General features: G+C 39.8%; 1 protein-coding gene across 1 annotated transcript; it reads right to left on the bottom strand.

The window, feature by feature from the left end:
- Positions 1–32,986: 32,986 nt before the first annotated feature.
- LOC143585672 (protein EMBRYO SAC DEVELOPMENT ARREST 30-like) lies at positions 32,987–47,858 on the bottom strand. The gene is made up of 11 exons (XM_077067433.1): positions 47,758–47,858; positions 47,501–47,649; positions 36,610–36,726; positions 36,455–36,525; positions 36,283–36,371; positions 35,958–36,201; positions 35,045–35,157; positions 34,617–34,707; positions 34,402–34,530; positions 33,786–34,339; positions 32,987–33,717 (listed from the first exon to the last, which is right to left on the bottom strand). The coding sequence occupies exons 1-11, from the start codon at positions 47,856–47,858 to the stop codon at positions 33,330–33,332; spliced, it is 2,046 nt and encodes a 681-aa protein (XP_076923548.1). The 3' UTR covers positions 32,987–33,329.
- Between the last annotated feature and the right edge of the window lie 24,231 nt (positions 47,859–72,089).

The following is a 72,089-nucleotide window of genomic DNA, read 5'->3' as shown; positions in this document are numbered from 1 at the left end:
CTGATCAGAGCAAATCCTGTGACTTCCACGGGACCAAAGGCCACACCACGGAGGAATGCACATCTTTAAAGGATATCGTCGAGACATTCGTCAAAGATGGGAAACTCACACACCTCGTGGCGTCAATCAAGAACGGCGGGAGGAATGACAATCGGAACAAGGGCAATGGACGAAAGCCCGTCGACATCAGCATTCACATGGTTCATGGCAACGTCAGAGGAAGAAAACGACGAACAACAGAGCCAAGTGCGTGGAAGGAATTTGAAGTGCGCTTCCCGCGTGTGCCAGGAGGGCCCAACAAAGATGGCCCCATAGTCATCAAAAGCCAGCTGGGGCACTACATCACCTCCCGCACTCTTGCTGATAACGGCGCTTCGTCAACGGTCATGTACAGGCAGTTCTTCGACAAGCTAGACGACGAAGACAAAGAACGCCTAGAAACGGTTTACGCCTCGATGGAAGGGTTCGATGGTAGCACAAACACCCCCTTGGGTATCCTATCTTTCCCTGTCACTCTCACGGACGGGAAGTACTCCCGCACAGAAGACGTGGACTTCGTCGTAATGAGGAAGCCACACCACACATACGACATTCTCTTCGGGAGAGATGGGATGGCAAGATTTAATGCCGTGGTGTCTTCGGTCCATGGCATGATGGGATGGCCAACATCTGAGGGTGTCGCGATGATCACGGGTATTCCCCAGGTATGCATCGCATCTGTCTCATCTAAACCCAAACCAAAGATCGCTAAACCAACCATTACCGAGCCAGAAGAATGGGCCTTCAATGGCAAGTACCCTGACCAGGCCGTTACCATTGGCCCAATGATCACTAATCCTACACGCACCTTACTCAAACGCTTATTGCAACAAAATGCTGACATCTTCGCGTGGACACCAGCTGACATGACTGGTGTACCCCGAAGTAAGGCGGAGCATAAGCTCAAGTGTGACCCAGCTTTTACGCCGGTCATACAAAAGCGTCGCGTAATGGGTGCGGAACAGGCTAATGCATGTAGAACCCAAGTCAAGGAACTCCTTGACGCAGGAATCGTACGCGTTAGTAAATATCAAACATGGGTTGCAAATCCCGTCATGGTACCGAAATCCAACAAACAATGGCGCATGTGTATAGATTTTAAAGACCTAAACAAAGCATGCCCCAAGGATTGTTACCCGTTACCCGAAATTGACCTTATGGTAGATTCCTTAGCACCGTTTCGCCTTAAATGCTTCCTTGATGCGTATAAGGGATACCATCAAATCCACATGGCCGTTGACGATCAGGACAAAACCGCATTTCGGACGCCCGATGGCACATTTTGTTACCAAATGATGCCATTCGGACTTAAGAATGCTGGGTCCACGTACCAACGCCTGATGGACAAAGAGTTCCACGCCCAAATTGGAAGGAACTTTGAAGTTTACATGGATGACTTAGTCATCAAAAGCCTCGAGCCAGAAGCGATGTTGAAAGACATCGAAGAAACTTTCAACACGCTCAGAAAGATAAACATGAAGCTCAACCCGAGCAAGTGTTCTTTTGGGATGGAAGAAGGGAAGTTCTTAGGAGTCATGGTTACCAAAGATGGCTTCAGAGCGAACCCTGAAAAGGTCGAAGCCATTATGAAAATGGAATCACCTACTACCATCAAACAGGCTCAGACACTGAATGGACGACTAGTCGCACTTAACCGCTTTTTGGCAAACCATGCGGATAGGTCATTCCCATTCGTGTCAACATTGAGAAATTGTTTGAAGAAAACGCACTTCCGCTGGACACCAGAAGCGGAAGCAGCTTTTTAAGAGATTCGATCACGCTTGATCGAACTCCCAACGCTCACAGCACTAGAAGTGGGGGAGGAATTAATTCTTTACCTCTCCGCCACAGACAGAGCAACCGGGGCAGTCTTACTAGTAGAACGAAAAGGCATCCAGATGCCCATCTACTACGTAAGCCGCGTCTTAACGGACGTGGAAACCCGGTACTCTTCCCTGGAAAAATTAGTCTTAGCGCTTGTACAGGCTTCACGCAGGCTAAGACGATATTTTCAAGGTCACCCAATCACCATTCTCACCAACTTCAAACTTGCAAACATTCTAGGCAAACCCGAGTTGTCGGGACGCCTAGCCAAATGGGCAATTGAGTTGGGGGAATACGCAATAAACTATAAGCCAAGACCAGCCATAAAAGGCCAGGTCTTGGCCGACTTTATTGCGGAAGTCCCCGCATCGCGGGAAAAAGAGTGCCAGGAAGAGGCTCAACCCTCTCCAGCACAAGACATTAACGATGTCTGGCGACTCTATACTGATGGAGCAGCTAACAACGAAGGTTCAGGCGCAGGGTTGAAACTAACTAACCCGGCAGGCCAAGAATACACTTACGCTATTCGGCTTGATTTACCAAGTACGAACAATGAAGCGGAGTACGAAGCATTCTTGGCCGGATTAAGAATTGCGCGTAAGATGGGGGTAAAAAACTTGGAAGGTCACGTGGACTCCATGCTAGTAGCCAACCAGATAAACGGGACGTACACGGCCGTGAATGACATAATGGCCCCATACCTTGCACAAGCCAAAACTCTTATGCGCAATTTTAACGATTGCAAAGTTGTGCACATCAAGCGAAGCGAAAACAAATCTGCGGATGCGTTAAGCAAGCTTGCATCGTTAGCCTTCACCCACTTGGGAAAGGACATCCGCGTTGAACTTCTTGGAGCACCATCAGTCCCGCACAAGGAAATTTGTGTCATCCAAACCAGCACGGAAACATGGATGACACCAATCATAAATTACCTTGCAGCGGGTATACTACCAGAGTCGAAGACACAGGCAAGAAAGATACGCTGTAAATCACTGAACTATCAACTTGTTGATGACATACTTTACAGGCGTAACTTTCTTGGCCCACTCCTCAGATGCGTTGACGACCAAGATGTCGATTACCTCCTAAGGGAAGTACACGAAGGCATCTGTGGAGTACACGCAGGTCCACGCGCAGTTGTAGCTAAGCTAAACAACGCAGGATACTTTTGGCCGGGGATGCACACGGATGCGCTGGCCTACATCAGAAAATGTAGGTCCTGCCAGCTTTACGCACCCAACACGCATCGCCCGAAGAACGAACTTGTTCCAGTCACTTCTTCATGGCCATTCCAGAAGTGGGCCATCGATGTGACAGGCCCATTTCCCACAGCAGCAGGAAACGTTCAGTTCCTAGTGGTAGCCATCGACTACTTCACCAAGTGGATAGAAGCAAAACCCCTAGCCCAAACAACCGCAAAACATATCAAAAAATTTATTTGGGAATTTATTATTTGTCGTTTTGGACTTCCACAGAATTTAATGAGTGATAACGGCACCAACTTTGCTGACCAGAAGCTACAAAAGTGGCTGAAAGAGCTTCAAATCACCCACACCTTTACTTCAGTGGCACACCCGCAGGGTAATGGTGAGGTGGAAAGAGCAAACAAGAGCATCGTCGACGGCATAAAGAAAAGACTCTTGGAGCATAGATCCGGCTGGGTGGACGAAGTTTGTCACACCCTCAAAATCCACTAACGGAGTTTTACCGTCAGAGGGTGTGAACTAACAGGATCGGAATCATCAGTTATAATCAAACCATAAAATAAAGTTTCAAAACCATGAAAACGTTTACGAGTAATTAAATGTGGAAGCGTAAAAACCTTTAACCAAAAGTTGCGTCACGCAGGACGACTTAAAACCCAATGATCACAGTTTTAAATAAGTTTGCATAATTAAGAGTGTTTCAAGCAATGCATGTTCCTAAACCGCGTGCCCGCCTCGGCTACCTGAGAATAACATACTAAAAGTGTCAACACAAGGTTGGTGAGTTCACAAGTTTAAATAAAAATAAAGCGATTAGCGTTTGCGTTCAGCGTGTTGCGTACAGCGTTTTGCGTTACAGCGTTTTGCGTTACTGCGTTTTGCGTTACAGCGTTTTGCGTTACCAGATAGTGTTATGTCAATTATATATCTATAGGTAGCTAGCCTATAAAGCAAGTATTACTAAGTGTTCGACACCGAAGCTGACTGTTTATCAAGTGCCTTGTCACCAGGTCATCCAGACCATGGTACGTGTTAGCCAAAATTACACCCGCTCGACCTCCAGTCGAGTTTAGCGTTGGGTGGGGTTTGTCAAACCCAGTAGTACTACTCAACAGTGACTCGCTATTCCAAATATTAACCGGTTCGATGTGTAGGACTTCAATTGTTTCGTTTGCCACTTAGCCTTTACAAGTGATATATAATTTACTAACAAAATCTTAAATGCGTTTTTCGGAGTATGAGTATGCTATCTCCCCCAAGTGAAAAGCGTTTAAAACAGTTTAAAAGGGGTAAGTGAAACTCACTGTTTGCGAAGAATTTCCCAAATTAAATCACCAAGATGCGCGTTACAGAAAAACTCTCTCTAGCGTTCTAAAACAACAAAGAGATTTTTCTAAGTGTCGGAATATTATCGAGTCTCTAGACCCGACACATAATACCTATGCACATAACATGTTTCGTGTTTCGTTTGTGAATCGTGTGTGACTTTAACAAGTGTATTTGTGACACATTACATGTGTAAGCAATCATATACGTGTCATGTATTCATAAAGTACATCACTAGCAATTATTCCCCGTAAGGGCATTTTGGTCAAATCATGACAATTAACTAGCAATTATTCCCCATAAGGGCAATTTGGTCAAATTATGACAATCAATTAGCAGTTATTCCCCGCAAGGGCATTTTAGTCAAAACACAACAATTATCTTGCAATCATTCCCCTCAAGGGCAATTTGGTCAAAACACGATAATAAATTAGCAAGTATCATATTTCATGCATTTTCACAAAACTCAGCAGCTAGTTTCACCAAGACAGAAATTCCACTTAAAAGATTGTACTATTCCACCGATCATAGCATCTCAATTAATTTACCAAAAATCATCACAGAAGCATATATGTCTTAGGTTTCCAGAACATATTTTATTATATTTTTATTCCACATATTTTTCTCACAATCATCAAATCATTACAGCAAACTCATAACAGTCAAATTCATGCGCAACAGAATGTTATTTGCAATTCCTGTTAAACAAAAAATCCAATAAATGCAAGACCACTTGGGTTAGGTTCCTAACTCAATGAGTCAACTTCCAGAAGTGGAACCAACCCAATTGGTCTCGTAGTTCATGAGATATAACATTTACAAAACAACCTAACAGAAGGTCTAACAGCTCAGCTTTGCACAATGTTTTTGTAAAATCATAAAAGTTAACCTTTACTTGTCCAAAAATTACAAATTTATACTCTATAGAAACTAGACTCAACCTAGTTTACTTTAGTACCAATAATCTCAACAAATTTTCACATTTACACTTTGTTACAGTCACTTAAACATCAAATACACATTCTGTCCAGAAACTGTTTGCATCCAAACTCAACATATTAACACCCTATGAACTATTATGCATTCATATAACACTCTAGACTCCATAAACACCATCCATGCACATCAATTACACATTACATACATGATTAGGGTTTTTGTTTGAACTCAAATCAAAGACACAACAATTAACGTGTAACAATATAAATTCTAGTTATCAAATCATTACTCAATCAACAACAATCATATTAGTTACATGCACACATGAAAACGGCAGCTAGGGTTTGTAGTTAACCCATTAAACATCAAAATCAAGTAATAAGGATGCATAGGATAATCGATTATACCTTCCTAGCACCTAATTCTTCAATCAAACACTTGATTTCTTGGTTGTATGTGTGTGTATAGTGGACGGCAGCCAAGGAGAGCCAAGGGAGTGGGCTGATCGGTTTTGGTGTGGGGAAGAATAATAATAAGTTAGGGTTTTATTATTAGTATTATTTATAATAATCTATGTTACACTTTGGCCCCTCCACTTCTAAGTATTACTTTTCCTAGCTTAAACTAACTTGTTTACATCTTGAGTTAACGTTTATAACCATGTTATCACATAACACATAAGTCTAACACATAATTATCACATAATTACTGTTTTGACGTTTTTCGTTTATTCATTAATCGTTTGCGTCAACTCGTTTGCGTTTCGGTACAAATCCCGAAAGACTACACATGTAGTAAGTGTTAAGCGTCATTTAAACCCTAGTTTAAATGTAATGAAGTGTGCGTTATAGATTCAATGATCTTAAGTTTGAATTGACGGAGTTGAGTTAACGGAGTTAACCTGAAATTGACGATTGTCACAAAGTTCCACATGTTCTTTGGGCAAACAGAAAGCTAAAAAAGGCGAGCACGGGCGAAACCCCGTTCAGCCTCACTTATGGCACTGAAGCCATGGTCCCAGTCGAAATCGGTCTACCCTCACCAAGGGTCATAACTTAACCAGAAGACAATTATGCGGAAAAACGGTTAGACCTTATGCTAACCGAAGAGCGCAGAGACTTAGCCGCAGTGCGTGAAGAGAACTACAAGTGACAAATGCAAAAGTACTACAACACGCGGGTAAAACTCTGCAACTTCAATGTCGGAGACTACATACTGCGCAACAACGAGGCTTCGAACCAAGATCGCCCAGGAAAGCTGGCCCCGGTCTGGGAAGGGCCATACATTATCAAAGATGTTCTGGGAAAGGGCGCATACCGGCTCGAAAGGCTCGATGGCACCCCCATCCCAAGAACATGGAATGGAGCTCAATTACGCAGATGTTACATGTAGATCAATTCCAAATTTGTAAAGAAAAGGCATAGAGCCACTTCTAATGGAAATGATTCTCCTTATCACATTGTGTTGATAGCCTTACCTTTATACTTATGAACTGACCACACTGATATGCCGGTATTCACCGCATAAATAAGTGAGGGAGGAAGTAAGTCGTTGCGTGTGGAAAGCGGCACAACCCGCATAAACACAAAAACAGTAAACATTTCTAAGGGGAAGATGAGGAAAACCTTCACGCAGGTCAGATAAAGATAAAGTTTGGTCATCCTACTAAGTGAAAGTGACGGTCCTACCCGCACAATCATGATAGAGGAAACAGAACATTAACCTATTATCTAACACGCGTCGAAAGGTTAACTTATTCAAAACACTTAGAAAATTGCTAAGTTAAAATATGCATGAGCAAATCATAAATGTTTACAAGGCAAGGCTTTAACAAAACATTTTTATTCACAATAAAAGTTGTTCAAACATTACAAAATGGCTAGGTATCTACCCGCCTACAGAAAATACAAATCTATCCTAACGGTTGGAAGGAATCTCAAGATTCAAGCTTCGGGGCCACTTCCTCCAAACCCACTTGAACCCGCACCATCAGTCGGCTGCGGCGGTTCGAGGAAAGCTTTGAGAACAGCTAGCCTGTCATCAGCGGCAGCAACTTCACTAATCTTCTCCACAACCGGATGCGAGAAGGCAGCATACTGGTTCACAGCTTGGTCATAGGCAGCTTCAGTGTTAACATCGTGTAAAGGAAATCTGGAAGGCGGGATGCCTTTCTCTGCAAATCCTAGACCAAGCAAGAAGCCTGCCTTCTCCCCATCCTCATGAGAAGCGTTGAGGGCTGCGCTCATGGCATCGTCATAAGATGTGTTCGCGAAAATCCGATACACAACCTACAATAAAAAAATATATATATAAACTTTTCTAAGTATAAAGAAAAGCGCAAAGCAAAGAAATTATGGAGCTATGCGTACCTGCGGCAACGCTTCTCGTAGAAGCCAATCCTTATTGGATAGAGCTTCTTGAAGGGTAGCTTGGGCTTGATCGCGGGCGCGTTCGGCTTCATTCTTGTTGAAATTGGCAAGCAACACGTCCTTGGCAGCAGCCTCTTCAACGCCTTTAAGCTTGCGCTCAGTGCGATCAAGCACAGCCCTCTGATCCAAGAGCTCCTGTAGCTTCTTGGCATCTTCTAAAGCCAAAGCCTCATGAGCCTGCTGAAGCTTCTCCAGTTTGGCTTTAAGCTCTTCATTCTCAACGCGCAGAGGCCCAGCAACGGCTTCAGCTTTGGTGGCCCTTTCGGTGGCATTACGCGCAGTTTCCTTAGCCAACCTAAGCTGTTCGTTAACAGCTTGGGTAGCCTTGGAACGGGCCTCATGCCTGGCTTGGATCTCGGCCTCAAGGTCCTTGAAGGCCTTCTCTTTCTCTACAGCGATGGCGGCAAGCCTCATGTTTCCTCCCGCAGCGATCGCGCCTGAGCCACCTCCAGGCTACGCGCAGTCTTAAACTTGTCGTTTTCACGACAAAGTAGCTCGACGCGCGGCTGCATCCGGGCAAGAAGGATTCAAAGCTGATTGGACAACCTACCCTCCTGGTAGCTAGCCATTGCCTCCCCCAACGCACCGCTTGGAGCGGCATGGCGCGCCCAGTCGACGCAGTCCGCAGCCGTCCTTAGAGGTGTTCCCCGGCGGATATTCCACCTTGGAGCATACACCTCATTGGAATCTGAAACTGCAAAAACAAAAAACAGTTAGGAAAAAATGATAAGATGGGATAATAGGCCAAAGTAACCCCACACACCTGTAGGGTTGACAACAGGCCGATAGCCGCTAAACCCATCACCTGAACCTAAAGGATATCCATCCAAGAGGTCAAGGAGATGGGAAGGAGGCAAAGGTTGGACTCCCTCATCAACAGAGGTAAGTATAGAGGTCCCAACTCTAAACATACCTGAAGCACCGGCCAAGGACGAAGTAGTCGTTGACGCCGAACGTGACACTGCGGAAGCCATGGAGGTGGAGACCATCGGAGATGAACTCATTTGAGATGAACTCACAACCGTGGTAGCCGCTGCAGCTGTGCCCGCGGAAAATGTCACCGCCGGTCCGGTGAAGGATGTAGTGAAGATGGCACTGACGGCCGGCGGAGATGACGTCATAACCGGAACAGTTGCGTCAACAGTATGAGCAACTGAACCAGCACCAGCAACAGGCGCAGCCGCCTGGGTCATCGCCTCGGATAGGTTGACCAAACCTATCGTCGTGGGTCCTGAACCGCTCCCTCCCGCACCACTATCGAAAGCGGATAAGTCCACTCCTGCATGAAGAAAAAAGATATTAAAAACAAAGGCGGAAGGAAAGGCGGAAAAGGTGAACAAAAAATATACTTACTGGCTTTCTTGATCCTGAAAGACCTAATAGGTGGAGATAGACCCGATGGGACCGGCCTCTTCACGCCAGTCTCCGTCGCAACGTTTGGTGGCTCGGAAGCGACAGTTGTCTCAACCTCTGAGACAATGGTCTCGCCATCACCACCAAGGTTCCCCGCCGCCTCCTCACTTTCAGTCTCGGAATCAGACTGATTACCCAGGTCGACGACGGAAGCAACCTTCGCCTTGCCCTTCACGCCAGCAGCCTTCTTCTTCCTCACAAAGAAAGGCCCATCTGCGGATCCCTCATCAGAAGATGACAAAATCAGAGGAATTCCAGCAGAAGTTTGAGCATGAAGAGGACGAGGATTAAAGAACTCCTTACCTGGCTGGGTGGCGCTCAAAATGTCGTGGCCTGGCGGATAGACCTCTACAAATCTATCCGCCGTTTGCTCCAAAATGGGCAACTCGTTCTCATCGAGATCACGAGTACCCAGCCGTGCGGGACCACCAGTCTCCCGCGGATGCAAGAGCGATTGTAGGTCGTTCCCCTCTGAAATAAAAAAGATAATGTTAGAAGAAAAACCCTAAACCAACACAAAAGACAGAGCATACCGTAAGGGAAATAGTTCAAACCGTATTCAAGGACGATGGGTATTTGCGGCGTCCCAGACCCAGCATCCTTCCACAGGCGGCTCATCCCGAGCATCACCATCCCAGACTCCGCGAAGTGATAAACCGGAGTCTGGATCTGGGAGATCTTGGCGAACCATTCCGTCTCCTGGTAATTGGAGGCGTGAAGGTTAGGGAGCGCCCTCCCGTTCTTGAACATCATCGCGATGGGGACGACGCGAGCGGAGATGAAGAAAAACTCCCACTTCCAAGAACGAAGACTACGTTCGGTAGCGCATATCTTCAACCCCTTGATCCGAGTAACAAGGGTATACCAACCCTGGATGCACCTCCAGGTGTAGAAGGTCATCAGACGGTCGACGCGGGGCTTGATGTCCAAAATACGGCACACCCATTCTAAATGGCGAACTTTAGCAATCGCCATTGGGTGCACCTCCGTCAAATGCACACCGTGTTTCTCCAAAACACGGTATACGAACTTCGTTAATGGGAATATTAGATTCCCATATATGAAGAACGAGGCGTAAACCCCTATCTTGCCCTTAGGGGCATCGTACACCGTATGGTTGGGCTCCGGAAACTCTGGCTCATACGGCTCCAGCATGAACTTCTTAACGATGAAATGGTACACATCGACATAAAGAGTACACTGGCACACACCAGCAGTACTCTTATCGTCCTTATCGGACGTAGACGTCGGGTTCTCGAGGTAAACGTCAGACTCCTCGACGTTAACCTCAGGATCATGAGTAGAAGAAGACATTTTTTAAATGTTAAAGAAAGCGGTTTCAGGAGAATGCTCGCCGGAAAAGATGAGTATTCGCCGGAAATCGCTTAAAAGGAAAAGAAAAGTGAAGTGAAGGTATGGGATGAGATGCACCCTCTACCCCCTTATATACTCATCGCAATGAATGCGATGAATTTAATGCGGAGGAGAGAGAGAGCGCAGGTGCAATGAAACGGCGACACGTGTGGATAAAGCAAGCTGGCAACAGGTGTCGGAATGGCGCGTGACATGAAACTTGCGCCCACGCGCCTGAAAAAGCGTCCTGATTGACCACATGCTGTCACGTCGTCATAACTTCCTGCACGTCCTGAAACCGTCAGAAGACGCCAACGTCCCTTCAACCGTTTGGACTGTCCTTATCCTTTCACCAACTCTTCGAATTCCAAAAAGATTCAAAAAGATTCAAAAATAAGAAGGAATATACTCCCCATACCTTGGGAAACAAGAAACCGTAGGACAAGTGCGGGTACAGTGTCAAGGCAAAACCCTTCACATACTTAGCACCTGCAGGGAATTGAAACCAAGAAGGATTTTATGGGCCATGCTTGTGGAAAGAGAAATAGCACCCCCGCATGGCGGGAACGTTGAGAACCAGATTGTTTGAAGCTTCAAGGTGGAATTGGTTGTTTAACGTAACTGATCACGATGTCAAACTACCAAAACCTCGTGGAGAATCTACACAAGTGAAACTCAACGCTCCCGACTTGCAGAGGTTACGCACCTACCCGCATCATACCCAAAGATCATGCAGAAAAAGTCGGGAATTTTCTGCAAGTGACATTAGGAAAACCGCGGGAAGAATCCCCACGGAAAACCTTAAAAAACGAAAACCCCCTTTTCAAAACCCCTTGCTTAAAGTCCAAAAGTTCACCTCACTGATTAAAAATTCATGAAAAGAACAATGGACTGGGGGGACTTGAAGAGGTAGGTCCCAGCAAAGCCCAGTTGGACCCGCAAGACTCACCTTAAAGAGGTACGTCTGCGCAAAGACCAACTGGATCCGCAGGACCCACCATGCTCAGAGAGATGAAGACCTTACACGCAGTAAGCCAGCTGTTCCCGCAGGAAAGCCTCCCTTGGTACAGTACCCTGCCTATTCCCGCAGCTGTGGGTACAAACCAAGAAGGAAGGCTACCCGCACTAACAGTAAAGCTACACGCATAAGGCACTAACTCTTATACTCCAGCAATGTCACCTGAAGAAGGAATGAGCAAGGCGGGAATATTCCCGCCCAAAAGAGCCAGTCCGTACGCTTCCAGAAGATCTTTTGTACTAAACCTACCAAGGTATGGACAAATAGACAAGATCTGGTAAAAGCGACCCATGAACCAATCACAGGGTGACAGCTCACCGACAATAGTACGAGGAGGAGCACGCTCCAGTACAAAACGTCGCCATCAGCCGCTGCCTACCCATCAACTCCCATCGTGGCACGAACATAGCCCGTAGTTGGTGGAAAAGGAATATTATACAGCTGGCCGTACCTGATTGGAAACCTACCTTCGACTATAAATACTCCAACACCTTGGAACGGTATCATTATCTTATCTTATCTTATCTTCTCTCTAGCTATTTCTCTCAATATATACTTATATTCAGAGCAATCTAGTCTGATTCTCACGCCGGAGGGTGGTCACAAGGAGGAACCCCCCCCCCCCTTCTCAGTGACGAGCTCACGGTGTCTGTTTTGCAGGTCGAGAAGAATAACCATCTTTGCCGGACCTAACCCTCGTGGGAAACATCTACTTAACCCCCAGATTATCCTTAATCTGCCGGAGTCATTTAGTGTTTCTTCAATATGTTAGATGGTATGTCCACTACGTAACTATTATGGGCCTTATTATTGAGTTGTATGAGGCCAAACCACTGTTTCATATCATGCGTGCATAATAGAGTAAATTATGTAAGTCTGTTTTACTTCTTGAACCACTGTTTCGTATATAATGTAAGTCGAAAAAAGCCAAATTATGTCACAGATGTACACCATATATGTTTCCGAAATTATTTATGCACTGCGTGGACACATTTATGAAAGCATACATACATGTGAAAATGTGGTAGATACACTCATAGCGGTATTAGTGTATTTACGCCGGTTTTACTTCTTGAACCATCAATTCCAACATACACATGCGAAAATCCTTTTTTACATAAGTACCCACATATTATAGCGGTATCCTGAATTAAATTCCTTTTTTACATGGTAAGTCTCCACTAACACAAATTGTTGTCCTAACTAGTGTTAAGACGATTATAGCGGTGTTGTGAATCCGTTTGCCTTTGTTTCAGTTTCCTTTTATGTCCCATTTCTCAAGCTAAAATAGTCTTTTCTAGACAATGTCAGCAAGTCGTGTACATGTTTTTTTCTAAGTTATAACCCATCAATATACCAACTTAACAAACATGTTAAGATGAAAATATAAATGCAGATAGATCTCTATGATACAGACTAATAGTTTAATTCCAAAAGGTTCGTTTTTAGCAGGAAACCGTGGGATATGTACTGATTATTGGATTATTAGCCCCAAGTTGGGGACGTGGCTGATCATACATATACTCTCGAAATAGATAACACATGCCTTTTAATGGGTAACATGCATTTGTTTCAGATTCAAATGAAAATAGTGATATAAACTATAAACAAATATTTCTGTTGCAATGATATATGAATAAAGGGCAATACTATTCTTACACTTCCAATATATGATTTCACACGGCTGCCAAAAAAGCAGGGAGTCAAAGTTTGAAAATTACGGGTCAGATAACTGTTCGACAAATACAGCGACATCGATTGTTTGCAATAGTGCGGACATACCAAAAGTTAAAACACGGTGTTTGTTTTACTTTAAATGTGATTTAGAAATTGGACAAACCTAAAAAATTAAAATACAATGTGTTAAGACTCTTCGCTATGGGGCGCGAATGGGGAATTTTTTTGGGCGCCGAAGGCGGCGAACACCGCAGGGGGGCGCGGACGGATGGTGGGCGGCGAGGGTGGGATCCTTTGAACGGCCGGCGCGGTTGAACAAATTGGTGGGTCCCTCACTTTCCTCTCTCAACCTCTCACACACATACATATATGATATGTATGTATATGTGTATATATATATATATGGACGCCAATGGGCATTAAACCACAACGGAGTATTATTAGTTGGGGGCTTCGAAGCCCCTCACCATAGATGACAGCCTTACTACTGAATCTTTTCCTTTTATAATATATAATACAATAAAGCCAAAGTTAACAATTGGACAAACTAAAAAAATAAAACACAAAATTTTAGTTTAAATGTTTTTAAAATTGATATTTTTAAGAAGATGTGGGTATATAGAACAAAAACTTCATAAATGCTCGGTTATTCAAAAATAGTATTAAAAAATAAAAAATAAAAGAAATATGTCTTAAAAAAAGAAGTTTTTTCACCTTATTTTGTTTGACCTAAAATGAACATAACTTAATATAAATGCAAAAATAGATGCAACAAAAAGAGACATATAATATATTTGATATATATTATGTGAATTGTGAGAGTACGTGACGAGTTAAATAAAAAAAAATAAGTAAAAAGAAGGCCAGAACTTAGTTAATTATGCTTATAAAACTTTGAGTAGTATATATTCAATAGCAGGCTCCAGATCAACTAAGGGGCTGTTTGTTTACATTTGAATAGAACCATTCAGATGTAAACATCTGATTCATTCAGACTGTTTCGTTTCAAACAGAAAAACATCTGAATGGTTAAAATTAGGTCTGAATCATTCAGACTTACAGTTGTTGCTGAATGGGACAGATGTTCATTTAGACTTGACTCATTCAGATCTGAATGAACTAATCTGCCCCTAAATACACATGTGATAACTGAAACAAGCTAGTAGGCCAAGTATTTGATATTGTATGTTGTATATTTATACACTTGTATGCTGTATATTAATACACTAAGCAAAGCCATGTGATGATGTGAGGTGACACTGAATTAATTAATGTAGGCCCCTGTTGACCTTCAAGTAACCATCATCTGTATTAACCATCTCCATCATATCAGGCATAAGCATATCAAGTAGCTGGCCTGCTGCTTAATTCTAGTGGTACACACACTATACGTACAAGTACATTCAGTGATTATGATTATATATATATATATATACAAGTACTGTACTTGGTGGATATATATATGATCACCTCCGAATTAGTCCAATCTCACATATCAGATTAAAGCTATATTGTGAATGCATTTTAAACATGGGTATTAATTCTGAGCATTCCATGCATGCTATTGCTAATGACAAACAAATTAAATGATCAAACTGCACGATAGATTGGCAGACCTATGACACAAGAACGTGGGCAGCCGCCCTCCGTATATAAAACAGTTTTATTTATATTCTAAAATCCCGACCGCACCCATATATAAAATTTCGATTTTCGTCTCCTATTAAAAAAAAGTCTTGGGTCTGCCAGACACCTCACCCCAATGGAAGTTTTTTTGGACTTAAACCATCATTTACTCTTTTCTTCTTACAAGTCAGGCACCATACCGAATTTTAAAAACCGAAACGAAAAAATGTGAAAATGGCCGGTCGGAAAGAGACTCTAAATTTAAAAACTGGAACAAAAATTCAATCAAGTGCGGGTAAAAGAATAATCCGAATGAAGAATACAGAATTACAAATCATGAAGGTGATGATAAATACCCTTAATTAGCTAACTAATGTTATTATTACCTTAACAGTAACACCATGACCAAGGTTTATATATGCTCAATTTGCTACTTTTGATCTTCAGAACGTCTAGTTTAAGGGACATGTTAGCAGAGCCTTATTATCATTTGTATTGTAATCTCTTTATATTTATATAATATAATAAAGAGATCTGGTTTTCAAATAAACACATAAAATTATTATCCACCAATACAAGTCTTCAATAATTTTGAATTCTTTCAGTTTCCATGTGAAACTTATTATATATATTATGTCATATCAGTTGCAAAAGCCAGGCTGGTATATATGGTAGAACCCACACGTTTCTTTGATAATCTAATTTCGTATATCTTCCAAATCAACATAATTTATATTCTAGCAGGTCTTATATTGCTTTAATTGATATGGATAGGTTGTGGATAAGAGCTCTTTTCATTTTGTGGTAGCTAGCTAGTGACGCGGACTATGCTAATGCTCCATCATTTGGTGCTTCATTAATGCATAACATATAAATAGGAAAATAATTTAACGTATGTAATCAGTTACATCCTTTATATAAAATTTTGATCCAATTTTCAAAACTTTGCACAGCTCATCCGGATGAGATCGGTATCGTACCCGTACCCAAAATTGGTACGACACTCGCATTTGTACTCATTTTAATTTTTTCAAATCTCCAGTGAATTTGGTATCGGTACGGTACAAGTACAAGTAACAGATAAGCTGGTCCGGGTACCGACACATGCACATGTAAGCGATATGGTACCGATATTCAATAAACTATAATACCAAAACCGTAATAAACCACCAAAACATAATACCTAAACCAAAAATAAAACCAGTAAACTATAATACCAAAGTAGATAAATGATCAAATACAATAATCATTTATCGTACATATTAACCCTTGATTTCAAAACATGCTAACCCTAAAATCACAACTATGCGATTTGTCCACTGCCTCTGCCGTCCCGTCAAAGTCCACCGTCGCGACCATCGTCTACCGTCATGAGCACCGTCCTCTTCTGTCACGACTATCGATCGTGGTTCACAATGTCAGTTGATCAATTTCCAATTGAAATTTAAATTGTTGAACCTAATTAATCAATTAACCTTAAAAATGATCCAATTAATCATCATTTGAAACTTCAATCGATCAATTTTGAGTTTTGAGTGATGGGTTTTAACCTTGAATGTATCTGGATAAAAGCCTGGACGTTTTAGGATTTAAGCCTGAACGTTTTAGGTTTTAAACCTGAACGTTTTAGGTTTAACCTTGAACGTTTTAGGGTTGGGAATTTTTTTAACCTTGAACGTATTTCGCGCACCTAATGTACGTTAAACAATTATTGTACGTTGACGCCCCCTCCCCCCTACCAAAGTAAACCATAATATCAACGGCTACCGAGTACCAAAATGCCCGCTTGAAGATACGTACGGGTTGGACTTCCCAATAAAACTCTACATATTCCTAACGGGTACCAATTGCCAAAAGGCTCATATATGTACCCGAAGTACCAAATACCGAATTCATGAAATCTTGGTACCGATACCGAATATGCAGGGTCGGATACGGAACAGGTATCAGGGAAAAACATTGCATCCCTTAACAACGTAACTTCAATACATATGGCAACTCTTATAATCACATTACTTCGCGCTCTATCAGTAATCTCCATATGTTGCGGATTTTTAGCGAATACATAGTGATCTATATAGAATCGAACTTAAAGACACCTAAAATATCTCCATATGCAATTAACTGAAAGAAATTTGTATATATCTGTAAGTCCATGCAGACTAAATGCTATGACTTCTAAAAGGTTGTGAAAATGAAACAATGTGCCATGCATAAATATCAACAACTCATTCCAAGTTGTAGCTAATGATAGAAAATTTAATAAAACAAATATATATGCAGGCCCAGTGTGTTGCTTTTTAGTCCTCTGATTATAACCGCACAGAAACATATAGGCCATGCACATATTTATATATCGATTAGATGGATTAGAAATTATATTTTCCAAGTCTACTGAACTGATCATTAAGCAAAGCCATGTGAAGCTTCACATGCAGTAGGTCCTTGTACACCATATTGTAGTTTCCATTTGTGTTGCTAGCTAGCTGCAAATATGACACTATATATATGATCAGCCCGCGATGATCATCTACCACATTTTAATCATCCTTTCAATTCAATACCATTGTTCTTAGTTTTAATTCCCTCCAAAAATTAACATGGGTGCTTTCCGGTTGCAAACATTAGTTGCTAACGCGAAACAACTAATCAAACAAAACAACAAACACCAGCGAGATGTCCCCAAGGGATATCTGGCGGTGTATGTAGGAGAAATACAAAGGAAGCGGTTTGTGGTTCCTTTGTCTTACTTGGACCAACCGGTGTTCCAAGATTTGTTGCGTCGGTCAGAGGAAGAATACGGGTTCAACCATCCAATGGGAGGACTTACTATTCCTTGTTGTGAAGAAGCATTCGTCCGTCTCACCACGCAATTACACGAGTCGTAGTTTGAGAACAAAAAATTAATGGTCGTGCTTGGCTTATTTTGTCTTTAGATCATAGACGGTTTAATATATAGGTGAATTTGTAAAAGGGGTGACTCCCAATTTTTTACACTACTAAACAAATGAGTATCAACACTCATTTGTTTAATTTGTGGTGTTATAGTTGGAAAATATATCATTGTTTTTCATATGTACATATATATGTTATATGCTTAAAATATATACTCCATTTCTTACTGGGAAGTTGAATGATAAAAAACGCATTAATTAGTATGGTTCAAGTAAAAAGTGGGATCACTAACTAATGTTTCTTTCGTAAACAGACGGCGCTACATGTACATTTCTTTTATCAAGAGATGGGGAAATTGTACAGAAAACGGGTATCCTTGGAAAATTTGAGAATCGAGATCACATAAAAACAATTTGTGGTTCACAAATGAATTGATTGGATAAAACTTAGAATTAAGAGCAAGAATCAAGTATGGATTTTGTGAGAGATTTTTATGAACTAGGGAATCAATCGTATGATCACGGTGATTATTATTAGTGTTAGGGTCAATGATAATTGCTATCACAACAGTTATTATGTTTTGAAAATCAAAACAAAATAAAAGACGGTGGCGTTGGTTTTCATTAAAAATTAATAACGGAATTTAATTAAATCAGCCCGACCCAACCGGGGGCTCTGCCCCTTGGCCACTGCCCCCGGACCCCCACTAAGGGGGGTGTTACCCCTCTGATGCACATAAACGCCTACGGGGACGGCTGCGGGACGTTTCCATAACGTTTCCTGAGATTTGGGGACGTTCTTAAACCAACCCGTTAAATGGGGACGGTCAAAAAAACGATTCTGAGACGTTTTCGACGAATTCCGGCGCCACATACGGTATTCCGGTGAAGATTCCAGCGCCGGAAAACAGATGAAGAAAAATGAAGAAGAAGAAGAGGCGGCTGTTTTATTGTTTAGGTTAAATTTAAGTTTAGGTTTAACATTTAACCCCTTGATCTTTTACTTGTTTGCATCTAGTCCTTAAAATTTGTTAACATTTACATAAAAAGTATTAAATTAGGTTATGCATATTAACATTTAACCCTCTTTATCTAAACTAGTTTACATTTGGTCCTCGACTTGTTATTTTATACATAAAATGTTTAAAATTGACATTATATAAATAAAAATTATATAGTTTTTTTTACTTTTTATTAATAATTAATTACTTATGTTTAATATATATTTATTTTTTATATGTATTTATTGTCGTACCCGTTTCTTGATTTTTTGAGTTTTGCCGTTTCCCGTTCCCGTACCCGTGCCCGTTTCCCGTTCCCGTACTAGTTCCCGTGCAACATAGCCTGTAACCCCCATTGCTTAGGGGCTTCGCCCCTAGGTACCAATAGTAAGATAAAATACATGTGCACACCGCACCCGACTTATTTAGATTCATATTACAATTAACCTGATTAATAAAATAATATCCAATTACAATAAAATCACTAACAATAGTTTGATTTGTTTTTACAAATTTCTTTAATCAATTTACGGACTGTCTGATTTGTTGCAAAGGTTTCTTTTAAGAGTTGTGACATATATCCTGTCATGTAGGTATTTTTTTTTGGTTATGTAAATAGGATGGTAGTTAATAGTTGTAGAGAAATTGTGACCCTGTATCCACTCGTGAAATGATGCTAGAAACTCAAAAGAGCAGTATATAGTCGCAATGGTTCGAGTCAGTATCCCTATAAATCCAATAGTTTGAACTGAACAAGGGTAGGACCAGAATGAACCATTGTGTTCTATTCTTGTTATTAGGGTGTTCTTGTGTCTTTAAATAACCAAAATCAACCTTTTCACTTATACTTTTTCTTGTCTTTCAACAAATTTCAAATTGAATTAAAATCTTTAATACAAACTAATAACTTTGAAAAAAAATTGGTTCGTCCAGTCAAACTAGCCAACCCACCTTGGTGTGCCATTAGAAGCCGTAGTTAGCGGTTCAATAAAAATAAATTACCAAAACCAATTCAACTAGACCATAAGCATCCTTGGCTTAGAACAAAAGTTGATAGCTTTAGGAAACATGTCCTCAACGAAATGATACATGTAACTTCCTTGTTCATATGGAACAAAATCTTCTAAATCTAAATCATTCAACTTTTTTGCTTAAACCAACTACCTCACACATCTTCTAAATCTAAATCTTTGTTCAACCGGAAGAAACACTTTTTCACACACCTTGATATCCTTAGCCCACAAGCCATTTGGACCTAGACGTGCACAAAAAAACCGGTTCCGGGTCGGTTCCGGTTCCAGTTCGTACCCGATGGACCAAATACCCGGTTTGGGTATTTTTCTACCCGAAAATCATACCCGGTTCCCCTATTTGTATTTCCCAATAGGTTCCTACCCGGTTCCTAACTGTACCCGGTCCGGTTCCTACCCGAAAAAACCGGTTCCGGCGGTTTTTTTTTTTAAAAGTCAAACACAGGTCAAACTAGCCGTTGGAACCGGTTCCAACGGTAATATAGCCGTTGGAACCGGTTTTTGAGACACAAAAGAGCCGTTGTAACCGGTTCCAACGGTAATATAGCCGATGGAACCGATTCTTGATGCCCAAAACCTATATATAAGTTGTTTTCCATTACTTGTTTCACCACCAAACTCAAAAACAAACTAAAATACTTCTCCTTTAGCAAACCCGACCATCCAACTAAATATTACTATGACACCCATCAAAAAAACTAACAAGAAGGCTAAGAAGAGTGTTTTTATTGAACCCGTTCGTGCTATAGATGACCCAAATGTTCTTGCGGTCGTCACCCATAACCGCAACCAAGACATATGGAAGAATTGGGATTTGGTTGTCAATGTCGAAGGTGATTAAAAGGCTCGTTGCAAACTATATGGAACACAATTAAAGCATGATTCCAACTCGACTTTGAGGAAACACATCGAGAAGCCATATTGCAAGGCCTTGAAAGGGATTGGCGCGACCGATCAAGTTGACTTGGGTAAAGATGGTACACTATTTCGTTACAACACGACTCAAGTTCAAGATATATTGACAAAGTTCTTTATTCAACGAGGTTTGCCGTTTAACCACTTTGATGACCTGGATTTGACGTCGTTGATTCGAGAAACTCTACAACCGCGATACACACATGTAAGTCGTACTACCTTAATGTGACATCTGCCCCGATCCGACCCGACCCAGGTACCCGTTTCTCTGACCCGATCTCTTTCTTTTATGATTTAATATTTATTTATACTTATACTTTATTTTTAATAATAATGTTTTCCTTCCCGCCTCTTTCTCTCTCTTTCTTTCCGCCGTCCCGTCCCTCTCCTTCTCTCTTTCCGCCTTCTTTTCCCTCTTGTCGCCGTCCCGCCCTTACGCCTTGTTTCCCTCTTTTTCTTCTAACTCTTTGCTTGTCCTTTGTTCCTTCCCGCCTAAGGTTGTCTGCGCAGCTCCACGCGCCAGACTCCCTTACAAGGAATCCTGCGTGAAGACCACCTGTACAGCGATTCGCGAGACGAACTCTTCTCGCAGCGCGCTAAGAATTGTAATTCTTCTCGCAACGCGCTAAGAACGGTAGTTCTTCCCGCGACGCGCTAAGGATTTGTAGTTCTTCTCGCAGCACGCTAAGAATCGTAGTTCATCCCTCGACGCGCGAAGAATTATAGTTCTTCCCGCGGCGCGCTAGGAAATGTGATTCTTCCCGCGACGCGTTAAGATTGGTTCTGTCTGCCTTCGCGCTCGCGCACTTTTGCCTCCAGCCTTCTCGCGCTAAACCCTTTGAGTTTTCTTCTGTTTAATCTAGCCGTTGCTTTTGAGTTGTCTTATCTTTTGAGCTGTTGACCTAATCTGCCTTATGTCTGAAAAGTTACTTTCGGCGCAGCATGCGCACCAACCCCATTGGTTGACAGAAAAAGTGACTGACATAATCTTTTGAGATCTGCTTTTGCCATGCTTGACCTGTACCTTTATCTGATCCGCCCATGCTTTTTACTGTTCCCTGTCAGCTTTATCTTGCCTCTGCAGCTGCCATATCTTTCCATATCTTTTGCTTTTGGATTCTTATGCTCTTTGATATCTTTTGCTTGATCCTGTTAAAGATCCTTTCCCCTTTTTTAGGGATTATGTCTCCTAGGGTTTTCCTATAAATAATAATAATATTTTCATAACACTACACACACAAAACACTTAATCTCTCCTGTTCTCTTGCTCCTTGCTCTCTCTGCCGTCTTCCTCTCTGCCTCCGTCTTCCTCCCTGTTCTGCCCTACTTTTCCGGTAATATATATAAATTATATATAATAATTTACTTATTAATTATGCTAACTTATAATCAAGACTTAAAACAAATCATTAAAACAATAATCTTATCTATAGGTTAACTTGTGCTTGTTCAAAGTTGGTTCTTGCTTTATCTTGCACCGCATCGTTTATCAAGTGAGTAATCTCGTACCTAATCCCTTTTTGCTTTTAATGTTTTGGGATGTTCATGTGTTCATACAAACTTAGAGTCTTAAACTGTTTATGAACTTTAGTCGCGCAGTATCCCATGTGTTGAGGACGTAGACTTGGCTGTTTATTTGTATGTGTGGATCATTAACCGTCTTGTCGGTCTATTCCGCAGTTTTCATGGTACCATTAGATGAACACGGGAGAACTATCGTTTATGATTTTCTCTTTTGTTTACACATGCACAGTTTGTCTTGTTTGTGAGCTCAATTGTGAGCACTGGCAGTCTTATGAATCTTAGAGTTGGTCCCGATCAGATTACACCCTTGTTGAAAACCAGACATACACATGTTGCGCGCAGATTTATTGTTATCTATGTATTGTATTAAACTTGATTTCTCACCAACACGCAAGTGTTTGACGTTTATTTTAACACATGTTCAGGTTTGCAGTAGCTGTTTTGGAGCTTGTGGACACATAGGACGTTTTTACTTTTGGACCTAGATTAAAATGTATCAAGACAAGTTATTGCTGTTCGAATATTATGATTTATAATATATTGATTTATGTTGGTTTATTTATATCTTGTGTTTACGTTGCGCGTGCGCGAATAAATGTATTTATTAAATATTGACACCCAATAGTGTCACGAGTAATGAAACAATATGTGGCGCCCCGATGTATAATCCGCCTTTGGTCGGGGTGTTACAGATTGGTATCAGAGCTCGTTGACTTTAGGATAGGTGGTTAGACGTAACGGCCTAGAATACCTAAGAGTCCCTTCTCGCGCATGAGAGAAATCTCATGTTTGCGCGCTTATTGTTAATTACTCGTTATTTATGAATATGCTCGCGCTTGCGCAGTATATGATTTTATGTTTTATTTCGCGATATTTCGATTTTTGTTGAATTTCGATTTTTATTGATTTTACTTACATATTCGTTTGTTGGGATTGAAAATCCGAAAAGTCATGGTGATACATGAATAGTTGATTTTCAATTTCCATTTACGATTATGTTCTGAGGTTGGAGACTTGAAAAGTCATGGTGATACATGAATTGTCAACCTCCAATACTCATTTTCTTGTATATTTTATATTGAAGATTGAAAAGTCATGGTGATACATGAATCGTCAATCTCCAATACTCGTTTGCTCGTATATTTTAAATTGGGAATTCGGAAAGTCATGGTGATACATGAATTGTCGATTCTTGATTCGAATTTGTTACCTTAATTAAGTCTGCATTTAGGGTCATTTAATCTACTTTAACTTTTGATAGTATCTAACTCCGTGAAACCAAGCTTTTCGAGGTTATACTTTGTGCTAAAACCAAGATATTAACTAAAATTAAAATTTTTATAGAATGCCTCCGCTATCTCGCCGATTTCAGAAAAGAGAAGCCTCGCGCATGCGTAGACAGCAACGTTCCCAGGAAATGGCCGCCGCGATAGCCCAAGCCTTGAGCCAAAACAATACCTCCAGTTACAACATTAAATCCTTTAACGCGGGTAACCCTCCAAAGTTCACAGGTCTTGAAGGAGCCACCGTGATGCTCCAGTGGCTTGAGAAAATAGAAAACGCTTTCCTCCACACCCAATGCCCCTCAGACAGACGAACCCTATATGCTTCCAGTGTCCTGGAATCCAGAGCGCTTACATGGTGGAATGGAGTAGCTCATGCGCGTGGCGCAGAGGCTGCTTCTAGCATGACATGGGAGGAATTCAAGGAAATTCTTACGCGAGAATTCTGCCCTCCCAACGAAGTTAAGCGCCTGGAGGAGGAATTTTGGAATCTTAAGCAATACAGTGGCGAAGCGCGCGAGTACGCGACGCGTTTACATGAACTAAGTTTGCTTGTCCCTCACCTTGTTACCCCTTCCCGCCGAGCCATAGAGAAATTCCTTGGGGGTCTCCCCATGGAAATTCAAGATTCTGTATGGGCCATAAACCCAGTAACCCTCTCTGACGCCATCGAGTTGGCCGCTGTGCTCAGCGACAACCATGTCAGAGCAGGAACCCTGTTCCTGCGGGGAACTGAGAAGACCAAACCCACCAAAACTGTCCATGAACCCGCAGAAACCAAACCTGAACCCTCAAACCATAACCAGAAACGTAGGCGCAGACAAGCCTATGCGCTTACCAACCCGCCCATAGTCCAGCAACCCATCTATCAACCCCCAGTTTACGCGCCTAACCCTCTGTCAGCCTACCCAACTCCTCCTGTAGCCCACAACTATGCCTTAACCAATCCAGCACTCCCTGCCCCGCCAACTAAGAAACCTTACACAGGAAACCATCCCTTTTGCCCAACCTGTAGATTTCACCACCCAACCCAAACCCCGTGTCGACTTTGTAACCGATGTGGCCGTACTGGTCACACTACTGAGAACTGTAGAGTCCTTCCCGCCAATCCAATTGCGCCAACACCACCAGTCTACCCGCAGAACCCACAATCAATCTACCAAAACCCACGACCCAGATCGTGTTTTAACTGCGGTGATCCCAGTCATTTCCGGAACGCGTGCCCAAGGCTACAAGTGCAAATCACACAAGCGAATCCGGTGAACCAGATTTCGAACCAAGTAACGCGTGGACGAGCTTTTAATATAACCGCGCACCAAGCGCAAGCGATTAATGACGTAGTTAATGGTACATTTTTGCTTAACGGATTTTATGCTTCTGTACTTTTTGATACTGGCGCCGATCGAAGTTTTATCTCTCGCGCCTTCGAGCAGAAGCTTGCGCGACCGCGCAGCGATTTAAAAGAAGATTTTTCAGTTGAATTGGCTAACGGTGAAACTGTTTTAATTAACTCGGTGATTAAAGATTGCACACTTAACCTTAACGAAAATGATTTTCTAATCGACCTCATCCCCATGCCTCTTGGAAGCTTTGATGTTATCATTGGTATGGACTGGCTCTCGAATAATCGCGCCGAAGTTATTTGCGCCAAGAAGTTGATTCGCATACCTCGAGAAAATGGTGATCTTCACATCTACGGCGAAAAACCCTCCCGCGGTCTTAAGCTTATGTCTTGCGCCGAAGCCCAAAGGCTTATGCGGAAGAAGTGTGTTGCATTCTTAGCCCATGTGGTCAAACCTGCTGAAGAGAAGAAGCTTCGCGATATCCCTGTTGTGCGTGATTTCCCTGAAGTTTTTCCTGATGATCTTCCTGGTATCCCTCCCGCTCGTGAAGTCGAGTTTCGTGTTGATCTTGTCCCTGGTGCTTCCCCCGTAGCTAAATCTCCTTATCGTCTTGCACCCGCTGAGATGCAAGAATTGGCAAGTCAACTTCAAGAGTTGACTGCTAAAGGATTCATTCGCCCTAGCTCTTCGCCCTGGGGTGCTCCGGTGTTGTTCGTTAAAAGAAAGATGGATCGTTCCGCATGTGTATTGATTACCGCGAGTTGAACAAACTCACCATTAAAAACCGGTATCCTTTACCGCGTATTGACGACCTCTTTGATCAACTCCAAGGTGCCTCCTGTTTCTCGAAGATTGATCTCCGCTCTGGCTATCACCAGTTGCGCATCCGCGATGAAGATGTTCCGAAGACTGCTTTTCGAACTCGTTATGGCCATTTTGAATTCTTGGTCATGTCCTTCGGTTTAACCAACGCACCCGCCGTTTTCATGGATCTAATGAATCGGGTGTGTAGGCCCTTCCTGGATAAATTCGTGATCGTGTTTATCGATGATGTTCTGGTGTATTCTAAGACCAAGGCCGAGCATGAGCAACATCTCCGGTTGGTGTTGCAGAAGCTTCGAACCGAGCAGCTCTATGCTAAGCTTTCCAAGTGTGAATTCTGGTCTGATGAAGTACAGTTTCTTGGTCATGTTGTAAACAAGATGGGTATTCATGTCGACCCATCCAAGATTGAAGCAATCAAGAACTGGATCACGCCATCCACTCCTTCTGAGATCCGTTCCTTTCTGGGCTTAGCTGGTTATTACCGGCGCTTCATTTCGAACTTCTCGAAGATCGCTTTGCCTTTAACAGCTGTAACGCACAAAGGTAAACCGTATAATTGGGGCTCGAAGCAAGAAGAAGCCTTTCTAACGCTCAAGCGATTGTTGTGTGAAGCTCCTGTTCTTGCGCTACCTGAGGGTAATGATGATTTTGTCGTGTATTGCGATGCATCCAACCAAGGTCTCGGTTGTGTTCTTATGCAACGAGGCAAGGTTATCGCTTACGCATCAAGGCAACTTAAGGTTCATGAAAAGAATTATACAACTCACGACCTCGAACTTGGTGCAGTTGTTTTTGCCTTGAAGATCTGGAGACACTACCTTTATGGTACTAAGTGTATCCTTTACACTGACCATAAAAGCCTTCAGCATATCTTTGATCAAAAGGAACTTAACATGAGACAACGCCGATGGAACGAACTCATCAGCGATTACGATTGTGAGATCCGGTATCATCCTGGTAAGGCTAATGTGGTAGCCGATGCACTCAGCCGAAAACCCTGCCAACTTAACTGTATCTTGCCGCGCACCCAGCTTCACTTCGCGCCGATTCAAAGCAACCTTGAATCGCGTATTCGTGACGCGCAGCGCGCATCCATCAGTAATGGTAACCTTCGCGCCGAGTTAGCGTGTGGCGCGGAAGCGCACTTTGTGCCTAATCTGAGTGGAATTCTCTGCTATCTTAATCGCATCTGGATTCCCTTTGATGAGAATCTTCGCGCTGATATCCTGAGTGAAGCGCACAAATCTCGATATTCTATTCATCCCGGCGCTGATAAGATGTACAAGGATTTGCGCATAACTTATTGGTGGCCTGGTATGAAAAAGGATATTGCTGTGTTCGTAGCTAAATGTCTGACTTGTTCTAAAGTAAAAGCTGAACACCAACGCCCATCTGGTTTGCTCGAACAACCAGAAATTCCTACGTGGAAATGGGAATGTGTAGCGATGGACTTTATTACCAAGTTACCTTTGACAGCAAGCAAACATGATAGCATTTGGGTAATAGTGGATCGTTTGACTAAGTCTGCTCACTTTCTGCCCATTCGTGAAAACTACCGTGTTGAGCAACTCGCGCAGCTTTATGTCAAGGAAATTGTCTGCCGCCATGGTACTCCTTTGAGCATCATATCCGATCGCGATGGCCGTTTTATATCTCGCTTTTGGAAATCTCTCCAATCTGCACTAGGAACTCGCTTGGACATGAGTACGGCATATCATCCTCAGACTGACGGTCAGTCTGAGCGAACTATTCAGACTCTTGAGGATATGCTCCGATCTTGTGTTCTTGATTTTGGAGGTAATTGGGATTCACACCTGCCTTTGATTGAGTTCTCTTATAATAACAGCTATCATTCCAGTATCGGTATGGCCCCATTTGAAGCACTTTACGGTCGTAAGTGCCGCTCCCCGATTTGTTGGAACGAAGTGGGAGAAGCTCAAATCACAGGACCCGAACTTGTTCAAGAGACAACCGATAAAATCGCCAAGATCCGTGATCATCTGCTGACTGCTAGAAGCCGACAGAAGAGTTACGCAGATCGTAGGCGGAAGCCTCTCGAATTTCAAGTTGGTGATCTTGTTCTCCTCAAGGTGTCGCCCTGGAAGGGTGTTGTCCGCTTTGGGAAGAAAGGTAAGCTTGCTCCTCGTTATGTTGGTCCATTCAAGATTCTCGCGCGTGTGGGAAAAGTTGCCTACAGACTTGACCTGCCACCCGCGCTCAGTAATGTGCATCCAACGTTCCATGTATCCAATCACAAGAAGTGTTTAGCTGACGAGAACTTTCACATTCCACTTGATGAAGTTCAAGTTGATGAATCTATGCATTTCGTTGAGAAGCCTGTTGAGATTATGGATCGCGAGGTTAAGCAAACCAAGCGCAGTCGCATCCCTATCGTGAAGGTTCGCTGGGAGTCCAAGCGCGGAGCCGAGTTTACATGGGAAAGGGAAGATCAAATGAAGATCAAGTACCCGCACCTGTTCTCTGCGCAACCTACTTCGAGATAAATTTCGGGACGAAATTTCTTAAAGTAGGGGAGACTGTGACATCTGCCCCGATCCGACCCGACCCAGGTACCCGTTTCTCTGACCCGATCTCTTTCTTTTATGATTTAATATTTATTTATACTTATACTTTATTTTTAATAATAATGTTTTCCTTCCCGCCTCTTTCTCTCTCTTTCTTTCCGCCGTCCCGTCCCTCTCCTTCTCTCTTTCCGCCTTCTTTTCCCTCTTGTCGCCGTCCCGCCCTTACGCCTTGTTTCCCTCTTTTTCTTCTAACTCTTTGCTTGTCCTTTGTTCCTTCCCGCCTAAGGTTGTCTGCGCAGCTCCACGCGCCAGACTCCCTTACAAGGAATCCTGCGTGAAGACCACCTGTACAGCGATTCGCGAGACGAACTCTTCTCGCAGCGCGCTAAGAATTGTAATTCTTCTCGCAACGCGCTAAGAACGGTAGTTCTTCCCGCGACGCGCTAAGGATTTGTAGTTCTTCTCGCAGCACGCTAAGAATCGTAGTTCATCCCTCGACGCGCGAAGAATTATAGTTCTTCCCGCGGCGCGCTAGGAAATGTGATTCTTCCCGCGACGCGTTAAGATTGGTTCTGTCTGCCTTCGCGCTCGCGCACTTTTGCCTCCAGCCTTCTCGCGCTAAACCCTTTGAGTTTTCTTCTGTTTAATCTAGCCGTTGCTTTTGAGTTGTCTTATCTTTTGAGCTGTTGACCTAATCTGCCTTATGTCTGAAAAGTTACTTTCGGCGCAGCATGCGCACCAACCCCATTGGTTGACAGAAAAAGTGACTGACATAATCTTTTGAGATCTGCTTTTGCCATGCTTGACCTGTACCTTTATCTGATCCGCCCATGCTTTTTACTGTTCCCTGTCAGCTTTATCTTGCCTCTGCAGCTGCCATATCTTTCCATATCTTTTGCTTTTGGATTCTTATGCTCTTTGATATCTTTTGCTTGATCCTGTTAAAGATCCTTTCCCCTTTTTTAGGGATTATGTCTCCTAGGGTTTTCCTATAAATAATAATAATATTTTCATAACACTACACACACAAAACACTTAATCTCTCCTGTTCTCTTGCTCCTTGCTCTCTCTGCCGTCTTCCTCTCTGCCTCCGTCTTCCTCCCTGTTCTGCCCTACTTTTCCGGTAATATATATAAATTATATATAATAATTTACTTATTAATTATGCTAACTTATAATCAAGACTTAAAACAAATCATTAAAACAATAATCTTATCTATAGGTTAACTTGTGCTTGTTCAAAGTTGGTTCTTGCTTTATCTTGCACCGCATCGTTTATCAAGTGAGTAATCTCGTACCTAATCCCTTTTTGCTTTTAATGTTTTGGGATGTTCATGTGTTCATACAAACTTAGAGTCTTAAACTGTTTATGAACTTTAGTCGCGCAGTATCCCATGTGTTGAGGACGTAGACTTGGCTGTTTATTTGTATGTGTGGATCATTAACCGTCTTGTCGGTCTATTCCGCAGTTTTCATGGTACCATTAGATGAACACGGGAGAACTATCGTTTATGATTTTCTCTTTTGTTTACACATGCACAGTTTGTCTTGTTTGTGAGCTCAATTGTGAGCACTGGCAGTCTTATGAATCTTAGAGTTGGTCCCGATCAGATTACACCCTTGTTGAAAACCAGACATACACATGTTGCGCGCAGATTTATTGTTATCTATGTATTGTATTAAACTTGATTTCTCACCAACACGCAAGTGTTTGACGTTTATTTTAACACATGTTCAGGTTTGCAGTAGCTGTTTTGGAGCTTGTGGACACATAGGACGTTTTTACTTTTGGACCTAGATTAAAATGTATCAAGACAAGTTATTGCTGTTCGAATATTATGATTTATAATATATTGATTTATGTTGGTTTATTTATATCTTGTGTTTACGTTGCGCGTGCGCGAATAAATGTATTTATTAAATATTAACACCCAATAGTGTCACAAGTAATGAAACAATATGTGGCGCCCCGATGTATAATCCGCCTTTGGTCGGGGTGTTACACTTAAGACGTCATTGTATCAAGTTGTGGGAGTGTGCTAAAAAAGAGTTAATCGAGTTTTTTCATTCTTTACAAGCGACGGTTAGTTTAACTACCGATGTTTGGTCGGCACCACACGGGTTGCCCGAATCATACATATGTGTCACCACTCATTGGGTTGATCCGCTGACATGGAAATTGATGAAACGAACCATCGCTTTTGAAAACTTCTCGTACCCACATACCGCCGAAAAATTGTTTGACTTGCTTGATGAGGTTATAACGACTTACAATTTGAGAAATAAAATATTTTCGATTTCGTTTGACAACGCATCAAACAATACCAAGGCGGCCGAAAAATTTATCATTAAATATTCACCACCTTGTTTCGGGGATTTTTTTCATGTTCGATGTGTTGCACATATCATCAACTTGGTTGTTCAAAAAGGTCTCGACAATGAAAACATTTGTGACGATTTAAAATATTTTAGACTTATGTTACAAGATGTCTTCAAAAGTGGTATAAGAAGACATCTTGAATATAAGAATTATTGCAAGTCGGTTGAAAGAAAGTATTTGGGGCCGAATTGGGATGTTCCAACCCGTTGGAACTCAACTTGTCATATGCTCAAGTGTGCGTTCGCCCAACGCCAAACTCTACAAAGTTTTCATAACAATCTTGTTAACGTATGAGAGGCCGATATGCTTCCGGAAGGTGTCTGGGTCAATGTCGGTTTTTTGTTGGGGTATCTTGACGTGTTCAAAAACTCAACAACAAAGTTATCGGGAGTCTATTACCCTACTAGTTGTTGGGTTTTGCAAGAATTATACTACATGTCTTGTACTTTTAAAGAGTTTGAGGAGAAGAACAAACTATTCAAGAATATTGTTGCGGTTATGAAGGAAAAGTTCTTAAAATATTTTGAAAACATACCGCCGGTCTTCACTTGTGCCGCCGCTTTAAACCCATATTGGAATGTTCATGGAGTTGAGAGAACGATCGAAGAAATATTCGACAACATGGGTATGCACGAGATCGACCCGAAGTTGTCGACGGAAGCGTGTGAAAAGTTTAACAAAAACCTTCAAGACCTTTATGACCATTATTTTCAACTTTATGGTCCAAGCACGAGATCGTTTTTTGTTAAAAAAACAACGACTAGTAGGCCGAGCAAGGACCTACTTATAAACTTGATGAATGGGATTCGTGAATCGGCATCTAAGAGGCAAAGAGGAAACACACCAACTAGCGAACTTGGTCGATATAGTGGAGCAAACTATGTTGAGGGTGCAACGGTCGACGAGGTTCGCAATATTGATTTGTTGGCTTGGTGGAAAGGAAAACAAAACGAATTTCCTATTCTATCCGCCATGGCTCGTGATTTGCTTGCCGTAGAAGCTTCAACGGTTGCTTCCGAATCGGTTTTTTCTCTTAGTGGGAGGGTATTATCAATGCGAAGAACAACATTAACTCCCGAGTCTCTAGAGGTTTGCATTTGCCTAAAGGACCATTTGGATGCGGTTGATCGTGTACAACACAAGGCGAAATTTGAAGACGAAATACCAATAGAGCGTCCTATTCATGATGAGGAGGCGGAGGACGGGCTTTCTTCCGATAATGAAGACGAGGGTGGAGACGAGAATGAAGACGAGGGTGAAGATGAAGAGGAGTTGTAATTTTTATTTGTTTTAGTAAAACTATTTGTAACAAGTTCAACTAATATGTAGTTTTGATTTGTTTAATAATAACTACTTTTGTATTGTTTATTTCTTATTAGTCATGATTAATTTTTTGTTACTTTTTTAAAAACGACGAACATTTTATTTATTTAAACAATAACTATTACAAACATTATTAAAACATAAACGATACTAAACATAACAACTTAAACTTAAAAACAACGTCCGTCGTTTTAATCCGGCGTTCTACAACGATTAAGCGTTGTCACCGGTGGTAGATGCTTGGGTTGTAGAGCCGGACGACTCTCCCACTTCCGCTTTTTTAGCATCCAAACTTCTTTTCTCTCGACAATACTTATTCGTATGTTTTCGTAATGTCGAGTTGGACCCTGCTTTAAGAAACTTCGAGCAATATTTGCAACGAGCCATCTCTTGTGAGTCGGTCATGAGACACAAATCGTAATGAACCCAAACATCGGGGCATCTTGTTGTTTCGATCACCATAACAACGTCGTCATTAGTTGCCATTTGTTGTCTGTTTAAGCTTAATTGTGTTTTGGAGTGTGTTTTATAGTTTTGGAAGTGGTTTAACAAGTACACACCATACCTTGCTATTTATAGAATAAAAATAACCTAATTATAGTAAAAAACCGGTTCCAATGGTCAAAAACGGCTATATAGCCGTTGGAACCGGTTTCTAACGGCTAGATTTTTTAAAATTAAAAAAAAACCGGAGTAACCGGTTTTTACGTAATAACCGGTCCCGGTTCATACCCTACCCGGTTCCTAAAAGTTGGCATTTCGGGGCATCGGTTCGGGTCGGGAACCGAACCGGTTCTTGACTGGAACCGGTGTCATTTTCTTCCCGGTGAGAAAAAACCGGTTCCGAACAGGTTCGGGTTTTTCAACTGTACCCGATTTGTCTATTTGGACCTATCACTAACAATTATTTTTGGCTGTTCTTTTGGGTCGTTAAGAGTTGTCTCACATTTTCTTAACATGATCATTTGTCATGGTATTATTAACAATTTAAAAAGTACCAAATAACTCTAATATGCCACAAAATGCGCAAACAAATATGTCATACGACGCTAGTAACCACCATAGAAAACGAAGACAAGTAAACAAGCCAACCTAAGCAATGAGTCCGTATAATCACATAACGCAATATGGTACAACTCACGAGACTCATATCAAGTATAAATGATCTTAGGTTCCTAGTTAATGTTACAATGTTTCATTAACACAAAACTTAGAAACATACTATGCAGATAACGTACACAAAACAACAATGCCATAGACCATATCGTAAACAAAATGAGAAAAAAAATAGGTGTAAAACTAAACTCGTATAACTCCCTGTTTCTTACCGCTCTCCTTTTACCTGTATCACTCTGTGCAACTGATATGACGAATACGTGATAATAATCAATAAAAGAATCTGGATGACATGCCAACAACTAACGCATATAAAACAGCTAATCATCAGGATCCATTTCAACATCTTCTTCCAAAGAAGGTGAATCCTTTGCCTTGCTTTCGTCTTCAGAATCTAATAGCTCATCTGTTTCATCATTACCATCCACTTGCTCGTTTTCATTAACAGCAGTGCTCTCTTGCAGTTTTGCCAGGCTGGCTTCAATCCATTTGGGGCATGCGTTCTGGCCACCTGTTTTGGAAATAGTACAAGAACATTCCGGAATTGGGTGGGAGAGAAACGACAATGGTTTCGATTGAGTTAATTGTCTCTTGAGTCCTTCTTCCCGCAAACTATCGTTTAGATGTTTACGTGCTGCTAAAATCCAGCTTCGTTTTGGATAATAAAGATGATCTTGTGTACTGTTGAACAGATTAGTAAGAAATTTCCTGTTTAAAAAACAAGAGCATATTGTTATTAAAAATAACAGTAGAAAAAATAAACTATGCATATTCACCTTTCGGGTCGATACGTTCTGGCGGATGCCAGCTCATAGAGCCGGTGACCCATAACCAAGCTTGAAAAATCAGGTAAACCGCTACCATCATTATTAAACCCGGGAAAAAAAGCATCTGCTTCAATTGATACAACATAGTCAAGTGCATCCCACAACAACCTATGGGCTTTATCCCTTAAATCAATTGGTGACGGGTCGGGTTCGTAGTCTTTTTCTGCAATCCAACCATACCAACCTTCTTTTTCATGCTGATAAATGGGTCGGTCTGGAGGTGGTGGAAGAGGTCGGGGACGTGGGCCCGCCTGATCCCATTCTTTCCTCAACTCTTTGGGTGTTTTAGTAGGAGTCGGGTTGAAGGAGTTTGAAGGAAGTGGGCCTTCATTGCCAAACAACTTAATTAATTCGTGTTTATGACATAAATTAGAACGATCCACTAAATTTGTGTACATGGCCCGTAGCGGGATCATGACACGTTGACCACCAAATGTTTCGGAACCTGCCAAATATATCCTCGTTGTTGGTGGATAACCCATGGCTCGAAAGAGGAGTCCCACCTGCAAACTAATGTTAATATATAAATATTACACTTATATAAATATATAATTCTGAAGAATACCTCTTCAGGCATCAGTGGACATGAACCGTTGACTTTCCGAACATACGAGTCAACACTTAGTTCATCACGAATGATTTTCTGCTTGATCATTTTTGCACGTCGGTACTGTATAAGTTCAGTATGAACATCCTATGGCAAAACAGGGAACATATTCATCATCTAGAACCTTCTAGAAGCACTATAATTGCAAATTGATAAGTAAAAGAAATTCTGACCTGGAAAAGCTCAGCACAACCCTTGCGAGCCAAGCTATCTCTTACTAGACCAGGATGATATGCAAGATAAGGTTGCCCCGACGCTCTTAACCTAATTAGATATTTAGATCAAATACTGGTTTGGTTATTATGGACGTGTATTTAGATTATTTTTCTTAAAAGACAATGGTGATACTATGCTGCAGTTAGGTGGTGTTTGGGATTCCTTAAAAAAACTCCTAATAACTTTTCAATAAGTTAATTAAGTTAATAAGTTACAAAAGTGTAACTTATTAACTTTTCCCACTCACATCAAAAGCAATCCCAAACACCTTATTACTTTTCAAAAAGTTAAGTTATAAGTTGGTGAAAATTAGCAATCCCAAACACCCCCTTAGTATTGCATCTCTCTTTATAACTGAACAAAGTTGAAAATAAGATGATTTAACCTTTTCACCATTAGATGTGCAAGTGCTAGAATGTCCGGACGAAAATGAAGTGCGAGAAATGCTACACGACATCTGAGCCTTTGATATTCAACAAACTTAGAAGAGAGAATAGGCTGATAAGACAATAGACAGAGAATATAGTTCAGATTCAGCAAAATATGCACCATACTAACAGACCAAATATCATAACTTAAAAATATGCGACAATAAGATCTAGCTTTCAGTGGTCACTCATAAAATATCATTGAAGGCAATCATTCGAGTTAATATCGCCAGACATATTCTTTCTTCAACTTTCATAAACAAGATTTCAGTATTCAATCACAAGGTATTTTTTGTGAATAAAAACTAAAAAGAAAAAAGAAACAGAAAGGAAATGTATACATTTGTGCCAAGTAATTTACTGGCAAATGCAGGCATAAACTTAAGTTTTGGGTCAGTAAATCTCACGGATCACTGAATTCATTTTGGTAACTGAAGCATAAATGGTGGAACTTGTAAGCACTCCTACTATGCAAATAACGCAAAAACCTAAGGCTTCGTGTAATGTTACTCATGCTGTCTATGCAATCTGTTCTAACCATGGCTTTTTGCATAGGAAAAATCAAATAAGTTGGCTGGCTTTGCTCATAGAATATGCAAATATCAGTGAGCATAGTCATGCATACAATATGTATGTGTTCATTACTTGGGATACATTTGAGAGAGAAAGTGAAAAGCAATTATTATGTCTGCAGTTCGATTCAGGCCAACAAATATTGTCATTTTCTATTTTGGACCTTTTGGTTAACAAAAATCAACTATTTCTGACTTGAGAATACACCACATGTAATTCCAAACATGAACCAATTTAATAAAGATGGCATGCAAGACTTCTCTTAACAAAAAGGAATGAATAAAAGATGATTAATACCTGTAAACAGCCTCCATCCATAATCACTAATCCAATAACCTTCGACTTCTTTAACTCTGGCAAAACTTCTTTAATATAATAATCAGGAGAAGCCGACTTCTTGGGCTTAAAAGTAGGAAATTCTTTGCGTCTCCTTGCCTCCTTCAAGTTAGGAGGCAGATTTTTCACAATGATAATATCATTTTTAAGAGAGGTTATGAACTGTTCTTCATTGTAGAGGTATGAAAAGCTTTTAAACTCAGAGCTGCATAGAATTATAAAAGATTTAAAATTACAATAGAAGATTACAGGTTATTCTAATTGTTCCCAAGACTGACAAACGTACCTAATGCCTTTAGAGCTAGTACTTTCTTGAATCTCAGGAATGACCAGAGTAGCATTGAGAAGCCTGGATATGGCAACAAGATCACAAATCTAAAAAAAGGTCAAGCCCATATAAGCCATGAGAAAAAAAACTATCAAGTTACTAGAAAGCATTCGAATCAGCAAGAACATACCGAAGACCTGATGTTCTCAAATTCACCAAAAATTTTGGCATATATGAAGCCATTACTTTGTTCAACCGGAACTGCACATAAAATCAAGTTAAAGCAAAGTATATGTTGTAAACTAAAGTGTTGTTTGTTGCTATAGTATAAATATGTATCATTACCAGGATACTTGCTTCTAGGGTTTGCATATGGTTGCAAAACCTCTAAAGGCTTAACCTTCTCCCACAACCTTTTAGATCTAACAATACCCTGCAGCAACACGAATTGGACTTTTTTTGCTTAGGAATTGATGATAGAATATGAAACTTTAAAAAATACAAGTTGTTTTACCTGTTTCCCGACCACGTCTATATTCAAATCCTCAATAAAGTGTGTCATAACACTGTATTGTACTAGGTCAACACTTGTATTTGCAAGAAACATGTGCACGAGCAGAGACAAGAAAGACAAAACCAGGCCTCCAAGTAATAACCATTTGAACTTGGATATCATTATCACACAGTTTGAGATTGTATCCAGTTACAGCTGCAATATCCAGCGTTGCCAAACCATGACTGTAGAATCAAGGTGGATTAAAGTTCAAACATCAGATAAATAGGTGGGGTAGACACATTTGTAATTCGGCTAATAAACAAATAAAAACAGAAAAGAAGCTGTTAATTTAATCGTGATCTATGACACATAATTAACAAGACTTCAATTGCCACTTGTTAATCATCTATAACGAGAACATCTAGAAGATTATGAATACCGTTCGTTGACAAGGTTTTAATAATTAAATAAATAGATCTGAAATAGTAAACAAAGTATAGATGATGAGTCGCGTAACCTGAATTGATGAATCGGTGAGAGCAGAGTGAGGTTCCGTTTGGGTAAAATGGAAATGGAGGGAGTCAAGTGTAAACTGATGATGTTAATCCTCACTAAATTTACAATTATTTTGCGTATAAATTATACCAATGTTGGAACATTTTATTAAGTTTAAATAATTTAATTTTAAATGTGCTTATTTGATTATAATTTGTGTTGTGTAAAATACTTTTGTATAAAAATAAGCTTAAAACTATAACCCACACAACCTTTTGGTTAGATGTATAACCCTTTGCCACTAGACCAAGCTAATGGTTATGTAATTGTGTTGAAACATTGATTATACTTATTTTTTCATAAAAATACATATAGTTTTTTTAAAAAAAAAATTCGGACCTAACGGGGTATCGAGCCTGTGGTCGTCGACTACCCTGCCACCCTCCATGGCTGGCCTTGTGTCTACTCCATTTCTCTCGTCTTGGATGGTTCGCTCTAGTTTTTCGGGATGGTTTTGTTTAGTGACTTCAATGTTGGTTTGTATCTTGATGGTTGTATTGGTGTGTCTAGCTTCTTACTAGAGTGTTTAATAGAATTTTGTTGGTCGTCCAAAAATATATATTATACTAGCTTTTAGCCACGCGAGTTACTTTTAGTTTTTAATAATTGTTTTTTTAATTATTGTTTACTAGTTTTAGAGCTCGTATAACACACAGTATTATCCAAATTATAAAATTAAAAGTAAAAAAAATAAATACATAACGTATATGAAAAAAATTATTGTACCTATGCTAGTGTCTATACTATGTGTATATATAAAATGATTTTATTTATATCACAAAATGATTTTTTAAATAAACTTAATAAGAAAAATGCACGTGCCAAAACATACCCGAGAACACATATTTATTGAAATTGTCTTTGTCAATATCATATATGTATAATTAAAAGAATGCAGGAAGAAGACTTTTCATACAATAGTCAAACAATAGTAGTTCTGACCATTCAACCTAAATACTAAAGGAGCATTACCTTTATTGATATATTTATGAATTTGTAACTCATAGAAGGAAATGAAAACATTAAATTATAACGACGTGTGTTCTTCAAGAACTATGTTTTCTGATATAAACCATGAAAAAGATGTTGATAAGTTTGACAACATAAATAATAACATGTTAACTGTTAGGGCATAGAATTTATGCTGAGAATCCTCTATCCTTAAATGACTTATGGATAAATTATCATTGAGATATGTTCCAGGTTGTGAAGGATTAAGGATTCTCGGTATTATCTGTTTACTAATAATTGTGTTTGAGTGGTGTTGTGTTTGATAGATATGACGGCTGGACGACTTGGTCACCCTATTTAATCGCTACTGGATTACTCCCGCACGTGGTCAAAGAGATGGGAACGGCTAGTGGGAAGAGTGGCGTGATTATAGGAAATCTAGTTGTTTGTTATTTTTATTTATAACGAGATTATTGATCAGCTAGGAACACACTTGTACTCTCGCACACTTTAGCAACACCGAGAACTCCCTCTAGAAAAGCACTCACACTTAGAAAATATTGTATTACTGATCATAATCTTCACCATTTGTAACCCGATTTTTGATTAATAAAGTGGTGATAGACGATTTGTCATCACCCGAGGTTTTTGTGCCGGTGATCCGAATAAGATCAAGGGCTTTTCCTCGTAACAAATCCTCGTGTTTGTGCTTGCAATCGTTTCATTATTGTTATCATCAAATTAGCACTAGACCTCACCTAACGAATTTGGTTACATTATCCTTAGCCGGTTTTTTACCAAAACAATTTGGCGCCCACCGTGGGGCAATTGGTGCTGTAATCCATATTATTCCTATCAATTTTCAACCTATTTACCTACACTATCATCAATGGCATCTCAACAATATTCTGCTTCATCCACCATGCCTTCATCAGTTTCTCACCTACCAAGGACTTTACCACCGATGCCTCCTCCGCTAATAGGAGCACCAAGGGCTACTGCTGCTGGAAACATGACGCAACTTGTAGTCTTCCAGAGCTCAAAAACCACTACTGCCACTCCGGTGGTTAACTCTAACAATGATGTTTCTGCTATGTTTTCACAGGTTAAAACATATATGGAGCAGCAAAATAGGACTAATCAGAAGATCCTCCGCGAGATAGAAGATCTCAAGAAGAACAAGAGGCCACTGGAGGATCAGACTCCTTTGGTGCCTAGGATGCTGGATTTCACCACTCCATGATCCTTGGCTCAACATGCTCAAGGATCATCTATCCTCCAACAGGGGTCCATGGGTTAACAAACTCAAGGATCCTCGTTCCTCCAGCCAGGATAATCTATCCTCCAACAAGGGTCTATGGGCTAGCAAGCTCAAGGATCCTCGTTCCTTCAACAAGGATCATCCATCCTTCAACCAGGATCCTCTGGAATGTATCATCAAGGATCCTTCAACTCCCAACCTCAAGGATCCTTCTGGCAGAATCAGGGATCCTCAGGAATTCAACATCAAAGGTCCTCACAGGTTCATGAAAGAGACATCATCCCCATGCAGACCATTGCCTCTGGTGGACCAACTCCCGTGGCAGATGCTTCTTATCTAGGCTATTCTTCTGGGATGCCAACATTCACTCAACAAAGAGCTAACACCTATAATCACATATCCTTAGACACTAATCTTGGTTCAATGCAGGACACATGTATCAATTAGGCTATGGCTAAGGAACTTCAGAAGCTTAAGGATATGATATCCAGCGTGCCAGGAGTGGTCCATCCAATTCCTGAAATACCAGAAGGGAGCCATAAGCTGTCCATATTTGCTCCACCAATATGTGATACGGAGATCCCAAAATGCTTTCAAACCCCCAACATGAAGGTGTTTGATGGGGCCACTGATCCGGAAGAGCATGTGGCCCAGTATAGGGAAAGGATGGAAATCAATCCAATTCCTGAAAGACTCAAGGAAGCTTGTCTATGCAAGGGTTTCGGATCCACACTAACAGGATCTGCACTTAAATGGCTGCTAAGTCTCCCCCCTACTATGTTACTTCTTTTTCGCATTTAGTTAAATTGTTCAACAACCAGTTTTCTTGTAGTAGGAAATTTGAAAAGTTAACTAGTGATTTGTATAGAGTTGTCCAGCCTTATGATGAATCCCTTAGGGATTTTGTTACAAGGTTTGGAAGGGAGGCCCTAGAGATCCCTAATCTTGATGTAGCTACGGCTGTTGAAGCATTCAAGATGGGACTTCAAAGGGGCTCCCCCTTTTATGACGATCTTGTGATGACTCCATGCAGGACTTTAGATGAAGTCAGAAATAGGGCACTCAGATTTATAAGGCTGGAGGATGACAAGAAGATCCAAGAACGGTTAGGAGCTCCAACAAAACAAGAGTCACCTAACCAGAAACAAGGATCCTCATTCAGAAAATAACAACTCGAAGCCATACTCCAAGTTCAACAATCAAAACGTCCGGGCAGTTGAAGAAGGAGATGATGATGAGGACTACCCAACTATTTATGAGTATTGCTTCTCTGTTGATACTCATGGCTTAATTTGTGCCATGAATGATCTAGGAGAGAAAGCAAGGTGGCCTCGGAGAAATGAAAAGTCAACGACCTTCAAAGACAAATCCAAATAGTGTGCATTCCATGAGGATTTTGTCCACATGACTGATGACTGCATTGGTATAAGAAGGGAAATTGGATACCTTCTGAGCAAGGGCCATTTCAAAACGTCCGGGCAGTTGAAGAAGGAGATGATGATGAGGACTACCCAACTATTTCCGAGCATTGCTTCTTTGTTGATACTCATGGCTTAATTTGTGCCATGAATGATCTAGGAGAGAAAGCAAGGTGGCCTCGGAAAAATGAAAAGTCAACGACCTTCAAAGACAAATCCAAATAGTGTGCATTCCATGAGGATTTTGTCCACATGACTGATGACTGCATTGGTCTAAGAAGGGAAATTGGATACCTCCTGAGCAAGGGCCATTTCAAAACATCCGGGTAGTTGAAGAAGGAGATGATGATGAGGACTACCCAACTATTTCCGAGTATTGCTTCTCTGTTGATACTCATGGCTTAATTTGTGCCATGAATGATCTAGGAGAGAAAGCAAGGTGGCCTCGGAAAAATGAAAAGTCAACGACCTTCAAAGACAAATCCAAATAGTGTGCATTCCATGAGGATTTTGTCCACATGACTGATGACTGCATTGGTCTAAGAAGGGAAATTGGATACCTCCTGAGCAAGGGCCATTTCAAAACGTCCGGGTAGTTGAAGAAGGAGATGATGATGAGGACTACCCAACTATTTCCGAGTATTGCTTCTCTGTTGATATTCATGGCTTAATTTGTGCCATGAATGATCTAGGTGAGAAAGCAAGGTGGCCTCGGAAAAATGAAAAGTCAACGACCTTCAAAGACAAATCCAAATAGTGTGCATTCCATGAGGATTTTGTCCACATGACTGATGACTGCATTGGTCTAAGAAGGGAAATTGGATACCTCCTGAGCAAGGGCCATTTCAAAACGTCCGGGCAGTTGAAGAAGGAGATGATGATGAGAACTACCCAACTATTTCCGAGTATTGCTTCTCTGTTGATACTCATGGCTTAATTTGTGCCATGAATGATCTAGGAGAGAAAACAAGGTGGCCTCGGAAAAATGAAAAGTCAACGACCTTCAAAGACAAATCCAAATAGTGTGCATTCCATGAGGATTTTGTCCACATTACTGATGACTGCATTGGTCTAAGAAGGGAAATTGGATACCTCCTGAGCAAGGGCCATTTCAAAGAGATCTTGGGAAGAAAAAAGTCAAGGATCCAGGATCCTAAAGATGTCCCGCAGAAAGCAGCTCCGCCCCCACCAGACGCACAAGTCATCAACTTCATCTCTAGTGGCTCAGATATATGTGGAACTTCCTTCTCCGCAGCCAAGAGGCACGCTAAAGAAACAAAGTTAGAGAATGGGGAACGACCAGTTATCTCCATTACTTTAACAACTGATAAGAGAATCTTCTTTGACGAAGAAGACAAATCTAGCATCCTGGATCCTCATCACGATGGTTTGATTGTAACTCTTTTTATTGCTAACCATTACGTACGCATGATCCTTGTTGACGGGGGAGTTCAGTTAACATCATTCATTTTGATGTGCTCTAGAAGATGAACATTCCAGACTCAGAAATTGTTCCCCAAACATCCGTGCTAGTTGGTTTTAGTGGTGAAAAAAAAGACAATGGGGGACATCAAACTCCCGATATATATTGAAGGGTTAAACTCTTACAAAAAATTTTGTGGTATTGATAATTTGTCTTGTTGCAACGTTATTCTTGGCAAGCCATGGTTATATGGAATGAAGGCTGTAGCCTCTACTTATCATCAGTGTATCAAACTACCAACTCCTTGGGGAGTAGTAAGAATAGATGGTGACCAGGTGGAAGCTAAGAATTATTACTCTTCGTCCATGAAGTTGGCGACAGAGCAAACGATAGCATAGCAACCACAACAACATCCTAGGAACGTACTGGAAGCTTGAGAGCAAGATCTGAAAGAGATATCCTTGGACCCTGAGGTTCCAGACGTGAAAGTTTTCATAGGATCCAGTATCCCTACCAGCATTAAGGAGGATATAGTATCCTTCCTTAAAAATCGAAAATCTACATTTGCCTTCAAGCACTCAGACATGACAGGTATTTCAAAAGAGGTAATAGCTCATAAGTTAGGCCTTGACACTTCTATTAAACCCGTCCATCAGAAGCGAAGGAAATTCGCTCCTGAGAGGAACGCGATCATACAAGAAGAAGTTGAAAAACTTCTTAAGGCCGGTATGATCAGAGATGTTAAGTATCCTCTATGGTGGCTAATGTGGTTGTTGCTTCAAAAAAGAATGGAAAGTGGAGGGTGTGTATTGATTTCACTGATTTAAACAAGGCATGCGCCAAGTATCCTTTCCTACTACCACATATAGACTCCATGGTGGATGCAACGGCAGGACATGAAATGTTAACTTTTATGGATGTTTCCTCTGGATTCCAACAAATTCATATGGAAACATCTGATCAAGAAGACACAACATTCATGACTCCAACCGGAATATATTGCTATATTGCCATGCCATTTGGACTAAGAAATGCAGGTGCAACATATCAACGCTTAGTCAACATGATGTTTAAAGACCAGCTAGGGAAAACCATGGAAGTCTGTATAGATGACATGGTTGTGAAGTCCAAGAAGACTGAAGACCACCTTAAAGACTTGGAATAAGCATCCAATATCCTTGACCAATATAACATGAAACTAAATCCTTCTAAATGCCATTTTGGTGTTAAGGCGGGAAAATTCCTTGGTTATATGGTCACTAAGAGGGGTATATAAGCTAGCCCGAAACAGATAAAGGCCATCATCAACTTAAAGTCTCATGTGAATGCAAAGGATGTACAAAAGTTGACTGGAAGAATCGCATCCTTGAATAGGTTCATCTCTCGATCCTCAGAGAAGTGTAAGGATTTTTATGATATCCTTAGGAAGAATAAAAAATTCGAATGGACGGAGAGGCATGAGGCTGCACTCAAAGCCCTAAAGGATTACTTATCCTCATCACTAGCATTAATGAAGCCTGTGGATGGAGTCCTTATACTTGTACCTAGCTATCTCAGGAAATGCAGTAAGTGCTATCCTTGTGAATGATCATGAAGGTGAACAGCATCCCGTTTATTATGTAAGTAAAAGTCTTCTAGATGCTGAAGCCAGGTATTCTCATTTTGAAAAATTAATTCTTGCACTTATTATGGCTTCTACTAAATTAAGTCATTACTTTGAGACTCATACTATTATTTTGAGAACTAATTATCTTGTTAAGAATGTGCTTATAAAGCCAGAATTGTCAGGAAGAATGGCGAAGTGGTCCGTGAAGATGAGTGCATATGATATTCAATATGAGCCCAGAACAGTCATCAAGTCACAAGTGCTAGCAGACTTTGTGGCTGATTTCAGTAGTGACATGCAAAAGGAAGCTGACTTGGAGGTTCAATAATTAGAAGAAACCAAGGATCCTTGTATCCTCTTCACTAATGGAGCTTCCAACGTGAGAGGAATAGGATTAGGTATCCTACTGAAATCGCCACAGGGGGACATAATACCCCAGTCCATAGCCTGTGAGTTTCAAGCCACAAATAATGAAACAGAGTATGAAGCTTTGACCGCAGGTTTGCAATTAGCTAAACACATGAGGATCAGGTATCTTCAAGTATATATAGATTCGTTATTGATAACTAACCACTTTAATGGCTCGTATGTTGTTAAAGGAGAAAAACTAATCAAATATCTAGAAATTGTGAAAGAACTTTCAAAGTTCTTCGATTCTTTTAGTATTATACATGTACCAAGGGAAGAAAATGTTGGGGCATATGCCTTGGCAAATCTAGCTTCATATTTGAAGATTCCAGAAGCTACGAAGATCCTGATCATCCATATACTCTCACCAGCAATAGGAGAACAAGAAGTTATGGAGATAACAACTGACAAAGTGATTGTGCTTTGGGATCCATTATCCTCAAATAATCAAGGATCTTGGATCCTCCCGATCAAAAACTTCATTCAAAATGGAGAGATTCCCGCCACAGAGAATCCTAAATCCTTCAAACTTAAGGTATCAAAATACATATTATTACATGATATTCTATATAGAAAATCTCTTGCAGGTCCATACTTGAGATGTATCGAAGATCCTGAAATTCAAGAGGTGCTCAAAGACTTTCATGAAGGAGATTGTGGTAATCACACTAGAGGTAGAGCCCCATTCTCTAGGATTCTGAGAACAGGATACTACTGGCCAACTATGAAGAGAGACGCCATGGATTATTCAAAGAAGTGTGACTCATGTCAAAGGCACGACAACATTATGCACAAGCCAGCAGAGCCTATGTATCCTATATCCTCATCATGGCCTTTCATGAAGTGGGGCATGGATATTGTGGGTAAGCTACCTAAAGCACCAGGAGGAAGAGTGTTTATGCTTGCCATGACTGATTACTTCTCGAAGTGGATAGAAGCTAAAGCTTTTGTACAAGTCCGCGAAAAAGAGGTGATATCTTTCATTAAAAGAAATATTATTACTAGATTCGGTATACGTTCAGAAATTATTAATGACAATGGTTCCCAGTTTATCGGGAAAAGAACCACCAACTTTTGTGACAGTTGGGGCATTAAGATGATTACATCTACACCAGTATATCCTCAAACTAATGGCCAGGCGAGATCAAGTAACAAGATTAGCATCAACAACTTGAAGAAGAAACTAGGATCCAAGAAAGACAAGTGGGCAGAGGAACTTCCTTATGTTCTTTGGGCTGATATAACAACATCAAAGAATGAAATAGGTCAAACACATTTCTCTTTGGTGTTTGGCTCAGAAGCTGTAATCCCTACGAAGATGGTGGTTTCCACTGCCAGAACAAGCATCTGTGATCCTCAAGCCAATAATGAAATCCTTCTCGAAGACCTATATACTGTTGAAGAACTCAGAGACCTAGCTAAGATCAGAATAACAACGTATCAACAAAAGGTAGCTGGGGCATACACCAAGAGTATCAGGATTCGAAGATTCCAAGATGGAGATTTAGTCTTGAGAAAAGCATTCCAAAACACAACCAATCCAGCAGATGGAAAGCTAGCACCTAAGTGGGAAGGCCCTTACTTGATAGAGTTAGAAGCTGGAAAAAGGGCATATCACCTTATGGAAGGCAACTGGTTACCGAGAGCATGGAATGCTACCCATCTCAAGAAGTATTTTTTCTACTCAGGATCTAGTATCCTTAGAAAATCAAAAATCCATCAAGGATCAAGGATCCTGAAATTGGTAATATCTATCTAATCACTTATTCATTTCAGTTTCATGCTATTGATTTAAGGATAATATATTCTTAATGTTTGTCTTTTCCAAGTTATAAATAACAATGCAGGGTTCTAGTAAGAGGTTCAATGACTAAGAGGTTGGCCACCTCTCCCTCACACTTAAGGTACTTTACTATTTCCCTTGGCCTTGCCCACGATTAAGGTATGACCCCTGATGGTCATATCCTACAAGGTTTAAAGGTTTTCACCTTTCTTATAAATTAGAGTTTCTACACTCTCGCCCGGAGCGCACGATTATCCAACATATAGTCCGGGGCAGCGGTACCAATACACGCTTAGTGGCTGACAATTTCGTTATCTTCGGCTATATAGAGGATCCTACGATTTATGGTAGACGTACCATACCTAAGGTTTTGGCGTTTTTACGTCACTCACGTTTGGGCTAAATTCCGGTTTAGGCGAGTCCCAAGGTAACATCCGTATCTTTGGGCCAGTCCCCAGTTTGGGCTTGTCCCTAGTTTTTGGGCTTGTCCCAAGTATGGGATTGTCCCTAGTTTTTGGGCTTGTCCCCAGTTCACGGGCTTGTCCCCAATTGCACGAGCTTATCCCTAGTTTATTTTATGGGCTTGTCCCCATCTTGTTGGGTTTAATCCCAATTAATATCATAAGTTATTTGCATTAGGTATCCTAAGTTCAATTATAAGGATCACAGAAGGATTAACATTTACGGATCCAAGATCCTTAATTTATTTTTTACAAGGATCGCGGAAGGATCAACACTTATGGTAACTTAGGTCTAATTAGACCTTATGGTATGATTTCTACTTATCAATTTACATTTATTTGGCTAAGATCTTTATAAACTCTATTATAGAAGGATTTAAGATCCTTTAATCTATTTTTTTGCAAGGATATTCTATCCTAAAACTTTCTACTCAAGAATATTTCTTAAAACTTTCAACAAGACTAAAGCTATATCAAACAAACTTTCAAAATAACAAATAACAAGCAAATAGTAAAAAGTTTTTAGTTATTATTAATCATAAGTTACCTGGACTTACCCAAAATCCTAACTCAGATTTCACCATACGAAAGATGGACCATCCACCCGGGTTAAGCAGGTGTTACTAACTGTTCATAAAGTGCAGGGAAATAAAAACAAGGGCATCAAAGGCTTCATCCCCACAAACATAGGATCCTTCCACCTTTGCTACCCCTGAAAAATTATCTTAAGGATCATGGATCCTTTACCCTAATTACTATTGTTCAAGTAAAGACCATTATCCAATATCCACAAAAACATCATCAAATAAATAGAAAAAAGGGCTCAGGCCTTGTCTTTATTATCCTTCATCTCCCGTTTAAGCAGCTTCTTCACCTTCTGCCGCTGCTTCTTTTCCCTCTTCGGTCTCACCTACCTCCTTCGCTCCAGCTCCGCTTCCATCAACCATCTCAGCCTCCTCTACGTCATCACCTCCACCAAGTTTCGCCAAGGCTTTCTTCCATTTCTCCACTTTCCAAGCTGACCTATCGAAAACAGGATCAGTGGCTTCCGCAACCAACTTGATTCGGGCTTGCAACACTGACCTTGCTACCCAAATTTTGGCCTCCTCGGTAGCCTGCTTCACTTCCTACTGATGTTGGGTCTCTGTAGTGGATAGTAGATCCTCCAAGCGCTTCTTATCCCTGGTGAGTTGGGCTAGAGCCTTGTCCTTCGCCATGGCTGCAACACCCATTCCAGTTAGGTTCTACCCCAATTGTCCCACAATCTTTTCATAATGATCTCGGGAAGTATTCACAACATGTACCAAACAATTGTGCAAAGTTGAAAGGATACTTGATACATAAATAAGGGATATCAGAATAAAGGATACTTACAACAATGATCATGTCAAAATGATTCTCTGGCTCTGAAGATCTTTTCCTTTTTGAAGCTGCTGATTTGAACCTGGTGGTTGCAGTTCTTGGCTTAGAAGTGGTGGCTGCTTTTAAAGCTTATTTTCTTGACGGTTTGAGGAGCTATCAGACTATCAATATCCTCCAAAGAGAACTTACTAACAGAATTGTGAGATTTCTGAGTGTTTGTAAAGCACAAGAAACATATAAGTTTTATATTTTATTCAATTTATTTTATAAATGTAAATCTTACTTGACATGTTGCTATTGAAATCTGAAGATATTTCACATAAGGCCTCAATGAATTTGGCTTGGAAACTCCGGACTTTGGGATCCAGGGCAAGAAACTTTTTTGCTTTTCTCTTGTTCCAGGTAAATTAGCCAAGGAAGCAAAGTTATCCACTGCAAAGAACAGAAAACAAGAAAAAACAGTTAAAAGAAGGATCAGTTATCCTAAACCGTTTCTCTTTCAAGGATCTAGGATCCTACCCTTTTTAACCCAAGTACCCCACCAGGAATGGAGCTTCGATTCTCAAAAAAGAACCGATTCCTCCAGAGAGAACCGTTCTGGGTTACTTTGGAAATCGGAGTAGGCTGTCGAGGTTTAGACTTCAAAACGAATCTATTTGAGCCGTGGGTGGTTAAGCTATAGAGGAATGATAACTCTTGGACACTGAACTCGATTCTCTCCTCCTCTATTATCTTCTCGATGGTCCGTAAAACCCTACAAATCATCGGCATAGCTTGGATATAAGACATTCCGGTGGTGTCAAAGAAACTTTCGGTAAAAGAGGGGAATGGATACGTGTAGCCGATAAGAAAAGGACAAGAGGGGAAGCAGACCCAAGTCTTTGAATAGATGTCGCATCGGATTAAAGAATCATATGGTCGGAAAACGGTTTCAGGTGGGAACAGTGGCCGGAGTTCGTCCATCTCAGGGTCAGTAAACTTACAGATCTCCATGGATGGGTTAGTGATAAGATTCTGTGATTGCATCTCCGATAACTCGGAATGATCGGAATGGTCAGAATGGTCGGAAGGAGAAGAAGAAGAAGTGATAGACATTTTTTTTATTATTATAAGAAAACAAGAAGAGAAAGAAGAAGGATACCTGAACGGTCTGCCAAGATGTGTGGTTAAAAAAGGATTGAAGACATCACATATGTAGGCGGATAGAGTTGATAATAAGGGTTATTGATAATAATGACTTATGGATAAATTATCATTGAGATATGTTCCAGGTTGTGAATGATTAAGGATTCTCGGTATTATCTGTTTACTAATAATTGTGTTTGAGTGGTGTTGTGTTTGATAGATATGACGGCTGGACGACTTGGTCACCTTATTTAATCGCTACTGGATTACTCCCGCACATGGAAAAAAAGATGGGAACGGCTAGTGGGAAGAGTGGGGTGATTATAGGAAATCTAGTTGTTTGTTATGTTTATTTATAATGAGATTATTGATCAGCTAAGAACACACTTGTACTCTCGCACACTTTAGCAACACCAAGAACTTTCTCTAGAAAAGCACTCACACTAAGAAAATATTGTATTATCGATCATAATCTCCACCATTTGTAACCTGATTTTTGATTAATAAAGTGGTAATAGACGATTTATTATCACCCAGGGTTTTTGTGTCGGCGATCCGAACAAGATCAAGGGCTTTTCCTCGTAACAAATCCTCGTGTTTGTGCTTGCAATCGTTTCATTATTGTTATCATCAAATTAGCACTAGACCTCACCTAACGAATTTGGTTACATTATCCTTTTCGATTTTTTACCAAAGCATTAACCCATTTAATTTTGTGAATATTTTACTTCATTTGAGCATAGTTTTGCATGGCATACTTCTCATACAACGTTCTGATCACCATTGAAGGAAAAGTTAATGCTGACACAAATGTTTCAAATGTTATACAAGTTAGAAGCATTGATAGGCCTGAGGGTGGCATGTCGTAAGTACTCACAATCTTATTCTTAAATTTTAATTGTTGAGAGAAAAATAGTCAATTTACCAAATACCGAACCTTTTGATTATTGCCAAAAATGTTATTGAAAATAAATTTGAAACCCAAGTCAAGTTTAAAATTCTAAGTTTCACCCGTTTGACATTTGAAGTCAACACTTTAAACCCGTAACAAATTTGATGATAAATCTATTTGTATTCTCAAACTTTAAAAATACTTTGATTTCTCATTTTTGACCGATAACAAATTTTGACCCAGATGTAATTAACATGTACTAAACAATCTATTTACCAATTTTTTTATTGTAAAAGCTAAATTTAGGTTTCACAAAACCCGAAACAATCCGTGAAAAAACAATAAATTAAATATGATAAACTTTGTTATATATGAAATTGATGGGTATACATTTACTAAATTAACCGAAAAAATATATAGTTTACTAAATTAACCGAAAAAAATATATTGATAGATTTATAGTATATATTTAAAATTTATATGACAACAACAACAACAACTGAATTGGTTTTAAAAAAATGGATAAACTTTTAAGCATAGATTTATGATTTAATAATTAAAAAAATTACTTTGTATAATAAAAGCATGTTCGAGTTTTTGTTTTCATTATAGTCTTCAACAATATACGTAGTAAAATATTTAATGATAACATTGGAATTATATATTCTTTTCAATCTTCAACAAACATGGTTTATTGTTAATTTTTGGATTTCACGAAGTATTTTGGAATATATAGTAAAATAATATGTTAATATTTATTTTTATAAAAAATGTATAAATATTATATAAATAAAATGTAAAGGAAAGTGAATATGAACATGTATTAGGGTCAATTAAGATCTTAGTTTTTGGAGGGAAAAAACTTGTGAGATTTAACCATAAATTGACACGTGTCACAATTATTTTACTTTATTAGAATAGATAGATGTATATTTTTAATGTATGATGTGTTTAGATATTAAACTTAAAGGTTACATGAACTTATAAAATATATTATATTTATTAGCTGTAGTTAAAGTATAGTTTGTTTTGTTTTTTTGTTTATATCTCAAATGAGTCTTATTGGTCAAGTAGTTAACGTGACCCAATATTTTATTATTTAAAATACGAATTTTCGTCTTAATATACATGAATGCATAAAGAATTTATATGATTTGTGTTATTTCGTTTGTATTGAGTTGTTACGGTTCGTTGGTGATGTAGAACGCATATGTTGTTTAATGGATCATAACAAATGGGCTCTCATGTGTCTATCAATTAATGTAGCCCAACATATTGTTTTTTGTTATTTAAAATATGTATTTTGTGCTTGATAGTGAGTTGAGCTTTTAATAAATTGATATATTTGAATTTATATAGGCCAATTCTAGTTCCACGTCTATCTGAAATGAGTACGTCATGTGTTATCATTTCATTTTTGGTGAATTATTACTTTATTACATTTGTTCTAGTAGGATGTTTAGTTTGTGATTTTCTATTATTTTGTATGTAGTTATAGATTTTGTAGTTTAGTTATTATTATGTATTTAAAGAACATTTAATTTGTTAATTAGTTTTGTTCTTATCAAATATAATATAAGTTATATTAGTTTATGAATTATATTAACGAAAATTTTATGATCATATGTAAAAACTAAGTTTTTAAAAATTTATTTTTTATTAATAATGTATACGTTTTTAATATTTTATACATAATTCTGTATTATAAAGTTTTGTTGATTTATTTCTTTTTTATTAAAATGGGTAATAATTGGAAGCCGTAATTTGAAAGTGACACTATAATGATAATAAACCGTCTTGAGAAACTCTTTTCCCGCCTTCTTTATCAAATCCTTCGTTTCATCTAACAATTATAAACCGTATGTTAATATTCCCCTTAATTAGGACAAATTTTGTTGTTAAGTGGAAGTTTTGTAGGTTGTTGAAGTGATTTGTGTTTATTCTTAGTTTATTTAATCAAACATTGTGTCAATAACAATTTACAACCACTTTTAAAATAATATATTGGTTTTAAATAATCTCAACTATCACCTTTTGGCCACTGCCGATTATAACTAACGAAATGACTAATGACAGTCCCACATTTTATCATTTTTTTCTACCAATGAACCCTAACTAACGAAATTCTAATGTTGTAAGTTTTCATAATGTGGCATTCTTATCTGGCCTCTATGTGGCATGCTTATGTGGCATATTGCACTGCCACCACCACCACCACCATGGCAGCCACCACCACCACCACCACCAGTTTTCTAAAAATATTAAAATATTTTATATATGTTTTATTGGATGAATTTTGACTTTTGAAGTCAAGCCAACAAGTTTAAAAAGAAGATAAACTATTAATACGAATATTGTCACTTAACTTATAGAGTTCATACGGTACTTCAATGAAGCAAATGATAATACAAGCTTAACCTAGATGTCTACTCACGCCAAATATGAATTTTATATTATGACTCATTTATAATAGTCCATTACAAAGCATGATCACACAGAAATTGTGTATACCTGTTGTATCTTTTTATCAGAAGAATTATATTTTGAGAATACAATGGTGCTAAAATAGCATTCATCTTCTGTCAAGGTATTCATAAATTTCAGACGACTTTTAACCCATGTGACCCATATGACCCTTTTAGGATTATGTTATATTCTTTCTTCTAGTATTGTTAATCAGAGCATGTAAATATAAAAAGTTTTCTAAAAGTGTCTATATAAATATATCTATAGTTACTACTCTAAAAATATACGCTATTATTATAACTTCTAGATGTATTTCCAATCAGCTTACATGCTAATTTAAGCCTATAAAAGAACCGAACATTAACGAACTGTTCGGCTAGAAGTTCATCTTCGTTTATTTAAAAAACGAACAAACATGAACATGCATTTTGTTTGTTCATTTATATCCGTGAGCATCCGGTTTTATTTGAGAGAACGTCATATAGACCAAGATCTAGCCGCTAATACGATACATCAACAAGAAATCGATACTTTAAATATATACTTTATTGATAATTTTGTGTGAATACATTAGAGAGAATAATAACTTATGGAGAGGATAATTTAGATCTATGTACAAGTTCTCTACCTAAATTATGACATAATCTACCTATTTATAGGCTATTTTACAATATACATTAAATACAAAGACTAAATCGCCTATAACTTATTCGATCGCTACGGACACCGAAACCGTGCACTAACAGACTCCCCCTTTTCCGTAGCTATCGAATACTTTATCCTTGAATACATTAACTGCAAATCACCAGTCACAAACCGTGCACTAACAGACACCCCCTTGACTGATGATTTTCGGGCTTGTGCAGACAGACAATCTCTAAATCTTTTTCAGCAAACCAATAACTTGTAGCTTCTCATATCAGATCTCCCCCTCTAGGTGAGCAACTCTTGGAGATCATCCCGATCATCCATTGGCGTATGATATGGTTCAATCTTTCAACAATCAGCAACAAGTCATCAGCTATCCGTCAACACCAGTAAAGAAAAACATATCTTTACGTTTAACCTCGTCACACATCTTCATGACAATTCGATCATTCAACATCTTTCACTTCGGTTTTCCCTCTCTTGATAACGTTTATCCCAAATAACTCTTTAAAGCTCTTCCATATCCCATTCGCAAAGATGCACTAATGTTTGGGCATATTATTCAGAGTTCCAACCTCCATTAATAAACCCCAAATGATCAAATTCTTCAATCCAATGACAAGACTCGTATATTCTTCAATAAGATCAACTCGTTCGAGAACCGTCCCCCTCAACAGAAGTAATCCGCCATTTACTCGTAGCCAACATAGTCAGAATCAAGTCCCTCAGAAAGAAGTAAACGAACAGACACTCGTATCCCACATAGTCAGGTTTCAATCTTTGAACAAATCAATCACCAACCGAAAAACAACTGCAGTCTTGAACTCAGTTAAACGCAGCTTTTCAAACACGAATTACCACCCGAATTGCAGTAATTTTTCAAGAAACCTTGCAAACGTAGGAAGATACAAGCCAAATAATCTCAAATGAAAGTTTTATCTCCCCCTTATCTTGACAAATTTGGCAAGGTCTTAAATAATCTTCAAGGTTCACAAACAAATACACTCCTCCTTAAATTACACGAGATCTCCCCATCGGCCAGTCGAAACGCATAAACAGTCAGCCGGAAAATATATTACCAAAATTTGCACGAAGAGTCTCCAATACATTAGGAACATCCTAGAAAAATTTCGATTAAGAAAATTTTTCCGATTTTCCCACAAAAAATTCATCGAAATTTTTCGAAAAATAAATATTAACGCCAAAATTTTCAAAAATGAAATCTCACTTACGAGGAGCATTCAGGAAAAAATTCGCGCAAGAAAATTTTTCCCGCCATTTTTTTTAACGAATCACCTCTCTAATTCGTTATATATATATCCACCTCATTCGTTAACTTAGTTCGTGCTCTCCAATTCGTTATAAATTAAACTCCAATTCGTTATACACTTAACGAATCAACTCAATTCGTTATAAATTACCATTCTTAATTCGTTATAACAATCCTCATTCGTTATAACAGTTAAACGAATGGCCTCCCATTCGTTAAGATTTCCAATTCGTCATACCCATTAACGAATTACCTTACTTCGTTATCATTAACTTAACGATCTCCTTAACGAATTAACTTAATTCGTTATCTTTAACTTAACGAATTACCTTAGCGAATTAACTTAACGAATTACCTTAATTCATTATCATTGCCTTAACGAAATACACCTTAATTCGTTACATTTACTTTAACGAATGACCTTAGCAAATTAACTTAATTCGTTAAATTTTCCATAACGAATTGCTACAGTAGTTTTGTTAGACTCCTTAACGAATTATCTACAGTAACAACGAATCAGGTTGTTGGATCTGAGGTGTTCGCCAGAAAAACGTAATTCGTCGGAAAATACTGTTACATCGTCGGAAAATCATAGATCTGACCGGAATCTGCAGATCCAAACTTCAACCATGGTGAAATCATCAAAACACCATAATTACCCATGAAAATCTACCCGAACACTCGTTTTTTCACACTGATCAAGAATCTAATACCCAATTAACTTAACGATTACTTATTCATCACCAAATAATCAACCCGAAACCATGATCTTTCATGGAAAAACCTTCAATACACCATAATTAACCACCAAAATCCATAGAAACATGCGGATTTCAATAATAAACACAAATCCATCATCCAATTAACTTAACAATCACTAACTCATCATAAACCGAATCAAACGTTAACATGATCTTCCATGGTGAATCGCTCAATACACCATAACTTAACACCAAATTACACAGGAAGCATCATCTTCCATCCATAAACACGAATTCACACTCAAATCCATCAATAACACACTAATTTACTCCAGATGTGACCAAAACCCGAAGAACACGAAGAACACGAAAAATCAGATTTACCTTATTGATGCATCGAGAGCAGCTCCTGCTCTGATACCAATTGAGAGAACGTCATAGAGACCAAGATCTAGCCGCTAATACGATACATTAACAAGAAGTCGATACTTTAAATATATACTTTATTGATAATTTAGTGTGAATACTTTAGAGAGAATAATAACTTATGGAGAGGACAATTTAGATCTATGTACAAGTTCTCTACCTAAATTATGACATAATCTACCTATTTATAGGCTATTTTACAATATACATTAAATACAAAGACTAAACCGCCTATAACTTATTCGATCGCTATGGACACCAAAACCATGCACTAACAATATTCGTTCATTTATGTTCGTTTATTTACAAAGATGATCTTGTATCTTTGTTTATATATATATATATATAGGGATGGGTTATTCTAAAAATATGTGAGTGTCTAAAAAGTGTAGAAAGAAATCTGGAGCGTTGGATCTTAGCAATCAACGGTTAAGATGGAAAGATTAGATAATTGAGGGTGTGTTTTATTTTAAAGGCATATAAAGATGTGTTAAAGGGCATAATCGTCTCATGTGTTATATTATATATGGAAATATATATTAGAACTTTAATTATCATATTTTCATCCAAATTAAAAACCTAACACCAAGAACATCAATGAATTATATCATGAATTACAGTGTGTTATAAAACATAACACCAAATTTTAGTCCAAATTAACAAAAAAACACCAAGAACATCAAGAATAAAAACACACTATATTATATCTATGATTATCATATTTTAATCTAAAATTAAAACAAACACTAAGAACATCATAATCTATTTTACAATGTGTTTTAAACACAACACCAAATTTTCATCGAAATTTAAAACACAACACCAACAACATCATGAACAAAAATACACTATGTTGAACATGATGAACAAAAACACAATAAACATCATACTAAAACATCAACTATAAACACTAAGAACAAAAACACATTGTTCATTCATATAATACAATGTTCTTGATCGATAACATTCACAAGAAGAAAAATAAATACAAAAACACTATAATTCTAACACTAAGAACAAAACACATTGATGATTATAGTTTACAAAAATAGCAGAAACACTATAATTCTAACACCAAGAACAAAAACACATTGTTCATAAACAAAACACAATGTTCTTGATCCATAACATTCACAAGAAGAAAAATCAATACATAAACACTATAATTCTAACACTAAGAATAAAAACACACCGTTCATAATACATACGACCTTCTATTACTACTCAAACACCAATTCGAAACCCTGACCATAACCCCCCACCTCCTTCGCTACGACATCCAGCACAGCTATCAGGAACAAAGACGCCACCGGCGCCCCCATCTGCGAGTGGAACGAGACTGATTTGCACGCTGGCTAACTCCAGCATTCATTTAGCTAGTTTTTTTTTGTCGGGGTCGCCATCTGGTTGGCAGGAGAATAAATGAAAACTTCGCCAGAACAATTATTAACCATGTTTATAATACGTGCCGACGGAAAACACACACCAGTCAGCGAATACGATATAGGCTTTTCCCAATTCCCCGTGATATAGAAAATATCACGACGGTGCCGGATTGATGCTCAGACATCGGCCATGGACTCTAACTGATGCTCTTCGTCGAACATGATTTAAAGTGATGCTATTTTGAATTAAGAAAGTGAAGAGTAAAGGTTGTAGCAATCAGATCTTTTAACATTGATGAATAGCAGTGATGGCTTTCTTCTAGATCAATTAATGTTCTGTCGTAACAAACTGCTCCAATCATATAATAATAATAAAAATTCATGATTTAGAATGGTGTAAAGTTCCAGCAACTTATCCAGCCATGATTTTGTTATCGGGATCTTAAACCTCAAATGATCTTCAGTAACTAACAAAGGCATAACGAAAAATAACCCTAATCAGAACACTAAGGGAAATAACCTTTTGAAATTGAATATAATAATAATAATATATATCATAAAACCTTAAAAATATTAACGAAAAAGCCTAATTAATAAAGAACTATGAATCTTGAATAGTTAACAAAGGCCGATCTTAAATATAGAACAAAAGTCAATCAATTTTAGGTATACATATATATTAGGGGCAATGATACAACTTACTTATTGAATTCGATTTGAAACTATCATAATAAGAAAAAGACGTCTGAAAAAAAGGATTCAAAATTAGTGCGCAATTAATGTGTTGCTGATGCGATAAAATCGCACCATGGAATCGTTGATTGAAAGGTAAGGTTTTGCAATTGTGAAGATAGAAAAAGAATTTCAATCCACCATGACCATCGCTCATTCTTCTCCCTGTTTCAATCAACACCAGCGATAAGGTGGGTGTCAGCAAGGTCTTGAAGTCAGAGGAAAGAGAAAAATGTTAAGATGAGTTGTTATGACCCGTGGGCTATCCGGGTTTCATTAGAATCCCCATACCCGTCAAAGCGGTTCAAACGCATAAAAAGACTCCATTTACAAATGAAGCAATATGGTGGCTTGAGAGGGGGCGGGGAGTGACCAGAGCGCGACACGTAGGATATTAAATGTTTCGTTCGTATTACGAGGTCATTTTATATTACTCGTTTCTAATACACACACACACACACACACATATATATATATTTGATTTTAATTTTATGTATTGTAAGGAAGTTAATAATTATATACTTAGGATTTAATGATGAAAATTGTTTCACAAATAAATTAGATGTTATAACCAGGTTTAAAAGTTATATGGGTTTGGCAAACCCATGACCCGCTTTTTTTTAATATAAAATTGTTTCTTAATTATAAATCATATCTTTTAAAAAAAATATTAATTTTTAGTATATCCCTATTTTATAGGATTTTAATATCCAATATTTGATGAGATTAATTTTTAATTTAATGAGATGTTATAACCCGTTTAAGGACTGTCGGGGTTTGGTAAGACCCGTACCCGTGAATTCGGGTCAAATGCCTGAGAAGCCTCCATTTAAAAATCAAGAAATATGGTGGCTTCCATAAAAGGGGGGAGCGACCACATCGCGACACGTAGGATTTTTGAGCTTTCGTTTATATATATTATATATATTTTTTAGATCAGATGATAATAAATGTTTTGGTCAAAAATTACCGAAACAATAATTGAGCAAATCCATGAGGGAAGGTAGTGTGCTTTTCAGTAGTGAGGTAAGTCATATGGTTGACAAATACGGTTAAAGTAAAGGTTGACACAACGATATATCGAGGATAAAACCTTAGATTCCGGCGAGGATCCTCGGAAAACTACCTCAGGAGGGGGAAACTATCCACTGTCTCAATTTATTAATGAAAACGGTGGTTACAACTCGGGAACTAGTTGAGAACGAAAGCTAGAATACAAGTGTGAGTATTGTGGGTGCAGAATGTGTCCTATAACATTCTCAATAGCCTCATGTATATAGGAAATTAAAATAACAAAAAGTGTTATAAATCCGGGAACCCTAGCCGCCATTATTAATTAACAACTTAGTCTTTTAGGTAGAATGAGTCATCTGGCATTGTAGACCGTTTGAGTCTTGCGTAACCTACAAGCACAATATAAACATAACAAACTCAGTTAGTTAGTTCAGGGTCCCACCTTTAGATAAGAATCCTAGCTACCAGGGTAACGTTTAGGATCACGTTAGGGATAAAATGATCCCCTAACAATTGTCCCAAAAAATGTTACAGCTGTAAACCATTAATGCACAGATCACATTTTTCCGATTTGATAATAATTTTGAATTTTGATGGCCTGAGATAAGACTGAGCGCGAATTCCGAGGTTAGCTAACCGCCTCACAATTTATCTAAATATAACCACTGTAATTACTCTTCATTTGTTTAAATTATACATTCGTCTTCCATTATCATGTAATTTCTCTCTATCTCTAGTTTAGGGTTTCTCCTTCTCTTCTTCTCTCTACGGATCAAGACTAAAAGGTGATACCGAGACTCCGTTTCCAACAATGTGAGCGTACACCCTGATTTCGAATGTCAATATATCCTTGCTGAACCTGATTTTGAAACTTGTAACTTCTCCGATCTGACCTTTCGTACCTCGAACACGGTAACGCTTTTTCCCGCGGGAGCCAAATTTCTCCTTTTTGACCAGACTCTTCGTTCTGACTGTATTTCTTAGAAATGGGGTGGCTTTCTTGTTTATCCATTCAAAATTGGCTTAACCTATCTTTTCCATATTCATCGCTCGTTTCTATAAAGTCACCGAAATTAGCTACATTCAAGTTATGCCAATGTTATGGAGGTTTCTGTATACGCTCAACAAACTCATCACAAGTTGCAACATCGAATTGCAAATATTCGATCTAGCCGCTATCTATAACCTCATAACCCATGGTTCTAGCCGTTTCGTGCTTCTAGGGAAATCTGTCCAAGTTCCTCTTATCCTAGAAACAAAGAGAAACGATGGGCAATAGTACACGAGAATCTTCTTCGTCCAAAGGGATTCTATCCCCGGAGGCGAGGAACTCCCTTAACAATGGGCTAAGAAGGGTAAAAGTATATTTTGTTTTTTTAAGAATTAAGGGACATAGTTGATACTTATCTTGTTTTTTTCCTTTGATTTCTAGGGAAGTTTTCTGATCTCATGACTCCAACGTCTGCTGCTCTGAAGAGAATTTCAGTCATTTTGGGGATTCATAAGGTAGAACGCTCCTTCCATCTTGAGGTCTTGAATTCTTCGAAATCCGAGAAATCATTAATCAAAATATGTCAGGTGAGATTCTTATCTTTATCCTTTCTGACTATTTGATATATTGTTGTCTTTAGGATCTTAATCTTGTGTCATAGCAGGCCAAGGAATGGGTTTGGACGATCTGGACAACTTCATCTCCAATAAGGAACATGCTATTGTAGAAGTTTCCATGACGCTTCCTTTGGCTTCCCGGACCAGGGCTTCTACTTCCAAAAAGATGACGACAATGCCAAGCCACTCCTCGTCAAGGTTAGGATCCTGTAATTTTTATAAGTCGTAGGTAATTATTATACTGATCATACCTTTTTATTGTTGTAGGGTCTCCAACACTTGACTAAGATTTATCGAGACGCTCTCAAGAGGTTGAAGTGCAGAAGCTGAAAGTGGCTGATCTCAATAGCATAGCCGAGGCTAAGTCTCTTTATATTGAGAACAATGACAAGGAATTTGATCACTTGAAGAAGGAGCAAGCTGACCTCAAGACCGTTCATGCAAAGGAGCTTAGTGACTTCAAGACTCAACTCAAGAAGCATGTCGCTCATTCCATTTGTTGTGCCGGGTTAAAGCTGATGGATGAGGCTAGGAAGTCCGGCTTTGATGCTTTTTCTTTGGACCTATAACGGTTAAAGGTGAGGGAGGCAGAGATCATGGTTGAATTGGGCTTGGCTTCTGAAGAAGATCCCGCATAATCAAGCAAGACTGTTGAGGCGAAGGTTGGTGATGCTGAGGTGAAAGCTGGAGATAGAGACAAGGTAGTACAAGCTGGGATAACAACAGGTTTCTTGGAGGGGCAATGAAGGATAATGAAGAAAAGGCCCGCGCCCCTCTTTATTGATGACTTTTGTTTGATGGCATTCGATATGGTTGTACCTTTGAATAATTTACTTTTCCTGTTATGTGGTCGTGGTCTTCTAAACAATTTACTTTTTATGCTTTTAAGACAATGAATAGTTTAAGGTGGAGGGATCCTGAGTTTCAGGACGAAGCCTTAACTATTCTTAGTTTGTTTAGGAAAAATTTTTAATATCACTATGGAGGGATCCTGAGTTTCAGGATGAAGTCAGAGATATTAACCTTGATTAATATAATGATAACCTTTATTTTTACTTATGTCTATCTCATTTTACTCGTTAAAAGATTATTGGTAAAAACGTTGGTTGGAAAAAAATACTTACAAGAATAAATCTTTACCCCATAACTAGAAAAGTAAATAAATGATCAAACCTGGTAGGGGTAGGATAAGGTTTACTCTAATAGGCTTCTAAATTTCCAAAATTCCAATCAATCGTCACAGTTTTTACCTTGCGTTGAACTTTGAATTCTATAAAATAATTTAAAGATGATAACTGAGATTGTTAAATGATCTCGAGGATCCTGGGGAAAATCCAAAAAGTATTTTTAACAGGAGATCCCGAGAATAATCTCGAAAATAACTTTTGTTAGGGCATAGAATTTATGCTGAGAATCCTCTATCCTTGATCGATTTGTGGATCACTTATCCTTATGGTATGTTCTGGATTATAAAGGATTAAGGATTCTTGGTATTATATGTTTACTAATAGTTGTATTTGAATGGTGTTGTGTTTGTTAGATATAACAGATGGAGGACTAAGTCATCATATTCTTGTGCTACTGGACGACTTCTGCACGTGGTCAATGATGAAGAAACGGTTAGTGGAGTGGTGGCGTGAAAGTAGGAATTTTAGTTAGTTATCATTTTTGTTTATAATCGAGATAGACGATCAGTTAGAAGATACTGGTTTTACACACACACTTGAGCAATTTCTCGTTCATAGCTCGCACACTTAGCTTTCATTGTAACACTGATCAATATCTCCACAATTTGTAACCTTTTTTGATATTAATAAAGTGGTGATAGACGATTTGTCATCACCCAGGGTTTTTTTTCCTTTGATCTAATCAAGAGCAAGGGGTTTTTCCTTGCAACAAATCACGGTGTTCATCTCCATTTTGTTCACATATTCATTATTATTATCATAGCACTATACCTCACAATTACGGATTTGGATACATTATCCTTAGCAGATTTTTGTCCAAAACAATTTGGCGCCCACCGTGGGGCAATTGGAGCTATAATACAGAAAATACCCTATTTATATTCAACTTTTCACTACCTATATCACTTCCAATGGCCTCTCAATAAAACTCTGCTTCATCAACCATGCCATCTTCGGTTCCTCTCTCCTCAAGAACTTTTCCACCAATGCCTCCTCCAATCACGGGGACAACAAGGGCTGCTACTGCTGTTGGAAACAAGACGCAAGTACCAGTCTTCCAGAGCTCAAAACCAAATGCTGTCACTTCGGTAGTTAATACTAACAATGATGTTTCCAATATGTTTTCGCAGGTCAAAGTATACATGGAGCAACAAAACAAGACTAACCAGAGGATCCTTCGGGAGATAGAAGACCTGAAGAAGACTAAGAGGACAGTAGAGGATCAAAATTCTCTGATGCCAAGGATGTTGGATTTTAACACTCCAATATCCTTGGCTCAACCTACTCAAGGATCATCCATCCTTCAACCGGGAGCCATGAATCTACAGACTCATGGACCCTCAATTTTCTAGCAAGGATCATCTATCCTCAACCTGGGGTCCATGGGTCAACAGGTTCAAGGATCCTCAACTTTTCAGCAAGGATCTTCTATCCTTCACTAGGGGTCCATGGGTCAACCAGGTCAAGGATCCTCAACCTTTCAGCAAGGACCATTGATCCTTCAACCAGGATCTTCCGGATCGTATCTTCAGGGATCCTTCAACTCTCAACCACTAGGAGCCTTCATCTACAATCAAGGATCCTTCAACTCTCAACCACTAGGAGCCTTCATCTACAATCAAGGATCTTTCTTCCAGGATCAAGGATCCTCAGGGGTTCAACATCAACGATCCTCTGAGGTACACGAAGGAGATATAATCCCCATGCAGACCATAGCTTCCGGTGGACCAACTCCTGTAGTAGACGCTTCTTATCTCAGCAACTCTTCTGGAATGCCGACTGTGACAATCGTTAATTTCAGGTTAACTCCGTTAACTCAACTCCGTCAATTCAAACTTAAGATCACTGAACCTATAACGCACACTTCATTACATTTAAACTAGGGTTTAAATGACGCTTAACACTTACTACATGTGTAGTCTTTCGGGAATTGCACCGAAACGCAAACGAGTTGACGCAAACGATTGGTGAATAAACGAAAAATGTCAAAACAGTAATTATGTGATATTTATGTGTTAGACTTATGTGTTGTGTGATAACATCGTTATAAACACTAACTTAAGATGTAAACAAGTTAGTTAGGCTAGATAAGTAATACTTAGAAGTGGAGGGGCCAAAGTGTAACATAGAATATTATAAATAATAATAATAATAAACCCTAAATCACTTTTTCTTTTCTTTTCCCCTACCCCGATCGGAACTCTCCTTCTCCCCACCCTCACGGCTGCCGCCACCTATACACACACATACAATCAAGTTCTCAAGTCTTTGATCGAAGATTAAGGTGCTAGGAAGGTATAAACGACTATCCTATGCATTCTTTATACTTAATTTTGATGTTTAATGGGTTAATTGTAAACCCTAGGGGCCGATTTCATGTGTATATGTAGTTAATATGATTGTTGTTAATTGTATGATGATTTGATAAATAGATTGGATATTGTTACATGTTAATTGCTTGTGTCTTTGATTTGAGTTCAAACAAAAACCCTAATCATGTATGTAATGTGTAATTGATGTGCATGGATAGTGTTTATGGAGTCTAGAGTGTTATATGAATGCATGATGGTCCATAGATAGTTAATATGTTGAGTTTGGATGCAAACAGTTTCTGGACAGATTGTGTTATTGATGTTTAATTGACTGTAAAGAAGTGTAAATGTGAAAATTGGTTGAGATTATTGATACTACAGTAATCTAGGTTGAGTCTAGTTTCTAAAGAATGTAAATTTGCAATTTTTGGACGTGGAAAAGTTAACTTTTATGATTTTACAAAAACGTTATGCAAAGCTGAGTTGTTAGACCTGCTGTTAGGTTGTTTTGTAAATGTTATATCTCATGAACTACGAGACCAATTGCGTTGGTTCTACTTCTGGAAGTTGACCTATTGAGTTAGGAACCTAACCCAAGTGGTCTTGCATTTATAGGATTTTTTGTTTAACGGGAATTGCAAATAACATTCTGTTGCGCATGAATTTGACTGTTATGAGTTTGATGTAATGATTTGATGATTGTGAGAAAACTGTGAGGAATAAAAATGTAATAAAATATGTTCTGGAAACCTAATACGTGTATGCTTTTGTGATGATTTTTGATGAATTAATTGAGATGCTATGATCGGTGGAATAGTACAATCTTTCAAGTAGAATTTTGTCTCGGTGAAACTAGCTGCTGAGTTTTGTGAAATTGCATGAAACATGATACTTGCTATATAATTGTTATGATTTGACCAAATTGCCCTCATGGGGAATAATGGCTAGTTAATTATTATGTGTTGACCAAATTTCCCTTACGGGGAGTAATTGCTAGTGATGTACTTTATGAATACATGACACGTAAATAATTACTTACACATGTAACGTATCACAAATACATTTGTTAAAGTCACACACGATTCACAAACGAAACACGAAACATGTTATGTGCATAGGTATTATGTGCCGGGTCTAGAGACTCGATAATATTCCGACACTTAGAAAAATCTCTTTGTTGTTTTAGAACGCTAGAGAGAGTTTTTCTGTAACGCGCATCTTGGTGATTTAATTTGGGAAATTCTTCGCAAACAGTGAGTTTCACTTTCCCCGTTTTAAACTTTTTAAACGCTTTTCACTTGGGGGAGATAACATACTCCGAAAACGCTGTAACGCAAAACGCTGTAACGCAAAACGCTGTAACGCAAAACACTGTAACGCAAAACGCTGAACGCAAACGCTAAACGCTTTATTTTTATATAACTTGTGAACTCACCAACCTTGTGTTGACACTTTTAGTATGTTATTCTCAGGTAGCCGAGGCGGGCGCGCGGTTTAGGAACATGCATTGCTTGCAAAACTTTTAACTATGCAAACTTACTTTTAACTGTTATCATTGGGTTTTTAAAATCGTCCTGCGTGACGTAACATTGTTTTCTATGGTTTTTACGCTTCCGCATTTAATTACTCGTAAACGTTTTCATGGTTTTGAAACTTTGCTTTATGGTTTGATTATAACTGATGATTCCGATCCTGTTAGTTCACACCCTCTGACGGTAAAACTCTGTTAGTGGATTTTGAGGGTGTGATTGATTGGTATCAGAGCCATTGGTTATAGCGAACTAGAAATTGCATGCATACTAGACTATAACCGCGACGACCCAATAGTTATAATGATACGCACTGCATGTGTTTGAGTAGTCTTTGTTATCTTATCTCTTACCTCATTCACTCATACGCGCGTATACACGGCTTACCTGTAGAGATGTTGACGCCACCATCATCATCATCATCCGATCTGATGACTCATGCTCATGGGAAGGAGCCGTAGCTACCTACCTCATCGCCACCCCGTGTAGTCCCGGAACTCGAAGCTCCCGCACCGAAGAGGTACCGCCTATCCGGAGGCATATACGAAAACGACGTTAGCTGGGATTGGTACCCTAATATGATCAGACGTATGGTCTATCGCGAACAAGTTCCCCCGTTACCTCACCCGAACCACCCTGCTTATCCCAACACCCTACCACCTATAACCGAACCTGTAGAGCGAGTTCTCGCAGCTGTTGTTTCATGTTTGGAGCGTGATGTGGGTTACATGCGCTATACGAGAGCGAACGTTTCCGGACTGTTAAAAGATGGAACCGAGACCAAGGAGGAGATTTCCCGCATGACAGCGGCAATGAAGGAAATGCAAGAGGGCAGTGATCAATAGATGAAGATTATGAGAAAGAGGCAAGCCGAGATGATAGACTTGTAAGAGCAACTCCAAGTAGCAAGGACCCGAACCGAGATAGCTTTAGAGTGTTGCGATGTCTTACAAATGCAAATTACTCAGAACGCAGCCGAACCTGAGGCAGAGCCCGAAGAGGAACCCGAAGAAGATCCCGAAGAGGAGCCTGAGGAGGATCCCGAGGAAGATCCCGAGGAGGAACCCGAAGAGGAACCAGAGGAAGAACCAGCTGAGCCAGAGGCACACTCAGAGGTGTCCTCAGACGATGTGAAAATGTGCAAATTCTTGGATTGGAACTGGCTAACTCTATGAACTGAGAGGAGTTCAAGAATATGATGCGAGAAGAGTACTGTCCGAGAGAGGAGATTGCAAAGTTGGAATCTGAGTTTTGGTCATTGAAGATGGTGGGCTCAGAAATTGAAGCCTACACTACCCGTTCTCACGAGTTGGCTGTGATGTGTTCGCGGATGGTGGATCCGCCGAGTAAGAGGATTGAGATGTATATCGATGGGTTAGCACCGCATATTCAGGGCATGGTGACGTCTTCCAGACCAGCCACGATTCAACAAGCGATCCGTTTAGCTCACAAACTGACGGATCAGGCTGTGACCCAAGGTGCGTTACCACCTAGGGGTTCAACCGCTAAAGCCCGTGACAACCAGAGTAATGACAGCCACAGCAACAGCAACCCGAGCAGCGGAAAGAGGAAGTTTGACAACACCAGATCCTCGTCTTCGAACCTCCCACCGCAACAACACTACCGCAAGCCCGAATTCACTCGAAGCTTCAACAATCAGAATCACAACAACAATAACAACGGTAGCGGGCAAGGTTCGAGTGGATATGCTGGGAAATATCCGAAGTGCAATAGGTGCAACTATCATCATGTTGGCCCGTGTGACCGTGTCAAGTGTCTGAGATGCGGAAAGATGGGTCACCAGGCAAAGGATTGTAGAGGAGACTTGGCGACAAAGGGTGCTCCTAAACCACCTATGACGACTAAGGGATGTTTCGAATGTGGTCAGGAGGGTCATTTCAGGAAGGATTGCCCCAAGCTGAAACAGAACGAGAACAATGGAAGTAATGGAAGTGGCAGTGGTGGTGGAAACAATGGTAAAGGAAGAGCTTTTGTTATTGGGTCGGGTCAAGCCCGCAATGATCCGTACGTGGTGACTAGTAAGTTCCCTGTGAACGATTGTTTTGCTTCTGTATTGTTTGACACTGGAGCTGATAGGAGTTTTGTGTCGAAAGCCTTTAGCCAACTCTTAGACTTAACTCCAACTCTGTTAGATGCTAAGTTTCCTGTTGAATTAGCTGACGGTAAGACTATAGTAACGACTCATGTACTTGCGGGATGTAAGTTAAAACTGTCAGGTCATATTTTTGATATCGACCTTATTCCTTTTACGCTTAGTAGTTTCGATGTCGTTGTCGGCATGGACTGGTTATCCGAGAACCGAGCGGAGATTATATGTCACGACAAGATAGTTCACATTTCTACCCCTTCCGGCGAGATCGTTTCGGTCCGAGGTGAGAGAAGCGGCATGACCACCAGCGTCATTACCCTTATGAAGGCGCAGAAGTACCTGCGAAAGGGTCACCCGGCAATTTTGGCGCATATTGTTGAGAAGCCCGCGGAGGAGAAACGAATTGAAGATATACCGGTTGTGCGAGATTTTCCGGAAGTTTTCCCGGAGGATTTGCCTGGACTCCCTTCTATTCGTCAAGTCGAATTCCAAATCGAGTTGACACCCGGTGCAGCACCCATAGCACGAGCCCCGTATCGGCTCGCACCGGCGGAGCTTCAGGAACTGTCCACTCAGTTGCAGGATTTATTGGATAAAGGTTTTATCCGACCTAGCTCATCGCCATGGGGAGCCCCCGTCTTATTTGTCCGAAAGAAGGACGGGACTTTCCGCATGTGCATCGACTACCGGGAGTTGAACAAGGTGACGGTCAAGAACCGTTATCCTTTACCCCGAATTGATGATCTGTTTGACCAGCTCCAAGGATCGAGTTACTACTCGAAAATCGATCTGCGGTCTGGTTACCATCAACTAAGAGTACGCGAAGAAGATATTTCAAAGACGGCTTTCAGAACACGGTATGGACACTTCTAGTTTTCGGTTATGCCTTTTGGTTTAACCAACGCACCAGCCGTATTCATGGATCTCATGAATCGAGTATGCAAGGCGTACCTCGACAAGTTTGTGATTGTGTTTATTGATGATATCCTGGTCTATTCCAAGGACAAGGCAGACCATGAAGAACACTTGAGGATAATTCTGGAATTATTAAAGAAGGAGCAACTGTACGCTAAGCTCTCGAAATGCGAATTTTGGCTTCGCGAGGTTCACTTCTTAGGACATGTGATTAACGAGAACGGTATCCATGTCGATCTCAGCAAGGTAGAAGCCATCAAAAACTGGGAAGCACCTAGGACACCGACTGAGGTGCGGCAATTCCTAGGACTGGCCGGCTACTACCGGCGTTTTATCGAGGGATTTTCAAAGATTGCTCAACCCCTCACCGCTCTGACGCACAAGGGTACTAAGTACAATTGGGGTGACGCGCAAGAATCCGCTTTCCAACTGTTGAAAACCAAACTCTATAGCGCCCCTATTCTAGCCCTCCCCGAGGGAACGGAAAATTTTGAGGTACACTGTGACGCATCTATACAAGGTCTCGGTTGTGTGCTGATGCAACTCGAGAAGGTTATAGCCTACGCCTCTCGACAACTACGGGTTCACGAGAAGAACTACACGACCCATGATTTAGAACTCGGAGCTGTGGTGTTCGCCCTTAAGATATGGAGGCATTACTTGTACGGTACCAGGTTTACCATTTACACCGACCACAAGAGTCTCCAACATATCTACGATCAGAAGGAGCTGAACATGCGACAGCGCCGTTGGGTCGAGCTGCTCAAAGATTACGATAGTGCCATCAAGTACCACCCTGGCAAAGCCAATGTAGTGGCCGACGCCATCAGCAGAAAAGAAACAGATAAACCCAGACGAGTGCGAGCATTGCAACTCACGATTCATGCCAACTTACCCGATCAGATTCGCGATGCGCAACACGAAGCTTTGAAAGATGATAATCTTCCATCGGAACTCATGCGGGGCATGAACAAGCAACTTGAAACCAGATCGGACGGGGTCCGTTATTTTGAGAACCGGATTTGGATTCCACGATACGGAGAGTTGAGAACTCTAGTGATGGACGAAGCTCACAAGTCCTGATATTCTATCCACCCTGGCTCAGATAAAATGTACCATGACTTAAAGGCACTTTACTGGTGGCCGAACATGAAAGCCGACATTGCCACCTACGTGAGCAAATGCTTGACTTGTGCCAGAGTCAAAATAGAATATCAGAAACCATCTGGTTTGCTACAACAACCGGAACTTCCAATTTGGAAATGGGAACACATTTCAATGGACTTCATCACGGGTTTACCTAAGACACCGACGGGATGCGATACCATCTGGGTGATCGTTGACCGGTTGACTAAGTCGGCACACTTCCTAGCGATTAAAGAAACATACAAAATGGAAAGACTGACTCGTGTTTACATGAAGGAAGTAGTGTCTAGACACGGAGTGCCTGTCTCGATCATTTCCGATCGAGATTCTCGTTTCACTTCGCACTTTTGGAAGTCGCTGCAAAGCGCACTAGGCACCCGTCTTGATATGAGCACAGCATACCATCCTCAGACGGATGGGCAAAGTGAGCGAACTATTCAGACCCTGGAGGATATGTTGCGTGCCTGCGTATTGGATTTCGGAAAAAGTTGGGAACCCCACTTACCCTTGGTAGAGTTTTCGTATAATAACAGCTACCACGCAAGTATTAAGGCAGCGCCGTTTGAAGCGCTGTACGGACGGAAGTGTCGATCACCACTCTGCTGGGCAGAGGTAGGTGACAGCCAAATCACTGGTCCGGAACTGGTACTCGAAACTTCGGAAAAGATTGTTCAAATCCGAAATCGCATGGCAGCAACACGAGATCGCCAAAAGAGTTACGCCGACAAGCACCGAAAACCTCTCGAATTTCAAGTGAACGATCGAGTGTTACTCAAAGTCTCACCTTGGATAGGTGTGGTTCGCTTTGGGAAGCGAAACAAACTCAACCCTCGATATGTTGGTCCCTACCGGATAACTGAGCGCGTTGGTCCGGTGGCGTACCGACTGGACCTACCAACGGAACTCGGTGGCGTACACGATGTATTCCACGTATCAAATTTGAAGAAATGCCTGTCCGATGAAACCCAAGTAGTTCCTTTGGAGGAACTGCAAGTTGATGAGCAGTTACGCTTCATTGAAGAACCAGTCGAAGTTTTAGATTGAGAAACCAAAACGCTCAAGCACAGCAAAATCCCAATCGTTAAAGTTCGTTGGAACTCGAGACGTGGACCGGAGTTCACGTGGGAACGCGAGGATCAAATGATGAAAAAGTATCCTCACCTTTTTGAAGGGCTAACCAAACACAGAAAACCGCGAAACTCGTCAAACCGTCAGACATCACCGGAGGTATGAATTAAATTTCGGGACGAAATTTCTTTCTACTAGGGGATGATATGACAAACTGAATTTTTTTTTTCAGACTTTCTTTCTTACTCTTTCAGACACTCATCACGACTTGACTCAAATTTTCGGGACGAAAATTCTTTAACAAGGGAATGATGTGACAATCATCAATTTCAGGTTAACTCCGTTAACTCAACTCTGTCAATTCAAACTTAAGATCACTGAACCTATAACGCACACTTCATTACATTTAAACTAGGGTTTAAATGACGCTTAACACTTACTACATGTGTAGTCTTTCGGGAATTGCACCGAAACGCAAACGAGTTGACGCAAACGATTGGTGAATAAACGAAAAATGTCAAAACAGTAATTATGTGATAATTATGTGTTAGACTTATGTGTTGTGTGATAACATCGTTATAAACACTAACTTAAGATGTAAACAAGTTAGTTAGGCTAGATAAGTAATACTTAGAAGTGGAGGGGCAAAAGTGTAATATAGATTATTATAAATAATAATAATAATAAACCCTAAATCACTTTTTCTTTTCTTTTCCCCTACCCCGATCGGAACTCTCCTTCTCCCCACCCTCACGGCTGCCGCCACCTATACACACACATACAATCAAGTTCTCAAGTCTTTGATCGAAGATTAAGGTGCTAGGAAGGTATAAACGACTATCCTATGCATTCTTTATACTTAATTTTGATGTTTAATGGGTTAATTGTAAACCCTAGGGGCCGATTTCATGTGTATATGTAGTTAATATGATTGTTGTTAATTGTATGATGATTTGATAACAAGATTGGATATTGTTACATGTTAATTGCTTGTGTCTTTGATTTGAGTTCAAACAAAAACCCTAATCATGTATGTAATATGTAATTGATGTGCATGGATAGTGTTTATGGAGTCTAGAGTGTTATATGAATGCATGATGGTCCATAGATAGTTAATATGTTGAGTTTGGATGCAAACAGTTTCTGGACAGATTGTGTTATTGATGTTTAATTGACTGTAACGAAGTGTAAATGTGAAAATTGGTTGAGATTATTGATACTACAGTAAACTAGGTTGAGTCTAGTTTCTAAAGAATGTAAATTTGCAATTTTTGGATGTGGAAAAGTTAACTTTTATGATTTTACAAAAACGTTATGCAAAGCTGAGTTGTTAGACCTGCTGTTAGGTTGTTTTGTAAATGTTATATCTCATGAACTACGAGACCAATTGGTTTGGTTCCACTTCTGGAAGTTGACCTATTGAGTTAGGAACCTAACCCAAGTGGTCTTGCATTTATTGGATTTTTTGTTTAACGGGAATTGCAAATAAAATTCTGTTGCGCATGAATTTGACTGTTATGAGTTTGATGTAATGATTTGATGATTGTGTGAAAACTGTGAGGAATAA

This window comes from Bidens hawaiensis, unplaced genomic scaffold, assembly GCF_021521415.1.
Source record: "Bidens hawaiensis isolate Kalapana, Puna unplaced genomic scaffold, B.hawaiensis_p1.1 tig00000190_1, whole genome shotgun sequence".
In the NCBI taxonomy this organism is placed as follows: Eukaryota; Viridiplantae; Streptophyta; class Magnoliopsida; order Asterales; family Asteraceae; genus Bidens; species Bidens hawaiensis.
The sequence above is the reverse complement of the archived record's forward strand: the minus strand, read 5'-3'. Positions and strand labels throughout refer to the sequence as shown.

Coding starts and splice junctions, on each gene's coding strand:
- LOC143585672 (XM_077067433.1), bottom strand. CDS start 47,858: ATGGGTGTTGCAGCCATGGCGAAGGACAAGGCTCTAGCCCAACTCACC. Junction 47,650..47,757: donor ACTACAGAGACCCAACATCA/GTAGGAAGTGAA, acceptor TGTTTTCGATAG/GTCAGCTTGGAAAGTGGAGA. Junction 33,718..33,785: donor AGAACGTATCGACCCGAAAG/GTGAATATGCAT, acceptor TTTTTTAAACAG/GAAATTTCTTACTAATCTGT.